Genomic DNA, 71,510 nt, shown 5'->3' with positions numbered 1-71,510 from the left:
ACTCCCGTCACTGCAACGGGCCTGGAAGGTGACATCTGCTTCTGGTTGTAGCCGGAGCTCTCTGCTTCCTGATCTGTCAGGATGTGAATGAATAAACCCCACCACAAGCTCCTGTTATCGTGGGTCCAGCCACCATGGCTTCCATGCCTACCAGCCCCGTGATGGACTGATAGTATCTGAACTGTGACTCAAATAAATGTTCCCTCCTGTGTATTTGCCACATATTCCTCTACAGCGCAGCCCTCTGCCTGGAGACATTTTCCTGACAGCAGGCCAGCCGTCCTGGGTCCTGGTCATTCCTCTGACCCTTAACTGCTCTGCTCATTCTTACCGGCCTCTAAGTCGGAGTTTCTCAGAGTCCTGCCGTGTTTCTTTCCTCCTCTCCATCTACCTCCTCCATGTTAAAGTCATAGGGCTCGAGATGCTGACAGGCAGCAGGGCCGCTCCAGTGTCCCTCCGCCTCCCCCGGATCATTCCTGCATTCCTGTTTAGAGATCCAGCTTTCCATTCAACTTTCTGCCTGGTGTTTTCGGGCCCCCGGCTCACCACGTCCAAAATGAACTCGGGATGACCCCTGTTTCACACCGACTCCCAAATAGCCTTCACCCGAAAGCATCCCAAGACCGAGCAAGGTTGGAGTTCCTCTGAATGCACTTTTATTCAGAGCCATAATCCGAAGGTGTGAATGCTCCTGTTGGACAACTGGCACTCTGACCCTACATCACCAGAGTGGGCTATCACCATCGTGGGGCTGGCAGGAACAGAGGCCATGTGGCCGGATCCACAGTGACGGAAGCTTGTGTCAGGGTTTGTTCACATCCTGACAGATCAAGAACCAGAGAGCTCTAGAGGCTTGCTCACAGGGACCCCCTCGCTGGCTCTCAAACACAGCAAGCATGTCTTCAGGTCTAGATGGAACCTTTCTGGAGTATAGGCCTCCTTTGAGACTTATAACATCTCACTTTGTCCCTGAGGCCCACACTGTGTGTGTGTGTGTGTGTGTGTGTGTGTGTAAGTCAGACATATGCATATTCTTAATCTCTGAACCATCTCTCCAGCCCCCTATAATTTATTTTAATTTTATGTTCATTGGTGTTTGCCTGCACATATGTCTGTGTGTGGGTGTCAGAAGTCCAGGAACTGGAGTTACACACCGACCCTGTATGTGATAGAAATTGAGTAGCCAGTTCTCTTGATATATGTGTGTTCTTACCACACTTGCCCAACCATCCCTCCTAGTTCCCTTCCTTATCCCATTTTTTTATTACCATTATCTCATTTTTTAATGATATGTTTTAAGTGTCCTGAGTGTTGAGTTCACAGTCTGCAGAGGTCAAAGGACAGTGTCAGATCCTCTGGCAGAGCCAGTTGTGAGCCACTGTGTGGGTGCTGGACACTGCAGCGCAGCAGTCGTCCCTCTTGAGCATCAGATGAATCGATCTAATCGATTCATCAGTCTTCACGCACATTTTTATTTATTTGTTTCATTTCTTTTCTTGCTGTGCGTCTCCCTTGCCGTGAAGACACAGATCCTTAACTATTTATGTGAGACCATTTAAGCTCTTTAAAGATGTCTAGTGCACAGCAGACCCTCGGTTCACAGTGCGGAGCTGCTTGACATAAGCTACTGTCTCACAAGCCAGTCTTAAGTACTTCAGAGGCTCCATACAAAACAAAAGAAAGTGTCAGTAGATCGTGTTCTTTCCTTAAAATGCCCTATCTAGGGAGCTGGAGAGATGGCTTAGCAATTCAAAGCACTGACTGCTCTTCCAGAGTCCTGAGTTCAATTCCCAGCAACCACATGGTGACTCACAACCATCTGTGATGGGATCTGATGCCCTCTTCTGGTGTGTCTGAAGACAGCTACAGTGTACTCATATATGTAAAATAAATAAATAACTCTTTTTAAAAATTTTTCCTGTCTATGTAATCTTGATATATTCCATTTATGTGGCTTTAATGTATCGGTTACTGGGAATATTTCAGAAATCTTGGGAAACCTTGAAATATGATTTCAAATCCTTTATGAACAACAACTCAGTGAGTTCTAGATATATTAATAAAATATAATTAATAAAATAAAATCTTTGCAGTTACCCTTTCAGGTTTTGGAACCAAAATGTATTCGCAAGATCTCAAACATTTGTGGCAGGTCCTAGGTCCAGGTCGGGTAACCTGGCAACTAAAAATAAGAAAGATGTTCGTGGGGGAGTGAAAGCACAGGTCAGGACTACTAGTGAACAGTCGTATACCTGGGAAATATAAACGGGACCAACCTCCTGATTTCTGGACTGCATCTGTAAAGCCCAGAGAGCTCCCTCCAGTCTCTAGAAGAGACTCCCAACACACACACACACACACACACACACACACACACACACACACACACACTATATTCTGCCTCCTCACTGTGGATAGGCTGGTATACAGACAGTGTTACCAGGTTTTAGGAGTAGAGAAGCGCCACCTCCCCCATCCTTACCGTGTGCTCTCCTCTTTTGTCTAGGAAGCGAGCGTCTGCTGAACCCCTGGAATACTGGCTACCCATGTCAGTCTGGCCTCCAGCATAGGGACCAGGATCAGGACCAGCATCAGGAAAGTCCTCAGTTTTTCTTCTGTTGGTGCCAGAAGTAAACTGAAGACTTGAGAGTCACTCACGGTGCCTCTGATCAACGATGTGAATCCTCGGGCCTGAAGGCTCTGGAATCCCCTCTTCACACCCTGGACATGAATCAAATTAAATCAAACAGCTTCGAAGGGAGAAGTCATAGTCTACAGGAGAAATTAGAAGAGGCATTCCTCATTCTGAGTTAGGGACAAGGACAAATGGAAGAGGGTTTCTTGAGTCTTGCAATATCTCCCACATCCTTAGAGACTGTGTCAATATTCCTCAGGGTCCTTAACTGTCATTCAACCTTGTTCTACTCAAGAAAAAACAAAGGATGACACACACACATTTCTTTTTTTCTTAACGGTCTTTACTTCGAGGTTTTACTCTTGGATATGGTCTGTTTTCTTCCAGTGTCTGGAGCTTGAGTACAGAGCCTCACACAAAGCTATGCAAGCTCTTACCGTGTGTTCTACAGCACTGGCAATTTTGTAGTTTCATGGCAGGGTCTTCCTTGAACTCTACAGCTCAGGCAGGCCTTGTACTCCTAACCCTCCCTCAGCCTTGGCAAGAGCTGGAATTAGAAGCCTGAGCCACCATGCCTGGTTTCACCCCAGATTCTCCTGCAGAGGGCGCAGTCAGTCTGTGCAGGAGTACCCCCCCACACACACACACCCTCAAAGAGGCAGATCACTCTGGGCGCTACACTGTTCATATCCAGAATCTTCGAGGTGCTACCACTTGCTGTCGTTTTACAGACAAACTATCACCCATGCGACATTCAACTCCTTGGACTTTGTCCACAGGGTATGAATGCTCGGACCAAGTGAGGAGCAAGATGGAGGAGAAAGAAGGCAGGGGCCGAGGCCAGGCCAGTGGGTATCGCTGCCTCAGAGGCAGCTGGGGAGGAGGTATTCCATTTCCTGAGCAGCGCTTGTCCCATTTCAGTTTGAACAGATGGAAATATAGTTCAATGTTTCAACATCATTTGCCTTTCTCGTGCTAAAATATTGATAAGTGCTGCCCGGGCTGATGCCCCCGCGGCTGCGAGCAGTAACTGGAGCATGATGTTTAGTGAAGTGAGACACGGCAAAGCCTTTAACGAGTGTTTAGAATTCCTGGAATAATGCACAACCCTGGCTCCTGAAAACCTTCCTCCTGGGCGGCCTGCTAATCGGCAGGAGGAGGGTGAGCGCGGCGCGGACCCCTGCTGGTGGCAATTAGCGCGGCAGCTGCTCGTCTTCAGGACGGAACAATGCGGGAGGTGCTGCGTCTGCCCACGCGGAGGCCGCCGCACTCACAGGGGTGGGACGCCCAGTGCTGCCTCCTGCTCCCGCCAGGGGCCTGTCACTCGGTACCCAGCCTCTTGAAAAAGGGGACGCTGCGCCCAGACTCTTTAGAAAGGCAATCAGCCGACAGAAAGAAAAGGGGGAGGGGGAAGGAAAATTAAGAGGGTGGGGCGCAGAGAAAAGGGGGAAACGGGACAGGAAGTACTCAGACCTCCCTGGGAAGGGCTTACCGCCTCTCCCACTCTACCTCCACCTCCCCACCGAGAAGAATTTAAGAGTGAAGTTAGTCTTCACTCCTCTGCAGGTGGCATCCCAATCCTAAACCGCTGTTCCTTACATTGCAGCTGGGACAAAGGTCCCAGACTTAGCTGCAAGAAAACCCTCAGTGTGGACCTGACTATCACCGCCAATATCTACACAGCCTGCAGCCCGGCTTGTCCAGGCAAGGCAGCATCCCCACGTGGCCGAAGCAGGTGGAGAGTCCCCGCCATGGTTCATTTCTCCCATCCTTTAAGCTTCTGGTTACAGAGCCTTGACTTTTGAAGATTCCTTTTAGATCTTTGTGGAATCATCCGGACGTCTATTTTCCCAAGAGACCCATTTACATCAGATTATAGAAGACAAGCCTTGCCTTTTCAGAGGCGACCTGGACGAGTACTCAGGAAGAAACAGGGTTGTATCCCAGAGAACTGTGGGGTACCAATCTAGAAGGAATCCTGGCCTGTGGTGGTTTGAAGCACATGCACGCAATAGGTTAAGAATCAGAAGGCTGGGGTGGTGGTTCAATGTTTACAAACACTGAATTGCTGCTCTTGCAGAAGACCTGGGCTCAGTTCCCAGCCAGCACCCAGAAAATACTCAGAACCTCTGTAACTTCAGTTCTAGGAAATACCATTCCTTCTGGCCTTGGGGGACAGTGCCCATGCATGGTACACATGCATGCATACATACACACATACATACAGGCGACACGCACACTAAAAACAAATAAAATGTTAGGACAGTCCTGGTCACACACACCTTTAATCCTAGCACTTAGGAAGCAGTCAGGCAGATCTGAGTTCAAGGTCAGCCCGGTCTACCTAGAGTTCTAGGCAAACAAGGGATGTATGCAGTGATCCTGCCATCTGCTCACTCCCTAATGTTTTTTAAATCAAGAGGCTGGAGGTATAGTTCAGTTGATAAAGTATTTGCCTAGCATGGCCCACACCTGTAATCCCAGCATTTGAGAGGTGGAAGCAGGAAGATCCCGTGTTCAAGGGTTTTTGTTTTTTTTTTTTTTTCTGGCTATTTAGCAAGCTCAAGGTAGGTTGAACTACAGGATACTTTGTATCAAAAAGAGAGAAGAATCAGAACCCTAGCTTGCTATTGTTGCAGAGTGGATGGTATTTGTAGTTGGTGAGACAGAAGTGGGAATCTACAAAGAGGTGAGAAAATAAAACTCAACTATTACACAAATAAAAATTGTTAGTGGCATAGAGGGTGGATGTGGCAGGTTAATACATGCACGCAACACAGAAGGGTAATTTGGCAATAAATAGCGTATAGTATAGAATTAATGGGACAAGCCTGGATAGTCCAGAATGTGCAGCCATTATAAGCCAGTGACAGGGGCTGACCAAAGGGCTCCCAAGACCCACCTGCTGCAGCGTGCTGCAGAGTCTTAATAGATGAGGAAGTGCATGAGCCGTTTCTTATGGGAGGTTGTCAGGAACCCCATATTATTCTCCACCCACAGTGAGGACAGCTGACCTCTCAGGGAATACCTTGTCTGATGGTACAACAATGTTTCCATGCACAAGTATCTGCTCCCAGAACCACTCTTCACCTCTGGAGTGCTGCTGATGTAGTTCCAGTCACACTAGGCAGAGGTACAGGCAGAGTCTGCCCCTCTGTCCCCCACTGCCCTCCGTATTTTTCTGTAGAGCTTGTCCACTAAGGGATGCTCCACCTGGTTTCCCTGGCCGGGAGGTGGAGGTGGGAGGAAAGAGTCTTGAGCATGACAAGGGTGAAAACCTCCCCGATGTCCACCATCTCCACCTCCTTTGGAGAAGAACCTGAGAAACCCCATCTCAGGCACTGAGGAGCAAACCTAGGCACTGAAGTAAAGAGTCAAGAGCAGGACAAGAGCGTAGACAGACAGGCTGGGGTACCCTCAAGAAGCCAGAGAGAAAGACCAACAGCCAAGGACAAAGACCACACTTTTGAGCAGGGTTTTTCCTCCAACCTAATTCTGGTGATTACTTGAAGCTCCTGGAGATTTTGACCACTAACTAACTACTCTATAGCGTGGCTCAAAGGAGCCCCGTGGGTCTCTCATGGTCAAGTGAGTTTGGGGGATAATATCTGGAAGTGTGAGGGAAACGTGACCAGGACTGAGCTCCGTTCATCAGGATCCTAAGATCCTGCTTCCAGCAGGAAACATGTAGATTGTCCTGAAGCTGTTCAGATTTTAATGCTAATTCCACTTCCCCAAGAAGTGCTGCCTAGTCTTATACTCGTGAAGTGACTTTATCTGAACCTTCCCATTTTAATTAGTAAAATAAAGGAGAGCCAGTGACTGGGAGGGGTAAGAGAGGTGGAGAGAAAGAGGGCGGAGGTCAGAGAGGAGGACCGAGAGAAGTTCCAAGATGGATCTCCAGAAGGATGAATTAGATCCAGGTGGGCTTAGTTGGTGTTAAGTAATTATGAACATTTTAAGGATTGTATGGGTCTTTTATCTCTTATAGAAGGGCAGTTTATATCTTTCTCTATTTGAGGAAATCGTATTGTGTAGAGGGTTTGTGGATTGAGAGTTTGATATGTAAACTTGTATGAAAAGCTATCGGGTAATAGAGTTGTGTTTTGTGTTGAGTTTTGGGGTAAAGAAACATTCCGGGACAGAAGCAGTAACAGCCGGAGTAAAACTGCCAAGGGAAGGGAGTTGTGCTGCAGAAGTTAGACCGAGGGGGCAGCTTGGACTGACAGTCAGAGGTGCAGGAGGCTCCGTACCAGAAGCGGTGCCTGCGGAGTGAGACCACAGGGGACAAAGAGATAAGTCGTTTTTATTTCTTTTAATATTTACTGCAGCAGAATAAAAAGAACCTGCCTCAGTTCTGCAGCAGGCTTCCCATCCCCACCCTGATATTTACTGCAGCAGAATAAAAGAACCTGCCTCAGTTCTGCAGCAGGCTTCCCATCCCCACCCTGCCTCTCATTGGTCACCAGGACCTATATCTAAAGATCACGGAGCTCAGCAGAGCTGATGGAGGAGAAACCAAGGTACCACCAGCCCCATAAGCACCAGGCAGACAAAATGGAAGGGAAACAGGCCTGAGGGGAGCTGGGCAGTGTAGCTGTGCTGGAGAAGGGTCAGAACTGAGTAGTGTCTCAGAGTGCCGCTGCACCTTGTCCTCAAGCCTTGGCTTTTAAAAATGCAAAAAACAAACAAACAAACAAACAAACAAACCATGCAATCGCCCAAGGGGTTGGTTGACTCGAAGGAACAGTGATAAAGTGAGACTCAGTTTGTGTCTGCAACAAGTCATTCTGTTTCCAGAGCTAATCAGGATGGAGACACGGGGCTGGAAGACATGGCCAGAGCTAACCTGAGGGAAAAAGGGAGGCTGGAGGTCGTGGCCTAGTGCTGGCTGCCTGACGTAGGGTGGACGAAAGGACAGAGAATCAGAAGAGCTGGCCCTGGAATTCCTGCTGATGGCAATGTCTGCTACACTGCCGGACAGGAGAAGAGTGGGAGCCATGTTCCCCTGCTTCCCACTCTGGCTCCACTCCAGTCCCAGTGGACATCACTCACTTTAGAGCAGACACCACCACATCTGGAGCCTTGTTGCAGGCAGCTATTGTGCATTTACCGGCAGCTCGCCTCTCCTTGTTAATGCTCTATCCGCTCTGGAAAGGTAGGTGCTAGCATGCCCCCCTTACAGATGAGGGAAACAGACAACTAGTGCTGGAAACTACACCGCTCATACCCAGAATTGGAACCAAACCTGGGCCTCCTGGTCTACCTCTCTTTGGAAAGGGCATTCACGCATGCAGTACAAATCTAAATGAACCAAACACATGCATACAAATCGGAAGTATACTAGGGTTGACTGTTCCAGTTCACACCCATTATCCAAACCTTGGGAGCCTGAGACAAAAACATGGCTGAGAGTTCGACACCAGCCTAGGCCAACTGGAGCTATATACTGAGACTCTGTCTCAGAAAGGAGACAAACAACCTGTATGAGAATGGTCACTGGCAGCGTGCTGGGACATTATAAAGGGACATGCTGACTTACAAAAAAATGGTTAGTTCATGTGATGGCACAGTAGCACTTTAGGCAAAGGCACTTGACACTAAGCCTGATGCATGACTTTAGTCTCTGGGATCCACATGGTAGGAGGAGAGAACAGACTTCCCAGAGGGCTGTCCTCTGGCTTCCAAAAGACCCTGGGTCATGTCACACACATGTACATGAGCACAAAAGCACAAGATTTTTTGTTTTTTTTTTGTTTTAATTAGCCAGGTGTGGTGATTCACACTAATTCCAGCACTCTGGAGGTAGAGGCGGGTAGATCTCCATTAGGTCAAGTTCAGCAAAGACATAATGAGACCCTGTCTCATAACAAACCTTTTCTCTTCATGAAGCTTGTCACCTGCCATCCTAGGGCACAATCATTAATCAGAAATTACCCTGCAAAGCCAGTTCAGCCCACGTCTGCGTGAGAGAGCGGGAATTCGAGTTTGATCATGTATGTCTTACCACATTCACAGAAGGCTTGCACTGAATGTCAGTTGGATCACACATGTCTTTCCATGTTCACAGACCACCAGTGGGCCTGAAGCCTTGTACACAGGTGACTGGCATCTCTGCTCAAACACTTTTTGTGGCTCTGAATTTGAACCCAAAGCCTCCCACTTTCTGATCAAGTGCTCTACCACTGAGCGACACACCATTCCATGCTGTGTGTTGAAGTGCTTGTGTTCCAAATGGCTGTATTTTTAAAAAGCATTTGCTTGTTTTTATTGTTTGTTTGTTTTGAGACAGAGACTCTGTAGCCCTGGCTGTCCTAGAACTCTCACTGTAGACCAGGCTGGCTTCAAACTCAGAGATTCACCTGCCTCTGCCTGGGATTGCCCAAATTAAAGGTGTGTGCTAGCCCAGTTTATCTGTTTATGTGTATCTAATTTATGTATGGGTGGTTTTGCCCACATGAATGTCCAGCCACCAAATGTGTGCAGTGCCTGTAGAGGTCAGAAGAGAGCTTTGGATCCCCTGGAAAGGATTTTTAGCTGACATGTGGGTGCTGGGAATCTAACCAGGGCCCTCCACAAGAGCAGCTCTTAACCTATGATCCACCTCTCCAGCCTCAGTGGCTGTATTTCAGATTTGCTAACGAGGGAGACCCGTGAGAGTTAAGTTAAAGATTGTCAGAATGTGATGGCTAGAGCTGGGATTGGAAAAGACTCATTTCCACTACAAACGGATTCCAGCAAAGGAAGTCTTCCATTCCCAGCCCTCCCCAAGACACCTCTGCTCCAGGGTTCTGCTAGCACACTCACCCAGAACTTCTGTAGCTGTGTTTTCAAGGATGCTCACCCCTACAAAGTGTCTCCCAAATGTCCAGGTGACAAAGGCCAGGTCTCCAGAGAGTCATGTCTAGGTTAGTGAAGCCCTCATAGAGCTGGGTGGGGCCTGTTCCGCAGGTCATGGAGTGTGTGCCCGGGAAAGGGATTGTGAGACTCCACACTCCCTTGTTCTTCGGTTTCAATTCCTTACCTGTGAGGGAGGTGGCTCTGCCCTGCCATATGACGCAACCATAGTGGGTGACCTCACAGCAGGCCAAAAGCACTGCAAGCCCATCCCTCATACACTGTGCCCCCAGCACTGAGATCCAAACACATTATCTTTCTCTTTACAAACTGACTTTATTGAGGTGAAGGAGACTTAAGGAGTCACCTTTACTCCCTGGCGTGGCCTGTGAAGTCCTTACACCTTGCAAGCCGGCTGTTTCCCTTACATCTGGTACCAGAGCACTGTGGGTTCAGGATGGTCCAATCATTCACGACCTAAGTTCTGTTCCCTCTGTCACCTCTCAAGGTACCTGCTGTAGTAGGCTAGTGACGCCTGGCTTCCTCACCTATGGCTCTGGCACATACTTATTCCTTTAATCACTCATTAATCCAATAATGTGTGCCCGGTTTTGTAATAGGCGCCAGGGGCATAAGGAAATGCATCCAATACTGCTCCACCTCCAACCCATGAAATAAGTCATGCTCCCATACCACACTCAGGCCAAAAAGAAAGTGGTGTGGATGAGGAGACCTTGTTGGTCTAGTGCCTTGGCCCCTGCACTGTATCCTCTGTATGATTGGCTCTGAGACCTTATTTCTGTTTGTTTTGTTTTGTTTGTTTGTTTGTGGTTCCACTGTGCCCACCTGTGGGCTGCCTGCTTCTTCTACTTTGGATAGTCAGAATGACTCAGAAAGCTCCTCTTTACCCTCCCCAGCTTAGCTTACCATCCCCACCCTGTCTCTAAGTACTTTCAAAGTGACTCAGGGGCCCAGATGTTCCAGGGCTGTGCACTTCCCGACTCCTGCCACACAAGTTTCTAGTGTTGTGATACTTTAAATAAGCAGCAAGCACAAAACAGAAAAGTTCTCACAGAGATGGGAAACCCATAACTGGGAGGAAGAGGTCCCCGATCGACCCGGGGGACCAGGAGATGGTCCCTCACCATTCTAGCCTCTGACAGAGCCTCATAAAAAGGAGTTCTGCAGAGTTAGCCTCAAAGTGGGACTCCCTAAGCCCCTTCCCCAAGCCTCAGAGCCTCCAGCTACCCATTTATAAAAGACTTCTGCCTCTCTCTCCCTCCCTTCTGCTTTCTTCCTCCTCTCTTCTCTCTTTCTTCTCTCTCTCTCTCCCTCTCTCTCCCTCCCTCACAGCTTACACCCTTTCTAAAAGAAAGGATGGAGGACATTCTGTGCTAAAACCCCTTCCTCTAATGCTGGGTGACTCAGAGATGACAGACAGAGATGGTGAGCAAGCATCTTTCGATTTCCCTGGTCCTTGCTTTTTCTCATTTGAAAACTGAGACAAAAAAATTACCTTCCCAGGACAGCGTGAAGATAAGATGGGTAGAGGGCACTGAAACCCAGCTGGGTGCCTGCAGAGTGTCATGAAAATCCAGTGTCTTTATGTCCAGGTTCAAAATCAGACACACTGGGGCTTCCTTATAGAGGATTCTCCTCCAAGACATCCAGTGAGGTGAAGGACCCTGAGGCTATGCCACATGGCAGACCTGGAGTCAAGTGATCTGAAGATCTGGGGTCAAGGAGTGAATTTTTGAAAGCAAGAAAGAAGGTCCAGACTGGGAAGAGGCTGCTTCCATATAAGAGTTTTGGGTAAGAATTTAGTATGAGATCTGGAAGCTGAACCACTGACTTTCCTGAGGGAAACCCACTTTGTTTTGCCAGCTTTGAAGCTTTTATTCACAAAACTCCTTCTTCCCATTGATGGTTAAGGATGCATTTATTCCTGGGCTCTGCAATAAAGAGAGGGGACAGAGGGCAACGGATGGGACACAGGGAGAAGAGGATGCTCCCAGGCTGTTACAGGCAGGTCTCTGTTACCACCTCTGCCCCTAGCTCCAAGTGTCCTTGGGCTGCTTGACACGCCCATCTCTTCTTTTCCATCTGAGATCAAATATGCTTTATGAATATTTGTTGGGCATAACAAGGGTGTGCCAGGAAAAGCTGCCAAAAACTCCAACTGCCAATGGCCCTATGAATATGTGGTCCAGCATGTTCCCCCCTACCTCTGGCCAACTCTGAGGAGACAATGGTAATACTAATACTAGCACTACTAATAATATAATTTCATCGATAAATAAGTTAATAGGGGGGGCTGGAGAGATGGCTCAGCCATTAAGAACACTTTTTGCTCTTGCAAAGGTTTGGGGGTTTGGTTTCCAGCACTCATAGGACAACTCAAAACAGTCTATAACTTCAGTTCCAAAGGACCCAGGACCCCCCTCCAGCCTCAGTGGGCACTTCATGCCCACAGTGCACAGATATCCCTCAAAGAAAATACCCTGACGCATAAAACAAAAATAAATAAATCTCTTTTTAAAATGATAAACAGGATGTGGTTTAACTGTATGACCTTAACATATACATCCATAAGTCTGGGTATTAAAGGGTTGGCTTTCACGGAGGTGTTGCTGGGCAATGCTGCGGCTCTTTAGGAGGTAGGCCTAGGCAGAGGTCCTTAGGGTTAGAGGCAAACATATCCTTGAAGAGGGTTATGGGACCCAGTTGCCCCTCCGTCTCTTTCATCTTCCTTTGTTCTGTGAGTACTTATTCTAACACAAATTCTCACCATGACTCTAATCTCACCAAAGCAATGAGACTCACCAAGAGCCTCGGGCCTCTGGGGAGATGTGAACCTCCAGCAACATGGGCTAGAGCAGACTTATTTGACTCCATCAATAACTTGTGTCGGATATTTCATGGTAGAGATGTGAGCCGGACGAAACACATCCGTGTAATGGGATAGCATTTAGCCGTAAAATGAGATGATGTGCATTAGGAGTGAATGGGCCTCGTAAGAAGCCAGACCCAGAGGCTGAATACAGCATGATCCAATCAGGGAGGGGTTTGCCGTGAAGACAAGCATAGATTGATGGGTGTTGGGATCTGGGAAGGAGAAGGGGGTGCACGGGAAACGACCTCTGAAGTTGTTTGGGATATTGAGACTAACTAGACAGTGTTGGCAGATATACAACTTCACTGACTGGACACCTAACGATATTAAAATGATTACTGTTGCTATGGGTACTTCATTACAGCTCCAGCACATAAAAAGCAAATGGAGAAACGATCCTTGAGTATTTTTTCCTCCATTCCCATCTTTCAAATCCTTGTCCTGCGAGGAAGAAGCGTTGTAGAGCTCACTTGAGTGTAAAGGGAAATTTCTGTTTCTTTTGTTGGGAAGATAGTGTCCAACGGGCAAAGCTCACCCAGGATGGCTCCCAAAGGCCTTGGCTATGACAGTGTTAACTTCAGACCTAAAGTCTGTGGCCAAATAATGAAACACACCAGACTCCTTCCTGGCCTTTCATGGTGGCCTTTCGGCCACCCTAGCATGGAACTTCCAAGTTGACCACCAGCTGAAAAATCTATCTTCTTTGTCTCGAGAGAGTGGACATCCAGTTAGAGAAAGGCAGGCAGGATGAAACCTGTGCTCACAGGATCGGAGGACCGTTTGAAGACTTAGTTACCAAACCACAGTCAGAGACCTGCCCATTTGTCTGGGCTGATCAGAGAGTAGGGAAGGCAGGGCTTGGTACCTGACCCCAGGAGTTGAGAACAGGACCTGTTATTCTTTGGGAACTTATTGCCTTCCTCTTGCAGGCAACCTGGGATCTGGAACGTCACCTAGATGATAGGTGGTGACAATACTTGGCACCTAAACTCACCAGGAAATACATAGTAGAAAGTGATTCTGGACTCTAGTCATGGCGGCACACACCTTTCATCTCGACACCCGGGAGGCAGAGGCAGGCAGATCTCTGTGAGTTTGGGACCAGGTGATTAAGTGAGGAGAACGGGCTTTTGAGAGACAGGAGTTGGGCAAATCCTCCCAAGCCCACGATAGCAGAACAGATCCCAAAATGTTGATTCAATGCTGGGAGCCAGGATTTATCTGCTTTCCCTAGCTTGTATAGAAATCAAGCTCCTCACTTGAGTGGGGGGCTGTCTTCCCCAGTGCCACCAGCTTTCCACAGGCTCTGTCACTCTGTCCCACAGCCAACCTGGCTTCTCTTACCCTATGTGGTTTAGTGTCATGACTAAATCCCAGCTCCTCCGATTTCCATTCCCACCACCAACCTCTCCATCCATAGACAACATGAGCTCGGTTCAGTAGAGCACAATTCCTTTGCTCAAGGATCTGCAAATCCAAAAGTGTGGGGGTTTTAGAAAGGTCCCATTTGGGGTGAAATAAAGCTCTATTTTAGAGTGCTTAGCATGTGTGAGACCCCGGATTTGATCTCAAGAGGGGCACGAAGGAAAAAAGAGGAAATGGTTCATACATTGTTTATCACGTTGGTGGGTCGGGAGCACTGCCCGAATTCATTGCATTGATCCTCCTGCAGGGGAGTATCTAATACCCATGCCAAGTGGTTAAATAGTGGACTCTGAATAGCTTCAGACAGTTTAGGCCAACTTTACTGCTAAATCTTTTCGGCAGAAGCCATACCCAACACACAATAAAAACCAAAACCTTTTGAGTTTTGGATGTGTGGAGAAAAGATTGGGGATCTGAGTGTGTGTGGCATAAGAGAAAACCCAGCAAGCCAAGAACAAGAACAACAAGCAGAAGAGGAGGAGGGAGAAGAAAAGGAAGAAGAGGAGGAAGAAGAAAGAGGTGAAAGAGAACAGCCCTGCCCTCCACGAGCCTCCTACCAAGAACCGCTTTGGAGGCCTCCTCGACATTGTACTCTGTAGAGTTAAGGACCACTGAACTGGCTGTGAACTTAAGGACCAAGGCTTCACCATAGGCATGGGTGGTTTCCTTACCCATTTAGATGGAGATCGGAGGGCTTCCAAAGGTCCCTTTATCTCTAACACACTCGGTTCATTAGGCAAAAGCTGGCTGTGTTACCGGAGGAGGGCACTGGCTTCACCGTCAGACCAGCGGTACCTCTAAGAGACAAGATTTCCACACAGTGCACAGCGCATTTCACTTCTGAACAAGCCCCACGTTGTCTGTGTTTCCTCTCTAGCCTTGAAAACTCCGGGTCACAATCTCCTTCGATCGTCCTCTTTTGGGGTCCCTCCTTCTCATTGTTTGGTTCATTACTTTAAATGAGAACTCCGGTGTTTCTTTGCTCTGCTTTCATAAAACTATGACGGCAGGGCTAGGTTGCCATCAACTGTTCCCTGTGTGTACCATCAAGCCTGGCCCTCTGCAAGCAGTGATGGCTTCCCACCAGTCACTGAGGAAGATATATCTGAGGAAGATATGTCATATATACCTGGGGTGCCGAAGATGTGGGCAGAAGTTAATAGTGTGGGAGAAAGAAGCCTCTGCGTGAGGCTTACAGGCTCAGGTAAGGGCTAGAAAGTCACACACGCCAGGGTAGGTAGGGTCTTTAAAGCAAAGGTTAGTGTTTCCCAGGATTGTTTTTTACCCGAATTTAAAAAAAAGAAAAGACCCATTGGAAAATAAAACAGTCTACAAGAATCTGGGTGAGGAGAAATACAGCAAGCTGCAGCCCACCCCCGCCCCCGCCAGCTCAGATGCTGCGCGCCACGGCCACGAGGTGGCAGCAAAAACCCGCTAATGTTCCTGCACTCTGTCGTCTGCCTGGACTCTTGAGTTTGGCACGCAGAAAACCGAACAGCAGCGCAGAAAGACGTCCGTGCAAACCGGGAGAAGGACTGAGAGCCCCCGAGAACGTTTTGGATGCTCCTTGAGTTATAGAGAAGACCAATTTCTTCGGGTCTCCAGATAATACAAATTCAAATATTATCCGGAAAATTCTCGACCTGCAGCTTTCTGGGCTCTCCCTGCCTTCCCACCTCCAGGAAAGCCACACAGTGTCCTGTCTTCTCTGTTCCTTTTTTTTTTTTTTTTTTTTTGGTGTCAAGCACTGGACTCTGGCAGCATCTGAGCCTGCCTCCACCCTTTCCCGGTTGCCTCTTTCCATTCCTGAGAATGACATTGGAAGCTGAGCCTCCTATATTACAGCTCCTAAGCTCGCTTCCCACCCCTGTCTTTCTCTGTGTGTGTCTCTCTCTCTCTCTGTCTCTCTCTCTCCCCCCCACACACAAACACACACACATACACACACACACACACATACACACACACACACACACACAGACACACACACACACACACACACACACACACACACACACACACGGGCACTAGACAATTACAAGGAGTTGGCTTTGTTGGGTGCCAACTGAGTGTGAGGTCAGGAGATCCTGGAGTGCAGTGGAAATGTCAGGATAAAAAGCCCAGAAACTTGGCTTCAACCCTGTCCACTCTGGGATTCAAAACCCACCCTCACTTCATAACATGTTCTCCAAGCCTGAGCGGGGTTGCTGACTTCTAGAAAGTCCTTCTAAAATTCTAGTGGTGACAAACCAGAAAGACTGGGCACTGGGCTGTCTCTATCCCTGGAGGCAGTCGGCCAACCTGAGAATCAGTTTGCGGAAAGCTGGGTACACAGAAGCCAGGCAGAGCTCAGCCCCAGTCTGCTGAGTTCTGAGTTTCCTGCCCCACCCCCGACCCACCTCTGACCTGCCAATCCTTGGCAGGAGCCATACTCCCAATTACTTAGTACACTCGCCTACTCAGCCACTGCAGTGACTGAGGACACCCCTCAGGGGCCGGCATCCTGGCGCCTCCTCCACGTCCCAGCACAGTGGAATGAAGGCAGGAGACAGACCCAGTGAAGATTCCTACTCTGGGTAGGGAGTGGCTTGTCCAACAATACTCAGAGTTTGACAGGCTAACAAAACTCCTCTTAGGCCAGCTTAGGAGTAAAAGGCTGACATCCTCCATATTTCTTGAAGTCACAGGAAGTGGAGATCCAGGGCCATTAAGTCATAAGTCCACAAACTAGAGACAGCCTCTGAGGATGGTCCTTTGAGCTTCTACTGGGGCTGTGCTGGCTGCCCAATGGGTATGGGGTCAAGACTAGAGAGTTTGCTGGGGCCTTGAACCTAACCTCATGTGTTCTCCGCAATGACTCAACTGTCAGCTTCTCCACACCCCATGGCAACACCCTACAGTCGCCAGGAACCAGTCCTGCGCCTTCTGTAGCCAGGGCTCCCTCCACACCCTGGGTCTGCTCTGCCCGCCTGGCATCCCCTCCACTGGATCCAATCTGTTTGTCTGGATCAATATTATCCTTTCCTTTCTCCATCGCCACACATCCTCTGTGCAAGGTCCCAACTGTCCCTGCCAATCAACTGTAAGCAACCTGAAGGCACGCCTGGACCCCACTTGACTCTCTTCTCTCTGTTCTCACGGAATGTAGGTGATATTTTTAGGCTGAGCCAGATGCCCAGCCTCCATGCCTTTGAATAAAATCCTAGGCACATCTGTATGTGGGTGTGTCCCCTGAGTAGAATGCATATTTATCTTACCCAACATTATCTTACCCATCATGCATCCACTTCACACACTCTTGGGCCCAGCCCACGGGGACACTCTGACACATCAAGCTGAGGTCTATCCTCTCTCGGAGTGGAACTGGCTCTATTGATCTAGGGCCTTGGTAGGAATGGCTGCTTTTAGCCTCTGGTTAGGGACTCTTCAAACATCAGTTCCTAAGTAGGTACTTAGGAGCCAGTCTCTTGCAGAACCAACCCCCCCCAACACCTCAACACACAAGAGTCAAGTGCCTGTGACAAGCCACACCCTGACCTACTCAGCTCCTTGCTTTCAATTTTGCTCGGTCTTAAGTGCCAGCGAAGGATCTTAGAAATCTGTTTTCTGGGCTACCAGTAGCCCTAAGAAGAAAGACTGGTGTTGGGACATTGAGTGTGTAAGGGCAGCTGTGTGACAGTGGCCGAGTCGTTGTCCTTTCTGAGTTTCACTACATCTTTGCTTCTTATCAAAACCTCTTAGGTTCAGATGCATCCACAAAGAGATAGCTGTTGCTGCAACCTGCAGTCAAGGTTTTCCATACCCTTGATCTGTCTCAGCTGGACCTGGCCAGGGTGCAGAGGAGGTGAGGGCAGGCAGGGGGCGCCGCGGTGCAGAGGAGATGAGGGTGCTGGGGTGCAGAGGAGGTGAGGGCAGGCAGGGGGCCACAGCACTCTATTTCTGTAGAGGCTAAGCGTGCACTGTGCCCATAATTAGGCGAGCTCACTCATTAAAAGGCTAAGAATGGCTGTTAAATAATAGTTGCAAATTAATTATGATGGTAAATATTCATCTCAAAATCCAACAAACTAAAGCCTGCTCAGTCCTGGAAGGTCTCCAAAGCCAACCTCAGGCACAGGCTTGGACCATCGCTGGAGGCAGCCCAGGCTTCAAGGGGCGAGAGGACAGATCATGCTATGCTATGACCGCATTCCCAGGAGTTAGGCCTGGAGAGGCCAGGGCTGGACCACAGCACCCTCCACAGTCTGAACCAGAGAATGGGGGGGTAGCTAGCAAGAGCTCCAAGCAGGACTAACAAAACATCTGATCCCAGGGGACTGACTGCCTCCCACCCACCAGACCTCACATCCAGACCTCACCTCCCGCTTTATTTGTAGATTCCTGGACACCTTCTCACCCCCTGACCCTGCCAACAGGCCCTTAACATCCAGGGATTTGAAAAGCCTCAGGGCACTCACCCCTGGTCCCAAGTCCCACCGTTATCTTTAGATACTAATGCTCTGTATAGGATGCACTTTCTCAGCCAGTTTGAGCCTGGCTCCTCTCCTGCTCTGATAAGTCAATCCCTATCCTCTTCCTCTCTGACCAGCCAGGGGTCTCCTGGGTGTTGCGGGGTGAACACATCCAGAAGAGATGTAAACACACGTGTACAGGACTGGTCTGTAATTCCAGTTTTTGACACTTCTGGTAAAATCCCAGGGTCTGAATTAGCTTCCTTTGGGTTAAAGCTCCACTTCATTTCCTTAAAGACCGTGTTTATATAAATGCAATGTGAAGGAGGTGCAGGCTTATTTACAAAACAAGGTTAGGTCAACCGTGCTTCTGTGTGATGCTGTTGGGCCCCTCAACCCTGAAGAGAAGAGTGTGAGCCATAACTGCCCATTGTAGGAAACTTCTGTCTGCTCGCTGCTTGCTGGAGAGTGGGTATAGAGAGCTCATTGGCAAGGCTGCTGCCCAGTACAGGAAGGGGTTGCTGGGCTTTCCTGGGGGAGGTCTTCTGGGGCAGAGGAAGATGTCTGAACTGCAATCACCTCCCAAGGGGAATGCACACTTCGGGAGTTCAGGCTGTCTCACATACATGCAGCAAGTGCTCAGTTCAGCTCCCAAGTCAAGCTGGCCCTGAGTTAGGTCCTCCCTGATGCTCTGGGAAATACTAAACTGTTCTGTTCCTCAGCCACACGGTTCCTCTAACCCAGCTTGGTCTGGCTGGTGTTTCTAGAGTTTTCTAAGTGATCCTGGCCCTTTTTTCTTTTCCTTTCTTTTTTTTTCATTTCATTTCATTTCTTTTCTTTTTTTTTAAACAGTGTCACTATAACCAGGCTAGCCTTGAACTTGTGGTAATCCTCCTGCCTCTGCATGGAATACAGGCATGTGTCTAGCTACTTTTTTTTTGTTTGTTTGTTTGTTTGTTTCCGTTCACCTCTCTTCTCTCTTCATTCAACCTCCTCACTGTAATGTTTTCTGTGATGTTCTGGGGCCCTTTGTTGCTCTGCAGAATAGCATACCTAGGCACCTGGAGGGAGGGGAGTTTCAAAACAGGGGCTTCTGCTCTGGGGTTTATAGTGCGCCACCTGCCTCCTCTATATCTAGAGGTTTGCAGGGAGCCCCTCTGGAAGTGGAAAAGAAGTCTGGGGTTTCCAGACAGGCCGTGTAGTGAAGGGCAGGGACTGCAGGGTACAGCTACCGGCTTTGGGTTGGCTAGTATGTCATCACGTGTCTTAAGGTTCCTTCAATAACCTCTGTCTGACTATGCCATGGCTGTGTCCTCAATAAATGGGTCATGTTTCTGCAGCTTCTCCTATGTATGAACTTTGGTGAGTCACCAACCTTTACATACAACAGACTATGTACCACCAGTGTGTGAGTGCTAATGATGTTCAGCACAAGTGTGTGTACCACCAGTGTGTGGGTGCTAATGATGTTCAGCACAAGTGTGCAATTCTATTGTGGTCTGAGTCTGGATAGCTCTGTGGGAGGAAGATTTTAGGATTGGACGGTTTCCGTGTGCATCCACGCAGGCTTGGAGCATGAACATCCTGGAGAGAGCACCGCAGGGAGGAAGGATGCTTGCATTGTTTTTGAGAACTGGTGTAGACTCTGTAAGGGGCAGAGGAGAAAGACCAGCTCTGTGTTGGGTAGGAAAGATCTAGAGGTGTTGGGAAATGATTCTGGTGGCAGGTTCATGCACGTGTGTGTGTGTGTGTGTGTGTGTGTGTGCGCGCGCGTGTGTCTGTGTCTCTCTGTGTGTGTCTGTGTCTCTCTGTGTGTGTCTGTGTCTCTGTGTCTGTGTCTGTATGTATCTGTGTGTCTGTGACTGTGTCTGTGTATGTATATCTGTGTGTCTTTGTGTGTGTGTGTGTATCTTCCTGTCTCTGTGTCTCTGTGTGTGTCTGTGTATGTTTGTCTGTGTGTCTCTGTGTGTGTCTATGTGTGTGTCTGTGTGTATCTGTGTATGTGTGTCTCTCTGTGTGTGTGTGTGTCTGTTATGTGTGTCTGTGTATGTGTCTGTGTGTCTCTGTGTTTGTCTGTGTATGTGTCTGTGTGTATGTCTGTGTCTGTGTGTCTCTGTATGTGTCTGTGTGTGTGGTATGTGGTATAGCTTCTGTCAGCCTGGCTCTGCCTACCCCCTCCTGCCGAGTCCTCCGTGACACTGCAGAGCTCAATCAGCCGCTGCATGAATACACTCGAATGGAAAGTTGTGCTCAGCTGACCGGAGAAATTGGAGCGGGGCTATACTGCTCCCCTCCTCCCAGACTCTCTCACACCCCCACCCCACCCCCACCCCTCAGGCCAGACAGCCATCCCAGCCGGCTGTGGTGGGGTGGGGACCAGGAAGGCTCAGCTCAGCTCTGCTGGGGCCCATGCTTGAGGACACGCAGCTCAATGGTTCTGGTAGGTAGGTTCAGCCTCGGTGTCCAGGGAGGGTTTTGAAAAGCTTCAGAGGTGGCAGCCAGTACTCCAGGTGACAGCCACACAATGGTCTGGGCAGTACAGAAAGGTCAGGGCAACAAGCAAAAGAGTCTGAGACAACCCTTGCTCTGGAGGAACTGGAGAATGCCCAACACCCCACAGGCCTCATGCTAGGCTAACGGATTAGTGATCCTTGCAAAGCACTGGGTTCAAAATGTGTCAGGTGGTCCCATTCCATTTTTGGAAGAAGTACATAGGCATCTATGACAAACTAGTAGTGGGCTGGTGGAGGTTGGATCCATGAATCTGCCTCCACAGTCCCTCCCACTTGACCCATCTAGGCCCTGTGCTGGTCTTCCCGGCACTGTACTAGAACCAGCTCTAGAGCCAAAGATGGACCACTGGTCCCTCTAAGCTTAATTCCAGCCTTACCTAACCAGGCTTCAGTGCCTCGGCTCCACAGTGCACCAGCATCCCTGTCTGGCACCGAGGCAGCTCCTGTGCCATTTCTTTGGAATCAATGGTGTATCTCACCAGGGATAATCAACTTCTAGGCACTGGGCAGCCAATTTGGCAGGATTCAGAGGGCAGGAAGAAGGACTGAATTCGAGTTCTGGGATGGAGCTGGGAAGGGAGGTGGGTTAAGAGGGGAAGAGGCCAGAAGGAGTGCATTGGCCCATATTTCTTCCAGCAGAAAGGTTTTGAGTAGTGGGGTCTCGAATACAGATTTTCACAGCTTCACAATCCAACCTTCTGTTTGGGTTTCTGGTGCAAGTTCTGGACAATCATCGTTTGCCTCCGAGGGATGCAGAGAGGAGGAGAACTAGGTATATAAAGGCCTGACCCTGGGAAGGCGCCCAGCCAAATACATTAGCCGGGGAGGCAAGAAGTGGCTGGCGCACAGTCCACAGAGAAGAGGTCTCAACCTTCTGATGCCAAGAGGAGCCCACACGCCCCTGCCCCGAGCGTGCTTTGGTTTGCTTCCTGGAGGTTGTAGAATTTCAACATAGCTCTCTCACCCAGCACTGCCCAGCAGTCCCATAAGACCTTGACTGCTTTGGCCATAGTTTGGGGGGCCAGAAAGAGAATGGAGAGGCACTAAGTAAAAGAGAGATCTGGCCAGAAAAGGGCCTTCCTTCCCATCTGTTCTCTTTTTAAAAGGACGAGGGCCATTCCCCTGTAATAGCTCCAGTGTACCAGGGTGAATGGAGAAACCCAGAAGCCCAGCCAACTCATTCTAACCAATGAGTATCTGTTGTGAGTGTGCACCTTATGTGTGCACATGCATAAGAGTGTGTGCGCATGCACACACACACACACACACACACACACACACATGCACGCCATTTCTTAGGAAAGGGAACTGTAGCACTGATGTTTGAGGACTGATTACAGTGATAGAGCATCGATGTCCCCAATGTCCCCAAGCAGACTGAACCTCGTAAGACACAAGACACGATCTCTGGACAGAAAGCTCCTGCACACAACAGCCTGCAGGTGTACTGGAGCCACTGTAATACTTCCCTGCAGACCCAAGCCCACATTAGGCACATACTAATGATGTACGCCTGCGTTTATATCAAACACGTGTGCATGTGTCCTTTTATATGCAGAACTTGATGCAGTGGTAACCACCCAACTTTCAGAACTGGGAGTGCACGCACGCACGCGCACACACACACACACACACACACACACACACACACACACACACAACAAGCATACAGGAGACCTCAGATAAAGTCAGAGAACACAAAGAAGACCCCAACATTGGTATTGGTGGTAGACCTATGTAGAAATATAGGAGTGATTGACAGGGACCACATGCTGTCAACAACCACGACAGGACTCCCTCTCAGGCAAAGGTTGTTGAAGGGCTCCAGTGGCTGTCTTCTGCAGTGGAGGAAGAGGCAATGGGTAGACTCAAACTTGCTTTTTTGTAGGCCATGATGACAGAAAGGAGTGTGACTCAAGTTTTCCCCTTTGTTCTCATACAAAAAGGCCCCTGCTCCTGATGCCACTGCTCCAGGAGTCACTGAAACAGCAGTGGCCCCTTCCTTCCAACACACCCCCTCCCCCTTGCTTCCAACACACCCCCTCCCCCTTCCTTCCAACACACCCCCTCCCACAGTTTTGGTTTGTTCGCTGCTCTGGATCCATCTACATTGTCTATACCAAGGCAGCCATTTCTTTGGTTTGAAAACCCCAAGTTCTGGGTCAAGTATGTGAGAAGCAGGTGACAGAAAGGAGATCCAAGCCTTGTGGCTTTGGATGCCTCTTCCCATACTCCTGGTGGTGTCAGAAATGTGGCTGCACTGGGCGGTTTCCACAGGCAGTGGGCACAAAGGGAGATTCTGACACTGTGTGCCAGGCCAGCTGGGGAGGTCGGCTGGATGCCCTGATTCTAAGAAGAGACCCCCTAAGGAACCCTCCACCTCATGTAAGCGCATGCGCTCTTGTACACCTAGGGCACCTCCAAGTCAGACAAACCCACTGCCCAGGCCGGTGTGTAAACCCCTCTGGTGCTGTGGGGAATAAAGACAAAAGAAAAACGGAAGTCAAAATTAGTTTGGAAGCAGGCGCTAAATTTCAGACTGGGTTTCTTTTTAATCCTCCTAGCTTTGAAATTGGATTTTTAAAAAGAAGGCAAGTTTTCTGAAATTACTTTAGTCCCTTCTCAAGGGCAGGCCGCCCTGGCCCAGAGCAACAGAGCCGCTTCTTCCCAGCCAGCTATCCTTGGGAATTGTGCAGCCACAGCCGGCCAGAAAAGATTGGGGCCAGCAGAGAAACGTGGTCAGCAAGGGGTAGTGAGGTTTTGTTTTGTTCTGTTTCTGGTTTTCCTTTAACCATGCAACCAAAATCCTTTAGAAACTAAGAGACTCCAGGATCCCTAAAAACACGGACTTTTTTCCCCCTTTCAAACAGATAGATCCAGATTCTTAAGGGAAAAGACTCAGTTGGACAAGGGTAGTAATGAAGGTGGGAGGGGAGAGCATCCGAATTTTAGGCTCTGAAGTCAGAAAACTGCCTCCTTTTCCCGCCCCACCTGGCCCTGTCTTCTCCACCTGGGCCATAGTTAACTATCTTACACCTCCTCCAAATAAAATAAAATAATAAAATAAAATAAAAAGAAAGAAATTTTTAAAAATACAGGAAAAAATATTTTAGCTGTGCTCAAGACAGTCGCTTGAGCTAGGGAGCCTTAGTGTTTCTTCCTTTTGAAAAGTAGGACATCTAGAAGGTTATCAAACATTCCAGGGGCTCACAGGGGCCGTGAGACCAGGGTAAAGCACTAGGAGGATTCAGGCCTGACATCTTGTCATGGAAGAAACTAGTTGTAACCCCCTTCCCCTCGCGTCCTCTCCGCCTTTCTCTTGGGATCCTGTTTGGGTTTCTTTCCCCCAAGCAAGCGTGTGTTCCCAGTTTTCAACTCAACTTCCAGAAAAAAAAAATGGGACCCAGATTTGTCATCCTTCCCCTTCCCCGGGCTCTGGCAGGCGCCAAGCTAGGGAGCAAGCGGGAGGCTGGGCCGTTGCAGCCGCTGTAAGCCAGGGCGGACACAAACACCAGTCTTTGGGAGTGATAAGAAAATGGAGAATACTGTATTTGCCTTAGAAAGTTTTTACATATAGATAAACACGCAGTTAAGATAACAGTAAAAGCGCCCTACGGGAGTGAAAGGGGCCTCCAAAGCGGCTAGGAAAAACTTGAATAGCTTTTGCATAAGAATACTAGGGTCTCACTCTCCGCTTTCGGTAGCGCCAGGGTCCCTCTCTTGCTCTAACCCTGGCCACCTCGCCAAACCTCGACTGCCAAGCCGAGGCTGAGAATCCCCAAAAGGAAAGCGGTGAGTGGGCAGGGAAGGAGGGAGGAGAGAGAGAAGGGAGAGGAGAAAAAGCAGGTATCATATACAAGCAATTTCTACGCATATATTACAAACTGGGGAAATGACCAATCATTAAGATATACATAATTCATATAAAATTTTGAAATAAAAATAAAAATCTGTTACAGTCATAACTATTCTTTTTCCACATTTATAACCAGTACCCACACAGGCAGTGACAGAGAGGAAAAGGTGCTTACGAAGTAATGATTGTCGGCTGAACAAAAACAGAAGACTGCATCTTGTTTGACCAATAAACAGAGATAGATAGATAGATAGATAGATAGATAGATAGATAGATAGATAGTAAGATAGATAGATAGGGAGATGGGGCTAAAGGAGAAAAGAGCAACAGAAGGAAGAAACATTTGCTATTTCTCTCGAGGAGTTTTTTTTTTTTCCTTTCTTTCCTTAAAAAAAAAAAAAACCAAACAAATTCAGAACGGAGATGTCAATTTTTTTTTCTTTTTGTCTGTTTGCTTTTGTTGTCTCGTCGCGGCGGCGGTGGTGTTTTTGTTTTTGTTGTTTTGTTTTTTTGTTTGTATAGTCGACTCTTTAAATCATTTTAAACTAGAGAGAATATTTTCCCAGATACAAATAAATCGTCATGCAGGTGGGGTGCCGGGTCCGTGGGAACCAAAAGGAGAAGCCGTGCTTGTCCTAGACAGTATACAATTGTCACCTCTTTTATGCTTTCTGCCCGCAACATCAGCGTTTGTGACTGTCTGTTGGCGTCGCGCTCCTTTGGGATGGCCGTGGTTGTAGGTGGTGGGGGTTTGTTGATGGTTTGAGGTTAATTTATTTTTTCTTGTTCTTTTTTTAAATATATTTTTTGGCTGGGGTGGGAGTGTGTATGGACGTGTGTGTGTGTGTGTGTGTGTGTGTGTGTGTGTGTGTGTGTGTGTGTCCTGATTTCGGTTTGTTCTAGGGATGGAGTAGAAGAAGAGGAAGAGGAGCAGGGTTAGGAGGAGGAGGGGAAGGTGGAAGGGGGAGGAGGGGAAGGAGGAGGAGGGCGGCCTTGGCTATCATACATCACATTCCGAGTCGCTGGAGGTTACCGAGAGGATCGAAGTGCCGGTGTCCGCGCGCTCCGTCAGGCTGGACACACTGGTGGTCGGACTGGCCGCTGTGGACGGTGACTCTGCTGAGCCGTGCGTGGGGCAGCCGGGCTCCGCCAGCGAGCGCATCCCGCTCGGCCCTATGGCCTGGTGCTGGAGCCTACGGGGAACAAGAGAGCCATGCCCGCCCTGACTCGGTGGTCCACCACCCTGCTCCGCTCGCTCGCACCGCGGGGAGCCTCCTCTACAACCGCCTCCCGCGTAACGCGCCCCTGCCCACAGCACTCCAAGTTCTTCCAGGCACCCAGATGTCCCCTAAGTACCGCAGAGACTTCCTAACCCGAGTCCAATTCCCTGTTCCCTAGCCCAGGGAAGCGTTCCAGATAGGGACGCCTTCAGATGAAGGGTAGAATCCCAAGCCAGCCTCCTGCGGAGCCCTGGGCAGGCGGCAGAGGACGGTGACCAGCAAACAGTGGGGAAGAGCTTCGCTTTCTTCCGCAGCCTCCGAGGCTCACGTAACTGGACCCGCTGCCCGGAGAAGCAGGGATTCCGCAGAGCCTCTGCTGGGGCCTTCCCAAACACACACTCAGATCTGTGGGGGTTCTCCTCTGAGCACCCATCGCTTTCCTTTCCGCAGAAAGCGCAGGATACGGGGAAGAGAAAATAGGGAAGCTAGAAGCTAAAAGATGGGGGTGGGGGGGAGAGGAAGAAGAAAGAAAGGGAGGAAAGAGAAGGCTAGGAGAGAACAGACTGTCTCTTTTCTGGGTGAAGAAGCAGTTGCTTGAGCCTCGAAGCCTTTCACTGGGTCATGGGCGCTTCCCCCATCTGGCGAAAAGTGGCCTCCACGGGCAGAGATGAGAGGGAAATGGATTCAGGCCTGGGCCACCTAAACCCACACACCCCCTAAAGCCTCCAGCCACCAGCGGCTGTCAGCAGCCGGGGTCCCTGTTCCTTGCAGAGTCCCAGGCCTCTTCTGTACCCGAGCTGTTGCCCACCCCCACCCCCCACACTTTTTTCTCCCTTCCCTTTGGACTCCTTTTCTCCCTGCCCTCCTTTTTCTCTTTACTTTGTCCCAGTCGAAATTTAAAGATGCACCAGAACCAAAACAACTTTGTGACTTTGTAACCAGCTTGCCCCGGACAACAGCAGCTGTGGTTCTGCTTGCGGAAAAAGTGGACCAAAGGAATGGATGCTTCTTAACTGAGGATACAGGGAGACTTAACGCTGGAAAAGAAAGCCGAGCGGGCACTTTTTCCGCCACCCTCACAGCCCCCCCCCCACGTGAACACACTAAACCCACCAGGCCTCTTCACTCCCGGCCTGTCTCTCCTGTTTAGGGTCAGGGAAGGAAGCTCAAGGGATGGTGGCCACCGGCCTTCTCTTTGTGGCAGGAACCCTGGCCCACTTTCCCCTTTGACGCTTATGGACGCCTCTAAGCCACCACCGACCCCTTCCCTTTCACGGTGCACGAAAATAATCAGACAGCAAGCCGTGTTTTCCTTTCCTCCCAACCTTCTAGCTGGAGCCAGGGCTGAAAAGACCCCGGAGGAGGCTAAGACCCCTAGGGACAGGCACCGTGGGTCGAGGACACCAGAGGCATGCTCACGCACCGCTGGCCCTGATAAAAAGCCCTTCCTGGGCAGAGCAGTCTATAAACCCAGAGCTGGTTGATCCCTGTTCTAGGGCAACCAGAAACTTTCTCTAACTGTCCAAAGAGCACCGGCGTCTCCAGCTCTGGGTCAGCCGCCCCCACCGTGCCCCTGCGTTTCAACCCGTTTCCCCTTTCCTAGTCCCGAGGGCTGTGGCCCAGCCGCGGTCCCCGCCACTGACCTGTTCTTGGCCGCCGCTGCGCGGTCGCGTTGTCGCCGGTTCTTAAACCAGTTGCCTACTTGTGTGGGGGTGAGGCCGGTGGCCTGCGCCAGTTCGCGTTTCTTGCTAGGGTTGGGGTAGGGATCCTGCAGGTACCACTCCCGCAGCAGGCTCCGAGTCCGCTCCTTGAAGCAATGGGTCTTCTGCTCGCCATCCCAGATCGTGCGCGGCAGAGGGAACTTCTTGCGCACGCGGTACTTGTCCACCGGGCCGAGCGGGCGGCCGCGCAGCTTCTCGGCCTCCTGGTAGTGCGCCTCGAGCCACATGGCCTGCAGCTTGCCGTGAGACTCCTTGGTGAACTTGTGATTCTCCAGGATGTGGTACAGGTCGCGGAAGTTGCCGGTGTGGAAGGCGACAACGGCGCGCGCACGCAGGATCGACTCGTGTTTGTTGATGGCCTCGCACGCCCCGGGGGCCACGGGCAGCGACCAGAGGAAGCGGCCCAGCCGCTCGATGTCGCCCGTCTCCTCCAGCGTCTCGCAGACGCTGGCCACCTGCTCCGGCGAGAAGTTGAGGGTGGGCAGCTGGAACATGGACAACTCTTCCGGGGGGGCCCTGGAGCCGCCGCCGCCGCCGCCGCCGCCGCCGCCTGCTCCGCCAGCACCGCCGCCTCCTGCACGGTTCCCGCCGCCGCCGCTGCCGCCGCCGCCGCCTCCTCCTCCCGCGCCGCCGCCCGCACCGCTCCCGCCGCCGCTACTCGCCAGAAGTAGGGAGCAGTGGTGAGAATCGGCGAAGTTTGGCAACAAGAAGTGGGAGGAATAGAGGTCTAGGGGGGAGCGGAATACCATGGACTGACCTGAGAGGAGAGGAGAAAATTCAGGGAGAGGAAGAGAGAGGGGAGGAAGAGGAGGAGAGGGGCGATGAGGACCAGGAGGAGGGAGAGAAGAGGGGGGAGGAGAAGATGGGGAGGAGGGGGGAGCAGAAGGAGAAGGAGGGGGAGGAGGAAGGACGTAAGGGACACCCACACCCCACACACATCCACATACACACACACCCGCGCAGCCACATAGAGAGGGAGGAAGGAGAGCGGCCCGGTGCGCGCGCGCAGAGAGAGAACCCGAGGCAGAGAGAGGGAGAGGGAGAGAGAGGAGAGCGAGAGGAGAGCGAGAGCCAACCACCGCCGAGTCAAGATTCAGCGATTCCACGGCAATCGCCCTAATGACAACAGCCTCATAATATCTCCCCTAAATCCACAGTGAGTGCAGCATTGAAACATTTTGTTTCGCTTTTCTATTGGTCTGTGGCGTGTCGTTGTGGCGTTGCCACGGCAACCACTGCCAATCACTGTCAGCCCTGCCAATCAATACTGAGAACGTAAGGAAGGTTTTACCACTTAGCGGGGGGGGGGGGGGGGGAGTGTAGAAGAGGGCGAAACAGAATTAAAAAAAAAAATGTTTGCAACTCTTAATATCCTCTTCTCTCTCTCTCTCTCTCTCTCTCTCTCTCTCTCTCTCTCTCTCTCTCTCTCTCTCCCCTCCCTCCCTCCCTCCCTCCCTCCCTCTCTCTTCCTCCTCCTCTTGCTTAAAGAAGTTTTGATCTAAAAATTCGAAAAAGAATAGATAGGCATAGAGTAGTTGAACGGGATAAGCAATTAAGTTACAAGGAGTGTTTTGGGGGCAGGAAGAGACTCCCAGCCTCAGGAGCACCAGGCAGCCTTAGAAGAGGCTGAGAACCAGGTGGTGCCGGCAAGTTCTGCTCACGGTGTCGCAGCGACCTGCTCTGTATGCGTCCACTGACAGTGGTCAGGAAGAAAGAGGAGAGATGATCAGGATCTGCATAATCACCACAGCAAGTCTAGATCTGGGAGCCAGGATCTGTTACCCAGGAGGTTGAACCCAGGGCTAAGACAGCGTGAGGCTATGAGGGTTTCCTGGCCAGTACCCTTGGACTACATTTCCAAGCTACTGCACAGTTCTGCTCCCAGCCAAGCGCTGGCTGGATTCTCCTATCACCGTGCATTTTAAAACAGTGGAAACAACACTACACTTTCCCCGTCTTCCCAAGCAACTGCCGTGTTCACCCCACTCCCAGACTTCAGCTGCCTCCCACAGCGCTAGACTAGCAACAGGAGGCCAGAAACCTAGGGACTCTGGACCGTGGAATGTCTGGAGGATGCCCACTTTCCCTATATCCATGGTGCTTACAACCCTCGGTGTGCCCAACAGCCCTCAAAAGATACAGGAACTTTAGAGGCCACCCTGAGTCAGCACCCAAGGCCTGAAAGATCAGTGTTTGTTCATAATGTGAATTACTATAATAAATAATACAAGCCAAAATTCTCCATACAAAAAGCAATACCATAACCCTGAAACAGAACCCCCTTGTCCAAAGAATGCAGAGGATGTTTCCTGCCTGCGGCTGCCACAACCCCCAGGCCAGGCATGGACATTTACTTATTCTTAGGTATGTTGCTTGCGAGAGGTTGTAATCTGCATCTTGAGGCCGGGCCTCCCTTTGTGAGTCTTCTGTAACTATGGAAGTGTGATTTACGCAGATTTGTCCGGGTCAGAGACATCTTTCCCTGCGCACTGTGTATATTTAGACAGGATTCGGTTTGGTGTTAAAAAGTGTATATGTTGAATGAATTCACACACAGTAGCCAACAATGCCCACATTGTCGGCCCATGTACAACGCGTATTGAAACGCAGCGCCCAGACTTCAACTAATCTGCCCTCAATAAAGCTGAAATAATTATCCTAAGCTGCCTTTCCAGAAGAAAAATCATTGAGGAATTCAAAACTTTTTTTTTTAAAGATCTTTTCTACATTCCGATGCAGATCTGGGGGCGCGGCGCCGGGTATACACCACTCCGGAGATCTCAATGAGAGAGGAGAGGGAAAAAAAGAAGTTGTGGGAGAATTTAAACATGAACTCAACTGGAGGCTGGAACCAAAATGATCGCAGGCCCCAAATCTCAAGCTCCGGTCTTTCTTAGGCCTTGATCGGCAGTGCCAGGTTTTAGAGGGCGGAGGGGTGCAAACCCGAAATGAGTGTGACACCGAATGTTTGGCTTGGGTTAGGGGGACTGTGCTGGCTCTTTAGCAAGAGACAGGTGGGGAACCTGAACTCTCTGACCAGGGCGGAAGAATGTTTCCCCTAAAAGGTGGGTCTGTCGAGCCTCGCTTTGGCGGTCTCTCTCTCTCTCTCTCCAAACATCTTCATCTGGACCAGGAGTACTTTTCTGCTCAACTGTGAAGCTCTGGGCGGTCGCTCATTGCGGGCCCAGAAAGAGCCCAAAGGTTGGGACACAAAAAACAGACACTTCATCTTTTCTTCCGGACCCCTTTCTCTCGTAGGGGGAAGGATTATAGGCTGAAAGGTGGGAGGGAGAAGGGGCAGGAGGAGGAAGCGGGGGAGGAAGGAATGAAAAAGGGGAGGGGAGTGGGTATTGTGCCGCGTGTGGAGGGGGAGAATTCCTACGGGTGGGTTTCCGAATATTGTGTTCAACTTTTTGAAAGCAGCTCGTGACCCCGAAACTGCATCCCCCGGAGCCGGGGACCCAGGCGCCAGGCGGGCGGGTGAACCCGGCCAGTCCCTCCCAATCTCCGCAAACCCCCGCCTCCGAGTGGGGGGGACCCAGGCCTGGAGGGAGGCTGGGCAGGTGCCGAGGGCTGTGCCGAAGGCGCTGAAATCGAAAACCCTCAGCACTCAGGAAGAATTGAGGCAGAAGGATTACAGATGCTGCTCGGGAACAGCCCTGTACTCTAGCCAGTGCCTGGTCGCCCGTGGGCCCGCGGGGCTCCGCAGTTCGCTGGCGGTGCCTTGAGAGCGCCAGGCCGGAAGGAGGGCGCAGGCGAGGCGCAGAGCTCTGAGCGCGCCCGGACCCGGCTGGGGCCCGCAGCCTGGGACTGTCCGCGCCGCCCTCTGAGCCCACCTCCGGGCCACAACGCCGCCAGCGCTTCTGCAGCTCAGGCCGGAAGCACTACGCCGCCTCCCGAGGCCGGTAAGTTGAGAGTCCTGAGAGCTGAGCAGGGAGGCGGGGCGGGTGGTCCCTTATGCTTGCTGTAGAACTGGATCCCACCGAGGCTCCGCGGGGTCTGGATCTAAAAGTTTTGGGTGTGTGCACTTTTGGAGAGGATGTCTGTGGGCCTCTGGAGTCCCCCCCCCCAAATTCTCATTCGGTTCAGAACTGAGGAGAGGCGCTGGTGCAAAGGACCAGGCTGCTTTCCTCGCTGATCTGGAGTGGGTGAAGCGAAGGCTCGGAACTGAGCCCAGAGCGCTTCCAGAGGGGGTGGGACGCTGAGGATCGCCTGCACTCCGATTCTCTCAAAGCCACAAAACCCGAGGGGATTGGCTTGTAGGGCCTCTAGATTTCCTTTTCACTCTGACCTCTCAGGACGGGGACTTGGTGGCATTGGTACCCACTGAGGTCACTCGCACAGACACATTTGCCGTCACCCAACCCTGGCCTACCGGATCAGAGGATTTAGAGTTCAGTTGCTGCTGGGAGAAATGGAGCATTTGAAATGGGGAGTGTTCTATCCTGCTCGGCCCAGCATTTATTTACAAATATCAGCTCCGACCCAGCCAAGGGAAAGTCTCAATACAATCAGAGGACTTTGTAGGAAGCACACTTCCTCCTTGTTTTGGATTACAGGGAAAGTCAAGGAGAGCGAGCCCCAAAAGGCCTGGCACAGCTTCCCCCCAGTTCGCCTTGCTCAACCCGGAACAGCCGATCCAAGTGGTCAGGAAGGTTGGTCGTGGGGGCAACGCCTCTTCCGGGCTCTATCTAGGACGTCGGGACACAGAGCTTGTTGGGTAGCGGGTGGTCTGGGTCGCCCCGCAAGCTGCAAACTCTGAGGAGCTTGGCGCAGACCGCCAGGGAGGGCGCAGGGGAGCTCAGTTCTCCGGCGGGGAGGCCTCGAATCCCTTCAAGGACCCCGATTATTTTCCTTTGAACAACAACAACAACAACAACAACAACAACAACTGCTCCCTCCCCCTTAGCTTCCCTCCCTTCCTTAGCCTCCGGGGAACCGGGCTTCAAGCAGTTGTCGCTCGGGACAGTAAACACAGCTCAGTTGCCTCAACTTTCCCGTTGCATAAAAGTTCCCGGCGCGAGGGGAAATTTGAATATTTGATCAGCCCCTTTGAGTGACCCTCATTAGCCTGGCGCCCTGCTAAGGCCCCACCATTGCGAGAAAGCTGCTGGGCCCGGCATTTGTACGCCTTGTTAGCGCTGCTTAATGAAGCCGCCCCGACGGCTCAAAGGCGGCCTCTGGGGCCGGCAGCGCGCACCTCTCGGCACCCCGCTCTGCCTAATGAGCCCCGCCGCCCGCTAAAGGCCCTTCCACCCCCCACATCCTCAAACAAGAGGGGTTTGGCTCTCTCTAGGACCTGAACACCTCCCACCATCAGGCCCAGGAGGGTGGGCGCAAGCTTAGTCTAGCGACTGCACAGTGATCCAGCTCCTAGAGAAAGGAGCCGGATCCTTGAGGGATGCGGGCTAAAAATGGCTGCATGTATGGGAAAGTAGGGAGGTAGGTTTTAGCTCGCCCGTGTATACCTGAACTTTCCCCCACAGGGCCAGCTGTAATTCAATGAACCAGCGCAGCTCCTTAAAGGTGCATCAGGACCTCCATCAGAGCATCAGAAGGGCTGGTACCCAAGGGAGGGTCAGCTTCCTTCCTATCTGCACATTCCTTTGCTCTCATCTCCCCGGGAGGCCCCACACTTCTTTCTGGCCAACCTTCCCGACATCTGGAACTCTAGGCCTGTGTTTGGGAAAGGGTGGGGAGGTTCAGCTCTCCAAACTACTCCTGCTCACACACACCCCCAGAGCCCAACTTCCAGATTCCCACTTGCCTTCACACACCCCCACCCCCACCCGGGGCGCAGTCTCTTTTCCATCGGGTTTCTAGCCCCGGAGAGGTCTGAAGAAGTGACCCCAGGAAAGGCATTGCCCTTGTACAAGAGTTGGGCCCAACACAAACCTGGAAGAGAAACGAGGGAAGTCCTAGAAAAAGGGGAGTGGAGATAGATAGACATCCACTAGATCAAGCATCTACTCTCCTCTTGGGCCAAGGAGCAAGGTTAACTAGTTAATATAAGGAACTATTAGAAACTGCACTTCACCCCTCAGAAAGAGCTGACGTCTCTCACTGCCCTCTCGCCTCCATTGTCCTTTCTCCGGAACAATTGAAATGCAGGGTCCCCTTTCATTCCATTCTTGTGTACCCCTAGCACTTGCTGGGTTTGAGGGGCAGGGAACTCTCGGTTATCCGCGCAGGACTTTCTGGAAGCCTGTCTTCCTATGCTCACCACCCAACCCTCCTACGCTGCTCAAGGTGAGATTGCTAACCTCAAGATCCCATTCAATGTCAGCTTCCCACTACCGCTGAAGACCAAAGTCGGTCCTAGGATAGAAGAGCCTCAGAGTCTATTTGACCGGCCCCTCCTCCCTTCCCTCCTTCCATTCTGCTCCACTCCTGTGCCCAGCCATCCTTTCCATCCCACGAACCCCTAGACAAGTCTAGTCATAAACTCTAGGGTCATCTCTGAGCTGGACAAGAGTAGTGCCCAGGTCATCATCCGCTCCTAGGGCAAAAGCATCGGCGGAAAAGTCAGGGGCGGGTGCTCTAGGAGAGAAGGGAGACCTGAAACGGAGGGTAGGATTCAGTTCGGGGACCCACCGACTGCTCAGGGGAGGAGGCGAAAGGAGGGGGCTGGGAGTCCACGGGCATTGGGTCGGGGCAGCAGGGACTTGAGGCGTCGGCGTGGGGGGCTAGATCCGGAGGAGAGGGGAGGGGTGGCGGGGGTCGGAGGAGTACGCAGGGCGGAGGGGTGTGGGGCTCTTTAAGAGCCACACGGCTAGCAGGAGAGGCGTGCGGCCCTGTGCTGGTAGCGCACTGACCCCGAAGGGGATTTAGCGGGAAGGGAGCGACCGGGTTCTGGGGGCTTTGTCCAGGGACGCCCAGAAAGGCCGAGGCACAAGAATAAGAAGCGGCTGCATCGTGAAAGGCTGCGAGGAGCGGCGGCGCTGCTGCTCTTGACTTCTGAGCAGGGCTTAGAAGGCCTGCCCCTGCTTAAGCTGAACTGAGAGCCCGGAGCTCCCGAGCTCACCAGCTCAGAGTCCCTGGCCTCTAAGCTAAGGAGGCGTGGGGTCGGAGCGGACGATGGACTAGTGGATCTTCTTGCAACAGCCTCCTCTTGGATCTTACAGTCTCGCTAACCTAGCGCAGGGTTGTTAGCCTAACCCGCCGAGTCTGGCATAGCCAAAAATATATATATATATTTTCCCAGCTTGGCTTTTGCTTTCGTGTGCCCACCAAGAGCAGATCCGGAGCTTGCCGACCCCAGACTGATTCTCAACAGGTGGCTGGGTAAGTCTGTTTAAAGAATTCTGTGTAAATCATCAGCTCCTCCCCGACCCCTTCCCTTTCCCCTCCCTCTTTTCCCCTAGGCGGGTCCGAGTTCCTTGGACTCCTCCCGCCAGCGGTGGCTCAGGTTGGGGAGGGGGGGCTGGGTACTAGCGCCCTACCATAGGGGTTTTCTGGCTCGCGGTTCCAGGTTAGTAGACCCCTTGTGAAGCTCCACCCGGTACCCCGGAGTTCCAAGCAGCTCCTTGCACTGAGCCTCTGCGCCCCAAGAGGGGGAAGGAGGCAGAGCGCGCAGCAGAACCTCAAGATTTGAACCAGCAGGAAAGGGGTCGAGGGATCCCTGAACCAGCGGTCTTAGTGTAGGGGTCACAGAGGGGAAAAAAAACCCTCCATACTCTTTGTGAGAGACAGGAGAGCCTGCTTGGAGGGATGCGCGCCAGCAGCACAAAGCAGGCCAGAGGAGTAGTTCTGCAACCGAGGGTAGTGGTGGAGTGGGGGAGGAGGTAGAAGAGGCCAAATGAGGGGGGAGGAGAACCAAAGAAAGGCAAAGGCAAGAGATCCAGGGAGTCTGAGAGAAAAGTCCAAAAATGTCCCTAATGCGCGCATAGAGCAGACGCGCGCTCGGGGGCGCACAATCTCTCTCTCTCTCTCTCTCTCTCTCTCTCTCTCTCTCTCTCTCTCTCTCTCTCTCTCTCTCTCTCTCTCGTTCTACACAGGTAGCACGCCCCCCCCCCACTCACACACTTGTTTTGGTTGTGCGAGGCCCATCGCATACAGAGAAGCCACCTTATCCCATATCCCACACCTCATCCTCCGGCCCAAAGACTGACCACCCGCACCCGAGTCTGGGAGGTGGGGCAACCAGGATCACACACACACACACACACACACACACACACACACACCAGGGTAAGAGAGCAGGGAGGATCTTACCTGCGGAAAGGTAAGAGAAGCCGGGAGCGTGTAGCAGCGGCGGATAAATATTCATTAGGAAGTGTAAGTCCTTTCAAAGGGCTCCGCGCGAGCGCGCGCGCGCTCTAGCTCCTATCTCTCTTTCCCTCCCTCTGTCCTACAGGAAGGTTCTCCCCTCCTAGCAATCTCAACACCGCCCCCCCCCCCCCCCGCGAAATGCCGGGTGGATCCTAGGCTAGCTAACCTGTTGGGAAGCCTGAACTGCCGCAGCGCTTCTGCATCTAGCAGTTTGCTTTCGCTCCTGGGGCGCCCCCCATCCTCTCCTCTCCCTCCCTTCGCCCAGCCCCTCACCCCTCCTAAATTACTACATTATTAGCTTTAGGAGGGGGGAGTAACGGAGCAGCCAGACGCACCTCTCCATAGAAGGGGGAAGAGCTGGTGCCCTGCGATGCAACCCCAACTCCATCTCCACCTCATTCTCAGCCATCTGCCCATCCTCACCCAATCTTGCTTCTTTTTCTTCTCTCTTTCCACCTCCACCTCCGTCCTGTGTCAACCTAACTCCCTCAGCAGCCCTCCCACCCCTCCGCCGCCAATCCGGATCGCAGATTGGGTTGGGAGTGAGATGGAAAGGCAGTTAGGTCCGAAGGTCCTGTGTATCGAGGTTAGAGCTCCTGCCTGCTGTGAGTACGGGGCAGCTACCAAGATCTCCTTCTCCTTCCCGGCCCTGCAAGATTACCAGACAGCTTGGACCTTTGAATCACATCTCTGGAGTGAGCATTAAGAACTTCAGCCGCACAGATCTCAGGGCCTGGCCCTTTCACTCGGCCAAGGAAGCTGCTTGAGGGAGGGGAAGAGGTGGCTTCACTCAGCGCCAAGGCGCAGGAAAAACTCACAGGCCAATAGTCGGACTAGTATTCTTCCTTTAAGAATACACTACCTGAACTTAGTCGCCAGTCATCTTCAATCACGAAAAAAACAAAAACAAAACAAAAAAAAAAAAAACAAAAACAAAAAAAAACCTCACATCTAGAAGATTCTCTGAAGCCACTTCCACAGGATGAGAACGTGTGTGCTCAGACCCTTCTCTGTGACCGCCCAGTGGCTGATCTCGGGAGCAGGTGCAAATACAGACTGCCCAGGCCAGAGAAGACAGCGGAGGAATACTCATCGCTTAGAGTTGTCTAGAAACTTGTGATAACTGTTTTCAGTACGCTGCCTCTGCTATCCAGGGCCTTAGGTCCCTCTAGGGACCCTGAAAAGTACCTTCTCCCCACGGTGCTTAGAGGGAGACAGTGACTCCAGCTCTGGCTATCTCCTACTGGGAGCTTAAAGTTGGGGTGAGGGCTTAAGGAGGAGCCGAGGGGGCGGGCCCTGCTAGTTTGCAGTTGCAAGTGTAGCTGTGCCCGGGACTCCAAAAAGTAGAGTTTCGCCCCCAAATGCTCGGGGTGCTTGCTTAGAGGCTCCCCGAGGTTAACTGCGGAGCCCACCGGATGTCTGTGGTCGGTATGTCAGCTGATGCCTAACCGCCAGAAGATTTCACTTGCTTCGGATTTTGGCTGTTAGGAGCTACTGTCTACCAGGGGAGGTTCTAGGAGCTGTTCTCACCTGTCCTGAATCCATCCTGTGAGGTGGCAGAGGGTTGCTCCTTCTTTTAAAAGGTTAGCATAAATACTTGCTAGGGTAGAGGAAGGTGTGAAAAAAAAAAAAGAAAGAAAAACCTAGGAAACTTACCAAACCTTACAGCCTGCCCAAAGTCTAGAGCCTCCCCTTGCACACCTCCTCTCCCCAGCGCAGATCCCTTAGGTCTCACCCTCATCTGGCGTTCACAGAAGTATTCACACTGTGAGTGTTCAAGAACACGCTTAGGAAAATTATAGGAATGCTAACATCAGTACTGGAGGAATAAAGACGTGTCGTAGGAATGGATGGAGTGCATGGACACACACCCTGTCGTCCAGGTGCAGACAAAAGCTACTGTATTCACACGGAGTGACCCCCAGAAATGCACATGGCTGTACAGGAAGCCAAGGAGAGCACAGTACTTTCTTCAAGATACCCGATGGCCCTGGAGAAAGAAACTTGGTTGAATCTTCTGATGGAAAGTTTCAGGCCACATTCTGAAGAAAGGGCCAAAGAATCATCCACCCCAGAGGCTCCCTTTGGGCACTCCTACCTGCTCTGTTGGAGACACCCAGAAGAGGGCAATACAGGAAAGATTCTTTTTGCTCCGGTTCTTTCCGTTGGTTGTCTTTTTCACTCTTTGCCTGGGAAATTGGGCTGTGGAATAGGGCTTGAGTAAACAGCCCAGACAAATGGCCTCCACTAGATGACAAGAGATTCTCAATTTCCAATGAGGGTCTGCAGTTCTAAGGAAGCTTCTAGATAAGGGAAAACCCTGTTTTGTCCCCCTTTCTCCTTTGCAATCTGAACAAAACTATATAGCTCAACCCCGTGTACATCAAACACATCCACAAGGAATATGCTAGACCAAACTAAATTATGTATGAAACTAGTTTTCTTTTGTGGGATACTGAGAAGTCTTCAACTTCCTCTAGTCCAGGCAGGGACTGAGGGCCTAGCCTGGCAGAGATTCCACCAACAGGGTTTCCCATAGTGGTTCTGGGGCTAGGCTTAAGGTGTACTGAATTGATTTCTCTGCCACCTCCTTCCGCACATTGAGTCCTGGGGAACAATCCCAGACAATGGCTGCTCCACTTCCCTCTGGAAGAGGCAGGGGCTGCCCAGAGCACTGCTGCTCCTCCCGACCTCACCACATTTTCTAGTGTGCTCTCTTGGGCTCATTCCCTCAGAGTCTCTCCCTCTAAAAGTAGTAGGCGCGTGAGTCTTGGACCATTTCTTGAAAAGAACGACTAGGAAAGGGGAGGAGGGGAGGGAGAAAGGGAGTGAGAAGGAGCGCTACCTCCAGGGCCAACAAGTCCAGAACCACTCTCCAAGAAGCAAATGGAAGCATGTGTTGTAAAGAAGTGACCCCCCAAACATTGCTGCAGGGCACATTGCGACAAATGTAACTGTCCACTGAAGAGGTGGGGGCTGTGAACAGGCGGGGAGGGGGATGTGTGAATAGGGAAGCATTTTCCTCCCTTTTGTGAACAGCTCTTACACTTTTCCAAGACACATTTAGTTCCTGGACATTTTAGTGAATTTGTTCTTGATTGTGTTTTGAACAATAAACTGTGAAAATCAACTTAGAGTCTATGTAATCTTAATCTTCCTCGGGAGGGCAGTTCCTTTCAAAGCTATTTCTCTTCAGGTTGCTTCTCTCTCACCCCCAAATGGGTCACCTGCTGATGAACCTCAGGAAGAGGCTGTGACGGAAGGAATGAAGTGAACACAGGCACATCATCCTCAGAGCAAAGTGTGACTTTGGTTCCTTCTAGCTAAGGTTTAGCACTGGAAACTGGTTGCCTTTGAACACCCACTTCTCTAAGAAGTTTAGAGCCTTTCTAAACCACGGGCACTTTAGATCTGGAAATACTTCTTCTGACTTTCCAGTCAATTTTTAAACTCTGACTTGAAAATTTTGTCTGGGGGGGGTTAGCTGGAACACTTGTGACAGTGAAAATTTTGTCTGGGGGGGTTAGCTGGAACACTTGTGAGATTCACCTCTAACATTCGCCTCTCAAAGAAAGACCAACTGCTCCACACACTTGACAGGATGTAATGTATTTTCTTTCTTACCCTTGTGCCTTCTGCCCAGGACACAGAACTAGGGGCAAAACCTCCTGATAGCACCTATAATTGATCGGCTTTTGTTCTTGTGCCTTGATAAATCCCTAATATATGTTTGTGCACATGCGCATGTTCATGGAGGTGTTCCTATGGGGGTTGTCCACTCTTTCTCCACAACTCTTGATGAGGCAAACCATTTCCACTGCCCAGGGCAAAGGGCTAATCAGGTCTAGAGTTGTCATAGGATAGTACCCGTGTTGTGTGTGTGTGTGTGTGTGTGTGATATGACAGTCATTACTTTCAAGAATAAATTAAAATAACCAGATGCCCCTTTAATCCTTTTCTCAACAGGACGCTCTAGGGGGGGGGGGCTCACCTCCCAAGGTGTCTTCACTCCCAGAGGCCCGGGCTCTCTGCCGCAGCCCAACACTGGGCTTGCGCTCAGAGAGGAGGTGTTCCGACAGAAAAAAAAAAAAAAAATCCCATACATTTTTAACTACAGTGATTACTAAATTAATAGCAGGCACCAAGACAGATGTCAAAACGTCTTGAAAATGTTTATCTGTGAATAATTGAGAAGGTAGTGGGACGCATTATCTGATTGTGTAATGAAAAATGTATGAGGAACAGCTGTTTGCAGCAGCCCCTTCCCGTTGCCGCCTTAGCCAGGGCCCATCTCTCGCAAGCGCTCTTCTACTTTTTTCCACCCGGGAGCTCATTCCCCTCTTCCCTGAGTGCTCGCACTGCTGTGGCTGCAGTGAACCTAGAGTCGCCTGGTTCTCTGCTGAGGGTTAGCCACACGGTTTCTTCTAAGCCTGGGTGGGTTGGTGTTCAGTAGAGTGGCGAGGCTTCGTTGTCTGCTGTTCTGGCCATCGCGCCTTCGGACCAGGCTGCCTGCTGGGTCTCCATGGACGCGGGAGAGGAGCCGATGGAAAGGCCGTGGCGACAGCTCGGAACCCTCGGAGCGCCTGGTGTGTCTTGGCCGAGCTGCGCGACCCGCTCAGAGTAGAGGCCCGGGAGCCCCGCAACTCAGCGGGGTGGGTCTGGGGTCACTGCGGGGTGACCGGGCTGGGGATCGGCCTTTGTTTCCCTTTCTGGCCACATTGCACACTTCCTTCCAGCCCCCAGCCAGCCTCTAAGTCCCTGCACCGTGGTCCTGTTTGTTTTTCCAGCCCCGAGCCCTCCACCCAGACGCACAAATAGCCCTCGAGGCTACGTCAGCCGCCCCAGGCCGTGGCCCAGCTCAGGCCACAGTCTGGCCTCCGCCTCACCGCCAGTTCTGGTTCTGCCGGAAGCAGGGGGGGTGGGGGGACAGGAGGGCTCTGGGATCTTCCTGGAGCCAGAGGACACAAAGATCATCGGGCAGGGAGGTAGCCGGGAATGGTTCAGAACCTCAGTAGGCTGTGAAGGCCCAAGGTCTGGGCTCAGAGGGGCGCACGTGGCTTGAGCGGCCGCTCTTGTGCTTCGGACGCGGCCAGAGAATGGGGACAACGAAAGGGACGGACAGAAGGACTCCGTCTGAGACCCCTTCAAGCTTGGGACTTGAATGCCATGTCAGTCATACGTACAAATCCAGTGACACCCCTCTTCCCGTAGGTATGCTGTCCCCCCTCTCCGCTGGCAGGGTTCTTTGCAAGGCAATGGGACCGTGTCCCTGGCGCCGCTCTGTCTGTCGCCCCCAGCCGGACCAGGCCTGCCTGCGGTGTCCACTTGTATAGTCGCCTGGCCCTTAGCCTTTCCAATCCTCGGGAGCCCAGTGTCTCCTCCCCGGAGCCACAGAAGGCTCACCTCCCAGCCTCTGGTTCTTCCAGAACCACCGCCCCTGACTGTTTGAAGATCGAGGGTCCCCGCTTTGTGCTCCGCGGTATCCCAACGCCCCGCGTCTTCGCAGGTTTCCTCTGCAGTAGAGATGAGCTTGGGCGTTATTTCTCAAGCTTCGCCCATTTTACCTAATCCCTTGTGTTTTTATTTGAATCCTACACATTACAGTTAATCTGTAACGATACCGCTTCGGATGAACCTGTTGCATACGAGGCACTGCAATTTGTAACCTTGGAAACTGTTTTAAATAAAGATTACAACAGTGGTGGCAATTGTGTTTATTCTCTGAGCAGGGGGGTGGGGTGCACAGAGGATTCGGCAACTCCTCGGCCACAAGGACCGAGTTCCCTAAGAAGAGAAAGTGCGGGGCAGACTGGAGAGGTCCGAGGGGCAAAAGAGGCCTGAGGACGCTGTAGCGGCGCCAGTCTCAAGCTTTGGCGTCTTTGGAATTCTGGGGAGGGTGGAAGGGTTTACAAACTGCACAAAACTCGGGGAACTTGGGCCACTGTGTACCCCGATTCCGCATTTAGCCGGGCCCTGCGCACCCGGAATGCTGAAGCGGCCATGGACAGAGAACGGGTGTGTTGCAACTCGTGGTTTCTTCTGTTAAACAAACCCGTAGCCGCAGCGGCAACAAAAACTGCAAGTACGGGAAAAGCAAAATTAGGCATAATTCCTTTTATTTATTTATTGCATTTACATCACTAGACTATTTTTGGTTGTGTTGTATAGAATAGTATCCGCTCTGATTACCACCTGCCATAGCGACTGTATTCAGCACAGCAAAATTAACAATTAAGAAAAAAAAGCACATCTTATATATTGTATCTGTCAAGATATGTTACTATTTCCATTAACCAAAAAAAACCCTTTTCTTGTTGAAAAAGCTATGAAGTATATCTTTCATGAGCTCTTTATTAATAATCACAGTTGTCAAAAAAAGAATTAGATATGCACAAATTGTAGCTGCAAAAGAAATATTAGATGCACAGAATAAAATGTACACTGGGAATGAGGCATAACTATTTTTCTTTTTAAAATATTTTTTTTCACTGAGATTAAAAAAAAAAAACCTGAGCTATTAAGCTTACTTAAAAGATGGCTTTGTTGGTTTAATTATACTGTAGTTATTTTATAAATATGTTTCAAAGGAAGCTTGCCATATTGCATATCAATGAGGGTTGTAAAGAAAAGCTCACAAAAGCTAATGCATACCAAATACCAAATTTTAGTCATTAGCATTCCTATTTATTACAAACTAAAAGAACCTATTAACAGATGAGAATTTGTATTTAGCTAGCATTACAATGTTTGGTCATTAAAATAAAAAGGGCAAAGTATATACATTATTTCCCCCCCCCCCTTGGGACTATACGTTATGTTTGCCTAGAAGCTCACAGGGGGACTGGGAGATGCTTCTGACTGGGAACAGGGTTCTACAGTGGGACTAGGCCAGAGGGCTCACAACCCCTATTTTTGGTTATGGAGCATTAATGTGATTCATTTGGAACCTAAAGCAGTTCAGGGCTGAAACCTTGCATCACGCTGAGAGCTTCGGAGTACCCACAGCCCTTGAGGGGTCTTTTGTCTTTAATTTGTGTCATGAGCATATGCAAATTATTAATTGTTTCTCCTCTGGGTGAGAGAATGCCCAGTGATGGTAATTCTGCTTTTGTTTGGATGTTAAAATTCCCTTCAGTGCTCCCTAGACTTCAGTACCCCTTTCCCCCTCCAGCCCCCAAATTTCCTTGGTAGGAAACCCCACCACTTCTGCTGTATAATAATTCTAGAAAGGCTCACATATAGATTTTTGCCACTTCAAAAACAGTTCCTGAGCATACCTGATAGCTCAGCTCTTTGAAGAAAGTGAAGGACATATGTGTTTCCAAACAGCTGTCTGAAAAAGGGAAGTCTTTCCAACCATTCTTTAATTTTAAAAACCTAAAAGATCATTTTTTTTTTAAATTGAGGCAAAAATTTTAAATCTGATTGGGCAGAAAAATATGTGCATTTTACAAAACTGAAATGAAACATTCAAAATAATAAGAAAGGGCTATTTTGAATTCTATTAGGTGAAGATTTCTTGAGTAAACACAATAATAGTTGTCCAAGCTTTTCAAATCCTACGGTTTTCAAGCGAGGTAAATCATGGTTTCTTCTGGATGATAATTCGTCTTGGGCACAAAGTCTCCAGTCCCTTGTTCTAGTAAAAAGACTGACAATTTGCATTAAGACACTTCTCTGAAAGACACATGTGAGGAAACACCAGGTACCAGAAGGAAGGGAGGAAGGAAGGAAGGAAGGGAGGAAGGGAGGAAGGAAGGGAGAAAGAAAGGAAGGGAGGAAGGGAGGGAGGAAGGAAGGAAACTCCCAATAGAAAGAAGGCTAGAAAGGAACTTTATCAAAGGCTATTGTTATTATTTGTAAACCTCCTGTAACACTTTGTTTTCAATAGAGGAACCAGTGGTGTGTGGTTGTAGATGTGGGCATCTGTCCCCTGTGACCACCTGTGCAGAAAGAAAAGAAACTGGGGCTAATTCCTACCCAAACTTTGCCTACAGAAACAGTGAAAGTTATTCACTGTATTGAGGAAACCTGGCTGCTTTGATGCCTGGGAGACCCCAAAGGGAATGGGAGGTCTTTCGTCTTTGCCCCATTCTATCTGCAAGAGAGGTCAGCCCCCAAGTCTAAGGCATACTTAACACAGAGGTTGGAGGACTTGGCTTCTAATACCTACAAGTAACGTGAAGCCTGGCTGGCACCTGACAGCAAAGGCTGGCCTCCCAGCCCACCCAACGCTTCTGATTTTCCCCCTACTACGGGGTGTGCCCAAATCATCCAGATGGCTAGCCATATGCCTTTGCTCAACTGAAATTTTCTATTGTACACTGAATGTAAACATCACCTAAAGCCCAGAAGACTGTTTTCCATATATTTAAACTCGGTATGTCTGGAAGATAACCCACTCTCTTTACAGCAGCCTTAAATCCTGTTTCAAAGAGCTGATTAGGAGAGAGCACTGAGTGGTGAGGAGAGAGACTAACTAGACTCTTTTCTCAGGGCCCTGACATGTGCTGGGGAAAGGACATGTACAATGGAAGGCAGCAGATGTCCAGCTAAGAACAAACAGGAGTTCAGTGTAGGAGAAATCTCAGATGGCTTCCTGGAAGAGGCAGAGTTTGAACTAGACACTAGAGGTCTAGCATGAGCCTAAATGGCAAGGACTTCAGTGAATAAGAGAAGTAGAGGAGTTGGTATCCTTTTAAGCCATAATATTACATCTGACGTAATCTGGGCAAATAAGTGTTTTATTCAGACAATGGAGTGAATAAGCCAACGACAGTTTTCGGGAGAAGAAACCTTATATACTCCTCTGAACATTTTGCCTTGGGATGGCCTGCCTACCATTAGCCCAATACCCACCTCGATGTTCTAGCCCCCTCCTGGAGGCCAGCATGAGGCTGCTGCTGCTGTCTGGGGCTGACAAATGGTTTGCTGGTGTCATATGGTGAGCGCATATTCTTCTCTAGAGGTCTTGATGGATAGATATTCCCACCATTCCTGCCCTGTTTCCATCCTTGCAAGAATAAGGAGGCGCTGCGGTTTTTAGGAGCTTTGCATTCTGAACCCCCTCCTCATTTAGTACCGATTTAATGTGTTTTGTTTGATACATCTCAAGAATGCAAAGTGGCTAATGGGAATGGGTTAGGTTTGTATAAGAGAAATCCAGTCTGCTGGGAATGGCCTCTGGACCAGAGTAAAGAAAAGCCAGTCTGGCTACTGAGCTGGATAAAGGTGCAGACCCTCAAAGTAGCTTCTCACTTGACAGACATAAGTCTCTGTTTTGGTTCTTTGAACACACACACACTAAAGTTATTTATTTATTTATTTATTTATTTATTTATTTATTTATTTATTTACTTACTTACTTACTTATTTATTTCCTAGCTCTTGTCTCTAGAAATGTCAGGGTTTGGGTAATATTGACCAATTATGAATGTTTTTTTTTTCTTGTAGAAATAAATGCTTATTAGTTTGAACTCTGAGGTATAAACTTACTCTGGCTGAGGTGGCATAGGCTTGTGGTCCCCTCACCTGGAGGGTTAGCCTTGACTATATAGCAAGCTTAAGGCCAGCCTAGACTGCATGAGGTCCTGACTGAAAAAGGAAAACCCAGAGTGGAAAACCGAAAGAAGGAAAAGGAATAATCCTTGCAAGATGAGAAATGCACACCTCCCTTGATTTCTCTTCAGAATGTGTTTTTATGCTAAACAAGCCTTTGATTCTGAGACAAAAACCACACTGGACACAGCAGGTACTTGCTGTTCAGAAAAGCCTCTAACTTGAGTAAATTAGGTCCTATACTGTACCACGATCCTGCCCTGAGCAGGACATTTCCTTTTGGCAGTATCTTTTTGACTTGTCGCTTACCTTCACCTTTGCTTTCACCTCCAGGGACCTCTATTTCCCCTTCCTTCCCACCCTTCCCTTTTCCCCAAACAAGCCAAAATTCTTCTCAAACGAATCACGAAAGTCAACAAGTTGGGAGCAACTCAATTTCAGTAATAAACAGATGTCACTTGCGTGTCTAGGACGGAAGCAAAAGCCCTTCCATAGGAAACACCTCATTCAAAGGAAGGAGACACAGGGTTATGAAAGGCTCTACAGTGCGTGTGAAGCAGGGACCCGCCCAGCCACTCCCACAGGTACCAGCCCTGGGTTCATCCAAGGGAAGCATGCATTCTTTTCCTGGTTGTAAAATGAGTTCAGTGCCACATGGTCAGAGTGTAGTGCTGTGAGGACGAAGTCCACCCATTACCATATTCAGGGGCAGAGTCCAGGGAGGGCCTGATTCCACAGCATTGCTCTGATTCTCGAATAACTGGCCTCAATTTATGTGGGCACTGAACATGCACATATGTGTGCAGCATTTTTACATGATCAGCCAATTCAGGCTACTCTGGGAGTCTTGGTACAAAGGAGGAGGTGAGTATTGGATGAGTTTGTGTGTAGGTGTAGAGGGGAGAAAGAGGTCTGCAGAGATTAGGAAATGAAGAGGGGCTGCAATTCCATTTTAATGAATCTCCAATTTCCCTGGGCAGTTGTCCTGAGAACATCTTTCTTTCCCATTCATCTCTTTGCAGTGCTCTGTGTAGAATCACCAAGCTGAGGAGGAAGAGAGGAGTATACAGAACCAAGCAGAATTCTGAAAGAATTTCTAGAAGCTCTGAACCCAAATCATATAGGCTCTAAGTGTTGGCCAATCAGCAGGAATGAAACAGTAACGTACCCCACCCCTCAAGTCCTGCTTCTGATTGAGAGACTAAAGGGTTAGGCCACAAGTGGTTGCCATGGAAGCTGCATTATGGAGTCCTGTCTGGTCCCTCCTTCAACCACCTGCTTCATACTGCAAGGAAAGCTAGATTAGAAGGAAGCCCGGCTTCTTGGAATCGGCACAATCAGTATGCTGGGCAGGAAAAACCCAGAAAACCTGCCCCAGAGACAGCCAGTCTGTCCACATACGAAAGGCAGGCACCCACAGGGCTGAGGGGCTCTTAAGTCAAACCTGGAGTCACAGCCCCATGTCCTCAGACGGTCCCCAACCCTCTGCAGCAATGAAGACATGTGTCAGTGTGGCTGAAAAGCTGCTTCTGTGAGGTTTAACAACTTTCTGGTGTAACTTCTGAGAGGGCTGATTGCTTATTCATGTGGAAGCAAGGCGCCTCGCTCATTTTGCCTGTTTTTGCTACTCTTTGTTGTTTTGGGAGAGTGTTAGGGTAGCTGCAAATGGCTTCTCAGGTGACATTTGCTGACATTCAGTGAAGTGCATTTATCAGCATTCACTAGCTCACCTCCGCACACGCAATCCGTTTTGTTTTGTTCTTCATAGCAACCTCCTTCCCAGCGCCCGTGCCCTGGAAACGATGAAGGACAAGGCGGTGCGTTTCTCAAGCTGCACTCAAATGTCACTGTGAAAAATCTTTAATGGACTAAGTGTAGCTTTTCACGTTACAACTTGTCAGGTACTGAGAAATTCTAGAGTTTCTCCTTAATCCACAAGTCACTGGAACCACACATCTGCAGGTAGAGACTAATTATAAGCTGTTCCAGTCAGAACTGGGTATGCAGACGCCAAGGAGAAAACATTCGGTGCCAGTTAATTCTTCATCGCTATCATCATCACTATTAATAATCTCATTCCATTTATTTTGCTACCTCTTCTCCTCCTCAGAGAATAGGCCGGGTCTGAGTGATGTGTTACTCTAATTAATTGAGTGACAGCCCTCAACCAGCTCCCCAGGCAGCTCACAGCCTCCACACACTCAGCTTTCTCTGTAACACTCTGTATCTTTTCCTTCAAGATATTGGAATCATAGCCCTGGTCCTTCAGGAGAGGTCTCTGAGACATGTCCTGTCTCCTGCCCGCCTAGCCATCCCTCATCTGAGCATACTGCCATTGGAGCCAGGGGTTCACCTCACCAATGAATAAGGTGCATTTTCCGCCCTCACAGCTGGTTGGAGACGTGCCACACGCGCAATGGTGGCCTACAGACTCCTACTAAGTCTTGCATAGGGCTTGCTCGGTCTGGCTTTACTCCTTTGAGTGGACTCAGATCAGTGGCTTTTCTCCATGGGCAAATTAGCCCATATTCTATTGTCCATGGCTTTGACATCCTGCCCCTGTGTCTCAGTTCACAGGCTGAAACCTCATCACCTGCAGGTTACTCTTACTGATGGGTTTTCTGGAATGCTATTGGCTCATTCAGGTGGAATCTTTATCATCATCATCAGCATTATTATTATTGTATTTTATTTGTATGAGTACACTGTAGCTGTCTTCAGACACATTAGAAGAGGGTGTTGGATTCTGTTACAGATGGTTGTGAGTCACCATTGCTCACAATTGCTGGGAATTGAACTCAGGACCTCTGAAAGAGCAGTCAGTGCTCTTAACTGCTGAGCCGTCTCTCCAGCCCCGCAGATGGAACCTTATGAGCAAGCTTCAGAGAGACATCTTGCCCATTTCACAATGTAAACTAGAAAGTAGGTTTTCACAAACACTGACTCTGCCGGTCCCATGGCCTTCAAATTCCCAGTTTCTAGAACTGTTCAGAATAAAATTCTGTTCTTTATAAGTTTTCACTTTTATTTATTTATTTATTTATTTGATCATTTATTTTTTTGAGAAAGGGTCTCTTGAGACTAGACTGGCTCTAAAATTTCAGTGTGGCCAAGGATAACCTCGAGTTTCTGATTCTTCTGCCTTCTACCTCTTTGTCAAGTTACAAGTGCATGCCACCACGCCCAGGTTAGGCAGTGGTAGGGATTGAACCCATGGTGTTGGACATGTTAGGTAAGCACTCTACTATCCAAACCACACCCTAGCCCTTAGTTTCTGATATTTTGTTATAGCAGCCCAAATGGACTAAGACATCCCTGTAGCTGAGAGAATTGATCTGTCTGTATTGTGTCCTAATGAATTTACCATAATCAATTAATATTGATTCTGTAGTCAATATTTAAAGGTCAGAGAGTAGGGGAGAGAGCGTTCGAGATACAAGAATAAGGATGGTATTACTAATAACCAGGTGCTGAGGACCGGAAGATTTTGCTAGGCTGTATCGCTGCAACTATCCCCACCCACTGTCACCTGTAACGTCACCCTTGACCTTCTCTCTTACACTTGTCACCCCACACCTGTCTCTTACATGAGTTACTATCGCCTCTATTCTTAACCCTTTGGAACCCCTCTAATAAATGCAGAGCTTTGGTCAATAGGACCTTAGCTTCTGATTGTTTTCATTGTCTAAAATCCACAGACCCGATCACTTTTGTGCTGTTGCTGAAAAAAGACAACAAACAAACAGAAACCTCATTTCTGCTTGTTGTAACTGTTTTCAGTTCTTTCTGAAAAGCAGCTTTTCAGAACTGGACTAAACCTATTTACCCCTATCCACATACTAGTTAGATCAAAGGAAGAAAGTCAAACATATCTTTAGTGGCCAGGCATATTAGGGCAGAATAAATGTCCATTTATTTTAAACATCTGTCTCACAAGTGCAGAATGCAGAGAGCTGAGGTTTATCCCCTGAGGATGGATTGTATGCCAGACTGTGTCAAGACCAGAAATGTCTGCATCCGCAGGTCTTAGGAGACCAGGACATCACAGAAGAAAAACATTCAGTTGTCTGTATAGTTTTGACAGGGTAGACAATCAAACCAGATAGTGGAAGGGTGAGGTCCTATATCGGTTTGGAATCCGATAAAAAATAAAGTTCAGACTGGGGTGATTTTTTCTTATTTGAAGTGCTGGGGATTGTACCCCAGGTTTCACACTTGCTAGGCAAGCCTCGTACTTGGGGGTGACTTTCTTTTTGGGGCGAGTGGTGCAAGCTGGATCAACTATATATAGCCTGGCTGGCCTGAAATTCACTATGTAGATCAGGCTGGCCCAGAGTTCATAGAGATCCACCTGCCTCTGCTTTCTGAGTGCTTCACTTAAAGGCCTTTGCCATCATGGTGGGTGGGGGAGCCATATATCAGGGGAGCTGTCCTGGAACAAGAATAATCTAAACTCTTCCAAACTCCAAAAACCTCATCTTAAGACTGGAAGGATGAAGACTGTTTCCTCCCTGCCTGGCATGCATGTCCCAGCCTGTGTAACCTTATGACCCCCACCTCTGCCACCCTTGAGGTGGTCACAAGCACCTGGAATTCCTCTTTATGCAAATAAAGTATTCCCAGGACCTTACCCCTAGCCAAAGATATAAACTCAGCCTGAAAGCCTCTATCCCCTCTCTAAAGGTTTAAATCGTCCTTGTTCCCCCCAGTGTGCTCAGTGAGGCCTCTGAGAAGTCTGCTTCTCATCTTTCTCAGAACAGGTGCTCACCAGTCGCCCGAGGTCTCCATCAACCCCAGCTCACTCACCCTTACCCTGCTTTCCCTCTCAGGCTACTGGTCTGATCCTCTTTGATTGGGCTATTAAGAGCTGGGGAGAGGGGTGGGAGTTACCATTACCTATGGCACCCAGGGGTAACTTTTAAAGGCATTTATTATATATTTACCTGTCTGCTTTATGACGTGACCTATAAGGTGTTTGAGACATATTGGAGAAAAGATAAACTCTAAGGGTGACGGCACTCTAGTCCCGATAATCTCTTTTTTAAAACTATTTATTTATTTATTGCATGTAAATGAGCACACGGTAGCTGTCTTCACACACACCACGAGAGAGCATCAGATCCCATTATAGATGGTTGGGAGCCACCATGTGGTTGCTGGGAATTGAACTCAGGACCTCAGGAAGAGCAGTCAGTGCTCTAACCACTGAGCCACCTCTCCAGTCCCTGTTAATCTCTGTTTCTCTAACACAGAGAGAAACCCCCAGTTCAACAAACAAACAAGCAACAACAACAACATTCAAACAAGCAAGCAAACAAAAAGATAAATGGTGGGCAAATAAAACTTACTGGTTTGCTGTGCCGCCCCCCCCATGATTTCTGCAAAGCTAGTTTAAACAAGCAACTACTACCACCTCTACCAAATGGATGGAGAATCTGTTGTCCCTCTGTTGATGAACATGGATGTTAAGCTGTGTTAAGGGTAGGACCCCAGATGAGATCTGAGATGACGTCTCCTGGGTATGGGCACGTGTCGTGGTGCTTGTGTGAGAGTGTGAAATGTGTGTGTATACTCAGTTGTGATTGAGGGAGGGCTGGGAGCAGAGATGTGAGAAGCATTTTCTGAGAACAGGAAACGTAGGATGCTCAGCATTCAGTCTTCCTGCCTGACAAGTCTGCCTTCATCTGCAATTACACTGAACGCATAAGAATCAATGTAAGGCCGCTTTTCGGGCTTTTGCAGATCGCCTAGAAGGTCTTCCTTTGATTTAACTGTTTCAAAGCACAGGCAAGAAAGAAGTCTGCTGAGGTGATTCTGTGGGGATATGCTCTCCTCCATGAAGCTACAGTCCACACGATGCTAAGGCATGGATTGCCTACAGACCCCTCTCCAGGACTGAACCCATCCCTAGGATCTGGGCCACACTTCTCCAGTCATGGGCACACACCCTAACCTCTTTGTTTTCTTTTTCCCTTCCTTCTTCCTTCCTTCCTTCCTTCCTTCCATTCTTCCTTCCTTCCTTCCTTCCTTCCTTTCTTTCTTTCTCTTGTTGTTTCTGGTTTGTTGTCATTGACACAGGATTTCTCTGTGTATAGCTCTGACTGACCTGGAACTCACTCTGTAGACCAGTTTACCTCAGGCTCACAGAGATCCCCTTCCTCTGCCTCCCTATTGCTTCCTTAGTTCCTCATGTGCTGGCCTCTTGGCAAACACTTTCCAAACCCTTCCCCATGGTCTTCACCACTAGACACCTAACATCTCTGTCAGGCCATGAAGCATCTATCCTCCAAGAATCCCTTTTCTCCACAGCCTCCACGCCATCAGGTTGCATGTTCCTTGTGGTCAGGACCCTGGCTCCGCTGCATTTGTACAGCAAGCTAAGCACTCTCTGTGCAGGCAGGGTGGCGACAACAGTAGCCAGGCCACAAGAGGGAAGCAGGCAACAGAGTCCTGAGCGTAAGTAAAGGAATTCTTTGTTCTAGGCTTCTGTCCCCAGTCCTGGGAGTAGCATCAGGCTGTGGGCCGCACATCTTAAGAGGAAGACTGAGGAAGGACACAGAGAGCTGCTTGGGAACAATGGGGACAAGACGACACCCAGAGCTTAGGCGTATGGGGGGGGTGACAAGTGACCCAGAGCTCAGGCATATGGGGGTGACATATGATGCCTGAATCCATCTCCCCAAATGTCAAACCCTTTTTGGTCACCTTCCTGTCTTCTTTGCTCTAGAAAATATTTTTTTCCCTCTGCTCCCCAATTTCTCCCCATGGATGTCCAGTTCCAAATCTGTTGTCGCTCAAATAGCATCTCACATACTTTTTAACTTAACTCACTCCTGAAGTTCTAGTCTCAAAACTCACACTCACTCTGCCGTTTGGTGTTACGTTCTGGTGCCCTATCTTCAGCTCTCTACTACCATGTCATATCTGAAGTTCCACTATAATGCTGATACTGTAACTAACCATGTTTAGATCATGGCCAGCTGAGGGTACCTGGAGCTATGAACTCTCTTTCTGGGGTACAGCCATTTCCACAGTCTGTGGCTGCTTTCTAGTTACCATGGCAGGCCGAGTGAGGTCTAAAATATTTACTGTGAGGCCCTGTCCTGAGAGAGTTTAATCCTGTTTATAGATTATAGAGGATGCATGTGCCGGGGCTATGATGGAACATAAGTGAAGAGCTTCCTGGTGGGACCAAGACAGGCACTACAAGAGCAACTGCCACGAGAAGGGAACAGGCAAAATGTTTCAGAGGCCGAATGGGGTGACTTTTATTGCTTATTCTTTCAAGTCAGAGGATAAAACCCAGAGCCGTGAACACGCAAGCAAGTGCGCTTTTCCACGGAGTTTCCAGAGGTGGGCTTTGAGGAGAAGGAAAAGCCTTATCCTTATCCTCCCTCGCAGGCAGCAAGGCAGAGTGCAAAGGGCCAAGTCAGCAGAAGCACAAGTGCCACACAGCTCCACCTGTGCTGATTGGCTCATCCTGAGAGTGGGCGGGCTCATTCCTACCCACATCCAATGTGCATTCATTAACAACCTAGCCAACCACAACAGACAGCTCCCTCTACGGAATCTGACGGACCTAAGGACCTAAGGGAATGGACTAGTTCCCCCAGCCCATAAACAGGCCCAAAGAACTTAAGATACTGTCCACATCACAGGGGGGATCACCGAGAGATCACAATCCACCTCACTCCAACTCCTGCAGTAAGGTTTTAATCTCAAGGACACATGAGCCAGCCGGGTCGGCCTTTGGCCTATCCCCGAACACACAGAATCTGTTCTGCACTAAGCCCTCTGAGCAGGTTTGTCTGCCTTGGATGTTCTTTTTCTTTTACGTCTCCATAGCTGGCTCCTGCCCTTCAAGGGCATCTCCCTCTGAACTTCCAGCCAGGAGTCTGTCTAACTCCGCCTTTGGAGTCACTCCCCGTTATTCTGATGTCACACTGTCTCCCTTTTCGCCCTCTGAAGCACGGCCTGCAGACATCATCCACTTCCACAAACCCTCAGGAGCAGGGCCACCATGGCCACTGTCTTCTCTTAGGACACTGCCTTGTTCCTTCTTAGTGTCGTTTGTTAGTAACACAAGCCTTTTTATTAGAACTCGTTAACTCCAGAACACAGAAGGTTAGACTGTCTGCTCAGCTGCGGGAAACCTTTGCAGATCTCCACGAGGAAGCCCTAGGAAGCATCTAAAACCGCAGACGTACAGGCCTAACTTGTTTAAGTCAACAACCGCGGGTGTGGGTGGGTCTGGACCGTGCTGAACATGCAGGCAGGGAATCTGTTGCATCCAGCCGGGGTTGGCAAAGGGCTGGTGTTCAGAAAATTCTGGCTTGTTTTACAGAAATCGTTAGACATCCTCTGTGGTACCATCTCTGAAAGGGACTCCGGGAACACCGTGGTTTGCAAGAAAGAAAAACCAGGCCAACAGCATCATTTGAAACCAGACTACGCGGGTGAAGTGTCATGTGCTAGCACTCAGGAGCCAGACACAGGATTGCGTAGTGAGCTTAAGGCTGGCCTGAGCTCTGATGTGGGACAGTCTCAAAAATCTGAGGATTGGGGATGTGGCTCAGGGTGACTAGTGTACCATGTACAACGTCCTTGGGATGGTTCTGCTACACCTCAGACAAGAATTTTTTTAAAAATTGTATTTTTATAAATACAAGAACTCCACCAGGGAGTATGTAGCAAAAGAAGCAGTTGCTCTAAGAGGTCTGAGTTGGGCTGTAGAGGAGAGTCAGCAGGTAGGAGCACTGGCCTCCCTTCCAAAGGACCCAGGTTCAATTCTCAGCATCCACCTGACAGCCTTCATCTGTCTATAGCTTCAATCCCACGGGGCTTCCCTGACCTCCAGAGGCACCAGGCACACATACAGTGCACACACATACATGTAGCCAGAGAGATAAGATAAACCAATACATTTTAAAAGAAGACGACTTGGAACCCACACGTACCTTTTCTCTCCCCTATCTCCTGCATATGGAAGAAATACACTCTAAGTATTTCCCCATATCAGGAAGCCAGAAGACACCCGTTCACTTTCCAACAGGCTCCTCTGGGCAGATCTTTTTGTTTGTAAAATGGGAGACCTGCTCCAAAGTCCTTGGCCTAGTGGGTCACAGCTTGGTCCAGCAGGACTGATATCTTCATGTGGTGGGTACTTGTGGGTTAATCTACTGCAAATCATGAATCAGGAGCCAGCACTACAGGATGAAATCTTCAGCTCAAATCCTCTACAAGGCACAAGTGATCCCTGTCAAGTGACTAATGGGGCAGGTCTCAGAGTATGGGGGGTAGCTAGGGAGGCAGAGCCCATGGCAGCCCAGGAGGATGTGCTGACACTGGAATGGTGGCATATGGGCTGTGCAGCAGGCAAACAGCACAGACTTGGATAGCTGTGCCATGAGCCAGGAACTTGGGGTCAGAGAAGCATAAACTCCCAAGTGGCTGAGCCATAGGACTTGCTGGTACTTGGAGCTGCCCAGTTCATAGAAGAATTTAGCAGAACTTGGCACCTGGGAACTTCTCTGGTGAGGGTCTCTTGTTTGAGAACTGTGTGAGCCATTTGCCCTTCTCTTCTTCCCATTGTCTAAAGGGTGAGCAGGACTGCAGGGGGAAAACCAAGGTGACAGGATTCAGGTCCAGGCGGCAGGGCTCCATGGGTCTGCAATGGAACTAGCCTCCCACACAACACCACACACTTACCCACTGCCTTAATTAAGGTTTACTGCTGTGAACAGACACCGTGGCCAAGGCAACTCTTCTAAAGAACATTTATTTGGGGCTGGGTTACAGGTTCAAGTCCATTACTGAAGTGGAAGCATGGCATTGTCCAGGCAGACATGGCATGAGAGGAGCTGAGAGTTCTACATCTTGATCTGAAGGAGAACATTGTCTCACAGGCAACTAGGAGGAGGGTCTCCAAGCCCACCCCCACAGTGGCACCCTGCCTTCAAGGCCACACCTCCTAAAAGTGCCACTCCCTGGACCTAGCATATTCAAACCACCACACCTACCTTTCTAGCTATTTCTCCTCAAATTCCTCTTTTACTCATAAATCAGAGTTTAGCCCCCTCCCCCTACCTACTCCCTGAGCTAAGGTTGCTGGAAAAATAAAAACTTGACCTCAGACAGTGTCAGGACTCGAGAGCAACAGAAACAATACCTGGTCAAGCAACTGGGCTAGGAACAGGGAAGAGGCCACCATCTTCCGAAGGGCACGGCATTAGCACTGAGTGTATTTGAGTCCCAATGGTGTTCTTACTCATAAGCCAGAAACCCCCTATATCCATCTATCCATCCATCCATCCATCCACCCACCCACCCACCCACCCACCCACCCACCCACCCATCTATCTATCTATCTATCTATCTATCTATCTATCTATCTATCTATCTAGGTTTTTAGAGACAGAGTTTCTTTGCCTAGCCCTGGCTGTTTTATAATTAGTTCTGTAGAGCACACTAGCCTCAAACTCAGAGATTTGCCTGCCTCTGCCTCCCTACTACTGGGATTAAAGGTTTGCAGCACCACTGCTGAAAAGAAACCCACAACGAAAGAACATTCTCAGAGAGTAAAGTAGAATTCCAAGACATCCATTTATTCCAACATGCACTCAGTCACCACTGGTTGGTGAGCTGACCAGGAGGCAGCACTGGGCTGAACTCACACATGTGGATGTTTTGACTTGAAGTAGAAACTTCTTTCAGGTCTCATTTCTCACATCTGTAAACTGGGCTGATAGAGACACGTCATTGGGTCTCTAGGTTTAACATGAATGAAAATCCCCAGCAAGGCTGGTTAAAACAAAATAACCTGCTGGTGACAACTCACAGCTCCCGATTCAGGAAACCCAAAGGTGCCGTCTTTCTAGCAAGTTCTCAGACATGGCTGAAGTTGCTGGTCTGGGGACAGGCATTGAGAGCTGCTGCACCAGGTGGTCTCTTGGGTCTTTGCTAGAAGCGACCACTGGAAGAGCTGAAGCAGGAAGAGATGGTGAGGAGCTGGCCTGAAATGGAAAAGTCCTGTGAGGTTCCCAAGCTTAGGGGTAAATGGATCAGATAAACCCCAACAGAGACACTAAATCCTTTGCCTCATTATTTTTTTAAAAAATGATTAAAAAATAATTCTTTGACATGAAAGTTCAATCAGATAGTGAAGAAATTATTTCAACTTTCATAGGGGGAAAAGGCGCCACTAAAAAGCTACAAGGGTATTGATGTCTATTAAATATTTGCTTTTCTCTCTAGCCCACACAAGACTGAGTAATTTGTATTTGGCAGAAACCAGATGCAATTACATTAGTCAATCCAAAAGCCCAACTTGCTCATACAAAATGCAAACAAATTAGTTAAAATGGCCTAATTAGTGGACTGTAAAATACCAACTAAGGCTGGCAACCTGGCGTGTGTTAGTCGAGAGCACCGTCTCCCTGCACAGGAGGCCCTCAGCAGCAGTCATCCATCACTCAGCTCCCACCAGTCTTCCCTGGGAATCTTTGCAGCCTGCGATCCAACTGTGGCTTCGCCTTGTCTTTTCCTTCCGGGAGACCAGGTTGTTCGTGGGCCTAGAGGCTATGATGGTTACACAACCTGATTGACTCTCAACCCCACAACTCACCTGCTGCTGCTTTTGCCTGACCGTTTAGCCTTCTGGTTTCTTTTCTAGTTGTTCCTTTTCTCTTTTTGTAATGCTGAGAATTTAACCAGGGCCTTGTGCAAGCTAAATGAGAATTCTACCATTGAACTACTACACTCCTAGGCCTGTCTTGTTTGCTTTTAAAAATGGAAATAAGGGCTGGAGAGATGGCTCAGTGGTTGGGTTCACTGGCTGCTCTTCCAGAGGTCCCAGGCTCAATTACCAGCACCCACATGGCACCTCATAACTGTCTGTAACCCCAGTTCCAAGGTATTTGGTACCCTCACACATATACCATGCAGGCAAAAACACTGATGCACACTTAAAAAAATATTGAAAAAAATTAAAAAATAAGATAAAATATAAATGAAAATAAAGTGAAATTTTCTGGGTTCTTTAGAGATTCCATTGTGTCACGTGATGTTTTTCTGGAAGCTGCTTTGCTAAAGAGCATGTGATATTTTGCTGGAGGTGATGCTGCAGAGGGTGTGTGGTGTTTAGAAAGAATATAAAAATAACCCCACAGAGAATGAGAAGATGCTCTTGCATTGGTTCACCTTGCAACGCTTCACTGGCTTTTGCTTATCTTCGCTTGTCGTGATTTCACAGAAACACACCTGGTGGTATTCTGGAGGTTTCTTGCAGTATCCATAAACTTGTGCTGATTCTCAGTGTTTCTTCTGAATCAAGCCACTGCTACTGCTGATATCCTGACAATGAAGATTGGAATCACCCCAAAGAACTAAAGTCCACATCCCCCCCATTTCCCATTAACCTTTCTTTCCCTCCACCTCTGGCAGGTGAACTAGAAGGGAGGTTGAAGAGTTTAAGAACACCTGCTAAAGTAGGTTTTACAAAATCTAAGCTTACCAGAAATAATAGATCCTGAGGATTAGAATTATGTATCTCAGTGTCTGATACATGGGCGCATTAATTTGGGTATAGTTTTCACCTTAAAATACCAGAAAGCTTTTGTAGATTCATATCCTGCCTCTGATACCACAAGGAAGTTTTGTGGTGACTGGAACAGTCTGGATAATTACCATCATAGGTCCTTGACCAAGGTCAGTGTACTACATTCTAGGTATTTGTGGTGCAACTCACAAAACACATTTGTGCTACATCCTGAGGCTATGGGCGCAGTCTTTCAAATCTGAGGAACACAGGCCTGCAGCCCTCACTGTGCATCGAGGTCTGTTGGGGGAGCCTGGGAATGTGCTACAGCCAGGACCTAATGGTGGACATTCTGACCCACTCAGTAGGGCATTTCATTTTCTTCTACCTGATTCTAAAGGAAGGCAGAGATAAGAATCATACCTCAAGGAGAGAGGGAAAGTGACCATAGGGATTTAAAGTAAATTCAAACATGAATTAAAAATAAATAAAATAAAAGAATTATGCCTCCAATCAACCCTTAAGTGTACAGAGTAACTGAGGAAAATAAATAGATTCACACACACACACACACACACACACACACACACACACACACACAATCAACAGGGAGTGTAGGGACCCAGGAATCACAGTGACCTTAGATCACACTCAAGTATGTCTCTTTAAGTTCACCCACTCAAGGTGGTTGGCTTGGGACCACTGGCAGTGACAGCAGTGTTTGCAGGATGCTAGTGGACAGTGGGGGCTTTCTGCCAAGCCTTCAAAGGAAGGGAACCAATCAGCATTCTGTATTTCACAAACCCTTCCCACCAAAGCACATGCCTAGCTCATTTACAGTCACATCATCAGCCAGGTCAAGAATGAAAGGCCCAAGGAAGTAATATGATGTTGTTTTAAGTACCACATAGTCGATTAGCATCAAGACTGAAGTACCCAGGCAGGGTGTGGGAGCAGTGGAGAGTCCCTGTTCACTTGGTGAATCATGTCTGAAGTCTGCTTTCTACCCAAAGGCAGAAGGAATGGTAACCCTGTCCTTGCTTTAGTTTTTTAACATTTATTTATTTATTTATTTATTTATTTATTTATTTACTTACTTATTTATTTATTATTTTATGTTTGTATGCACACTATTGTTCTCTTCAGACGCACCAGAAGAGGGCATCAAACCCCATTACAGATGGTTGTGAGCCACCATGTGGTTGCTGGGAATTGAACTCAGGAACTCTAGAAGACCAGTCAGTGCTCTTAACCGCTGAGCCATCTCTCCAGCCCCACCCCTTGTTACCTTCTTAAGTCAAATGCTAAGCTTCATTAATAATTGACCTTTTCTGAATAGAAGTCTTGGAGTTGTACGTTACTCCCTGAGAATGTTCACTTGTTGTGGGGCCAAGTATAAACAGTAGGGTTTCTGCCTGGCAAAGATAGTGGATCACACTTTTAGTCCCAGCACCCAGGAGGCAGAGGCAGGATGATCCATGAGTTCAAGGCCAGCCAGGTCTACAGAGCTAGTTACAAGATAGCCAGGGCTACACAGAGAAACCTAGTCTCAAAAAACAAAGAAACAACAAATCTAGTCATGTGGCAAACCTGCTTATAATTCCAGCTCTGGGGGAATATTTCAGGCCAGTAAGAGTCTACAGTTGCAAAAAAAAAAAAAAAAAAAAAAAAAAAAAAAAACAAAAAACAAAAAACAAAACAAAACAAAACAAAAAAAACCCCCAAAAAAACCAAAAAACCAAAAAAACCAAAAACCGAAAAAACAAAAAACAAAAAAACCCAAAAACAACAAAAAGAAAACAAAACAACCAAACAGAAAACTAAGTAGCTGGTACTTGAGGAGCAGCCTCTTCAGCTCCCAGAGGCTTTCCACACACAGGCACTCCCCCGTGAACTGAGCCAGGCGTGTGGTATCACCTGCCTGGGATTCCAGCATTAGAGATGTGAGCCAGGAGCTCAAGAGTTGATGCCGTTGATTCTTGATTGTGTAGGGAGCTTAGTCTGTCTCAAAACACACTTCCACCCTAATCCCTTTAAAATATAGATGAAGAGAAAAGAAACTCAGAGCCTTATAAAAAGCAGCAAAACTGGCGGTTCTCCTGCCTCTGCCATAACCAACTGACACTTGCTTTTCGAAGTCTGTTGCTCGTTTGTTTGTTTTGGTACACTGAAGTTACTTTTAATTTCCGTTGTTGCTGCGGGGTAGTGGTGGAAGTCGTTGCCACTACAAGAATAATTCTTTTAGAAATATTTTTTTTCTCTCTCTCTCTAGCTGATCTTAAGATTTTTCTCTTTATCATGTCCTACACATATAAGAATAAACACAACCAGTGTAACGTCAAACCTCAGAAAGAGGTTCAGAGAGATGAAGAACTCAGATAGATCCTGAGTCTCTGTGATGGTTTGTCTATGTTTGGCCCAGGGAGTGGCCCTGTTGAAGTAGGTGTGTCGCTGTGGGTGTGGCCTTTGATACTCTCATCCTAACTGCCTGGAAGTGAGTCTTCCACTAGCAGCTCTCAGATGCAGATGATGGACTCTCATGTTTAGATGCTGCCATGCTCCCGCCTTGATGATGATGGACTGAACCTCTGAACCTGTAAGTCAGCCCCAATTAAATATCCTTATAAGACTTGCATTGGTCATGGTGTCTGTTCACAGCAGTAAAACCTTAACTAAGACAGTCTCTGTGGTTTCTCCCTCCCTCTTTTCCTCACTCCTTCCCTCTCTTTCCTCCTTTCTTTCCCTCTTCTTCCTGCCCCCTTCTTTTTTTCTCCCCTTCCTTCCTCTCCAGTGCTGGACATTGAAACCAGGCCATTCACATGCTACACAAACATTCTATCATTGAGCTACATTCCAGTCTCTGGCTTATTTATCTAAGTAAAAATGGTGGTAAATCATTAAAGGAAGAATATACAGCAGAAAATGCTATTTCATACCAGGAAGTAATGGCCAGTATGCATTTAATCACAACATTTGGGTAGGCAGAGGCAGGTAGATATCTGGGTTCAAAGCACCTGGTCAACAGAATTAGCTCCAAGATAGCCAGGGCTGCACCGAGAAATCCCGACTCAGAACACCACCCCCTACTCCCACCCCAAAAGAAAGGAAATGCTAGTTCGCTTAGGCTGTCTCTGACCTTTGGCTCTTATAACATTTCTGTCCCTTTTGCTGCAATGGTCCCTGAACTTTGGGGAGGAAGGGCAGAAATGCAGGTCCCATTTGTGGATGAACTGCCCAGTGACGCTCACTTTTGCCTTTTGGCAGGTGGTGAGTTTCTGTGTTAACCACCTTCTAGTTCACACAAATCTATGGCTACAGAGATACAGACATGAATTTAGAGCACAGCACGATACTATAGCCATTTAGTAGATTAGTGGTAGTTGAGGAATTTCTAGGCCCTGTGAGTTCCCCAACAATGGCTTCTCGGCCATATTTAGCTTTGGGCATATGCGTCCTCCTATGGAGAAAGCTTTAGATCCGATTAGAGCACAGACTTTACCCTGTGTGGTTATTGTAGTTGTCTTGCTCTACCTTGCTGGTCATTATCAGTTGCAAGGTTTACGGCTGAGTAAGAGCGTTGGTGTCTTGACCCCTGAAGTCCCCACTCCGCCAAGAGCTCACACCAAACTTTTTAGAACTATAAAAGCTAATCAGCAAGGAGGATGTTTCCTGATCAGAACCAGCTCCAACTCCATCTCCAACTCCGGTAGCTGAAGTGTGCAGTATTTTCCAAAATGGGATCTGACCATCATGTGCTGGAGGACAGCCAAGATCGATAGCCTGTGTTATGCCGGGGATCTCCAGGACATCCCACACCTGTCACTGGGATTTTTATTTATCAAGCTATGGCTTCTTGGAGGAGCATTGTCCCCTACTTAGGGCAACCCTAATTGAATTCTTTCATGTAGATATACATTTCTTATAAAAACTGTATGCTTTGGGGAAGCCAAGTTTATCTGATTGCCAAAGCAATTGTGGACTCTCCACTTATTTCCTTCCCCTAGTCACTTGATTTGGAACATGCCTCAGTTTCTTTCTAACTCATTAGTACATTTGAAAATGTTCTCTCAGAGCCAGGCTTGACGCTGGGAACATGGACACACCTACCTACCTTTTAGGCACGTTAGGGGAGGAAGCAGAAGGACCAGAAGCTCAAAGTGAGGCTGTTCTACAGAGTGAGTTACGGGTCGCATTAGGAGAACAGTTAGGGGTGTATGAGATCCAGTGTCAAACAGACAAATGACACCCACTCTATCATCCCAAATCCCCAACCCAACCCAATATACACACACATGTATACACATACACACACACAGACAGAGAGAGAAAGGGGGAGAGACAGAAAGAGGGAGAGACAGAGAGACAAAGAGACAGAGAGGGAGAGACAGAGAGATAGAGAGAGGGAGAGACAGAGAGACAAAGAGACAGAGAGACAAAGAGACAGAGAGGGAGAGACAGAGAGATAGAGAGAGGGAGAGACAGAGAGACAAAGAGACAGAGAGGGAGAGACAGACAGAGGGAAAGACAGAGAGACAAAGAGACAGAGAGGGAGAGACAGAGAGAGAGGGAGAAACAGAGAGACAGAGACAGAAATAGAGGGAGAAACAGAGAGAGATGGAGAAAGAGGGAGAGAGAGAGAGTCTGATAATACCTGTAAATCTACTTGAGACAGGAAGATTATTTTTAGTCTCTTTAGTCTGTTTTAAATTCAGCCTATTGGCAACCTCTCTATGAAGTCACCTCTCTAAAAACAAAACCGGAAATGTCATCAGCTACCGCACTACCTTCCAACAGTTCTACTCTCCTGGGCAAACACCCATGTCGGTGAGTCCCAAGCCTCCTCAATCATCAAATGACCCATTTCCTAGGTTTACTGGAGAGTCACCTGAAGATCTTACACAGTAAGAACCTTTTCAAATGAAAAAATAAAGGACTGTGACGATATTAGAGCACTTTGTGACTCTGTGGCTGACGGTCGGGAGGGGTGCAGAAAGATACCTCGGGCCATTTGTTAGCCCTGGTCAGTATTTATCTAATCACTCACAAGCTAGTGCCAGGTCCCTAAGTGTGGCAACCACTAGCCTGAGTTTCACCTGATTTGTTTATTTCCTGAGGGGTCAAGACAAAAATCACAGATATACACCTGATACACATTCTCTAGCATATCCTCGTTTTCTTAGTTAAAATCCTATTTATTTACTTACTTTGCTGGCAGAGAATTTTATTCATTCATTTTAATTCTTTAAGACAACTGTTTTTCCAATATTTGGATCAACCCCAGGGACTCACTAGTACTAGACAAGTGTCCTGCTTCCCACGGCCAAACTAACCTTAATAGTGGCTTCAGGGTCTGAGAGGGCCCCATGTGTGGTGGTTTGAGTAGATATGGACCCCATAGTCTCACGTGTTTAAATGTTTGAACATAAGGAGCCGCACTGATAGGATGGCACAAATAGGTGTGGCCTACTTGGAGGAGGTGTGGCCTAGCCTAAGAAGGTGTGGCCTAGCTGGAGGAGGTGTGGCCTAGCTGGAGGAGGTGTGGCCTATCTGGAGAAGGTGTGGCCTAGTTGGATGAGGGGTGTGTGTCACTGTGTTGACACACTGTCTTTTTCTGCTGCCTGCAGATGAAGATGTAGAACTCTTAGCTACTTCTCCAGCACCATGTCTACGTGCATGGTACCATGCTTCCCACCATGAGCTAGCTTCTCACCATGATAATGGACTGGACCTCTGAAACCCAGCTTCAATTAAACATCGTCTATTGTAGAGTTGCTGTGAGCATAGTGTCTCTTCATAGGAAAAAATAAAGCCCTGACTAAGACAGTTGGTAAAGCAATTGCCTTGGGAGCCCAAGGACATGAGTTTAAATTTTCGGAGCCCACATAAAAGCAGAACACTGGGGCGCAAGCTTGTCACCCCAACAATGGTGAGCTGATAGGTGGAGACAGGTGAATCCCTGAAAGGCCACTGGCCACCTAGCCTAGCCTGACGAGGTCCAGGCCAAAGAGAGACCTGGTTTCCAACAGTCTGGGGAACAAGATCTACAAGGTGGTCCTTTGACCTACATGTGCATGCTTAGAACTGTCTCCGTCTCTCATACAAGTGTGCATTCGTGTATGCACACACAGACATACATACAGACACAGGCATGCACACGCAGACACACACACATCTAAAACCTTTGGGCTATTTTAAACTCAAGAGCCGGGGCTGGCTCCATGAGAGACGTGGATAGCTGTGTAGTCCAAGAATTGTGGGAAGTGGCTGTAGTTTCTCTCGCTACTATTCCAGCATTTGAACAGAAATCAACCACGCCCCTCAGCTAGTGATTGTGATTGTTTCCCGAGAAAGTGTTAGCTCTCATTCCTTACATCCAGGCCAGAAGAAGTTTGCGAGGAATATTCTATTGGGTGCCAGGGTTCAAGTGTCTTCATGGGACACACCTCTGCTTGCTGCAGGTCCTGCCTTCGGAGTTGGTGGCGTTTTCTGGGCCTTTGTCTGCTTCGGGGAGCACTGGGGCTCTGGCTTTCCTGCCCAGTCAATCTCCCTCTCCGGGACTTAGCTCACTGCCAAAAGGAGAGCATCCTCTCCGATCCCAGGAGATCTGCCCCTCTGTGCTGAGGGGAAAGTGCTGGGTTGACTGCATGTGGAGGCCTGTGGCATTGGGGGTCAGTGTCAGGACGTGCGGACTGTAGAGGACACGGTGACAGGCTGAGCTGGGCAGTAATTAGACAGCAGAGCTTCCTCCAGTGAGCGACAATCAATAGGTCCTCTCACCGAGGGAAAAGATTAGAGTCAAGCAGATGGCGGGAGATAATAACATCCCCCACTTAACTCGTATTGTCACTTGTCAAAGTACCTCCACCACATTTCTCCCTTGCTCCTCGGCATTTTTCTCCTCACGTCCTTTTGTGGGTGCAGCTCTGAGTTCACAGAGGAGAAATTGAGGCCTAGAGCCTCAGTGTGAGCACTAAAATTCACACTCCTTTCCCCTTGGACCCCCTTGCTGTCATTTACTTCCTCCGTGTATCAGGAGGGCAGCTTTATTCATTATTCAGCTTAATTTTAGCTGGATACCTACTATGTGCCTGTCACCATTCTAGGCGTAGCAGGCAGAGCCATGAATGCGGCACAGTCATACTTTTCTAGAAGTTCCACTTACATAGAGGACAGTACACAGGGAAATGAGATAAAAACATCAGACAGGCATTTGCCCTGTGGAGGCCATAACTCAGAAAGATTGGATAGAAGAGCCGAGGAAGGTGAGAGAGACTAGCAGGTGAATGCTGAGCTGAGACCGGAATATCAAAAAGCTGCTAGAATGCCAAAAGAGGCAGCGCAAGAAGAAAGGAGAATGTAAAATAGCATCTAATCCATGGAAACGCCAGTGATGATACAGACATCCCAGTATCCTTCTGAGCTTTCTTTCTAGGCCTCAACTTTTCCTTTATTCCTTAACTCAGTGGTAACCTATCTGTGAAATGGGCACAATTGTGTCAATTGTTGATGTGGAAACTTTCAAAGGCATGTCCCATAAGGATCTGTGTTGTGGTAAAGACATACTATCCAATTATATTAGCAATTCATCAATTGCATAATTAATTAATTAATTTTTGAGACAGGGTCTCACTAAGTATCCCTCGCTGGCCTATAACTCCCTAGGTAGAGCAGGATCACTCCAGACTCCCGGTGATCTGTCTGCCTCTGCCTCCCCAGTGTTAGGATTAAAGGTGTGCATTACAATTTAACGGCTGCAGAAGTTTTAGGAACAGTAAATAATGTTTCTCATTAAAAAGGAAACTCATGTGTCATGTGTGCAGGGGTGTGCTTACATCATGGTGCACATGTGGGAGTCAGAGAAACACCTCAGGCACTGGCCCTCACCTTCTCTGACTCGACTCTTGATGTTCACCTGCGTGTGCCAGGCTAGCCCACGGACGTGCAAGGCTTCTCCTGTCGGCGCCTCCCATCTCCCTGTGGGAGTGCTGAGAAGACAGATGTGTGCTTCGATGCTACTGTCCAGATTTATATGGGGATCTACACTCAGGTCTTCAGGCTTGCATATCGAGTGAGTTGTCTGCTTACAGAGCCATCTCCCCAGACTCCTTCCCTGTCAGGGATGGTATTACCAAAATAGTCACGGACCAGCTGCTTGATCTAGTTACCTGAGTTAAATTCAAATGGTCTCGCTGCCACACGATGTCGTCTTCATCGAACGCCTTTCAAGGAAATCACCAGGACTAAGCTTAAACAAAACTGTGTGTAATGTGCATGGGTATGTAGTCTGTATGTGTAATGTGCATGGGTATGTAGTCTGTTTGTGTAATGTGCATGGGTATGTAGTCTGTATGTGTAATGTGCATGGGTATGTAGTCTGTATGTATAACCACCTGAGTGCCTGGCACTTAGGGAAGCCAGAAGAGGTGTTGGATCCCCTGGAATGGAGTTACAGACAGTTGTGTGCTGACGCAGTGGATGCTGGGAATCTAGCTCTGGTCTTCTAAAGAATAGCTGGTGCTCTTAACCTCCAACCCATCTCTTTAGCCACTGGGTCTCAGTTTTATACAGCACCCTCTGCTGTGCAGAGCACTTCAATAGATCTTTCTAGACAGCCGTTAGACTCTACGCCCCTCGAAGGCTCAAACCATTTCTTACTCGTATTGATCTGTGTAACCTACGTAAAGACTAGAATAGATCTTTACAGAACTAATTGCAGTCTCTGTGCAGAGTCATATGACTCGAGTGGAAACTCCTGTCCCCTGCCACTGTTGTGTTAAATAATAAAAAAATAAATTGGAAATGGAACCTCGTCACACTTACGCCGGCCTACGCCGGGCACCAGCGGGCCACGTGGCAGCTGCGAGCTGTTCTCCTCTTCACAGACTCTTTGGCCCTGAGCTCCCACAGCCTTTCCACCCGCCTCGCTAAATTCCCGTGGGGAGTTGCTGCCATGCCAGCCCCTCGCATCCCAATTCCGTGGTGTGTCCCGCTACCTTTCTCTGGAACCCAGTTGAGTCTTCATGTGAGGAAAACACCACACAATCTTAGTTTAAAATCAGCAGGTAACTCAATCGATGGGCACAACAACTAACATCCTAATTAGTAAGCCATACTAAAAGTAATCCTCCTGTGGCAGATCTTGGTGGATCTGCCATCTTACTGGGGCCTCTAGTTTGTTACACCTTGTTCCCCAAGCTCTCTTCTGTCCCCAAGGCCCAAATCTTTTTCTCTTCCTCTCTTCCTCCCTCTGACCGGGAAGTCCTGTCTAATCACCACCCAGTGATTGGTCCCCTGAAATCTTCATTCATTAGGGGAAAATCCTGCCACACAGCACAATGGCAGAAACTTCCATCAGAGACAGGTATGAAGTTAGACACGCCTCTGCTTTAAAGAAGGAGTCAGGTTCCCACACCCTAGAATCTCTGTGGGCCTTCCCGCAGACAGACCAGACGTCTGTCCTGCCAGCAAGGGCTTGGTTAAGGTGACCAGGTCAGAGAGCTCAGTAAGGTGGCCAGGCTACTCCAGGGCATTAAATTCACTGCAGCCACAGTCCCTTATCAGAGTTCCCGTGGTATGGCCTTAGGATGTGTGTCCTTTGTATTCAGGCTGTTAAGATGTCATAGTTCTAACCACCTGGCAAGAATATTAAAATTCTCTTATCCTCAGCTCTCCCCACCTCCACCCCCACCTCTTCCCCCTTAAAGGAGAAGGGGGGCAACAAAAATGTCTGCTATTTTAACAAGGCTGGGAAAAAACCGCCTTCAGATCGGACGGACAGCAGAGGGTAGGCTCGCAGCTCAGGTAGGAGAGAGTTTGCCTTGTGTGCATGGGACACTGTACTTCATCCCGGCACCACACACACTAGGTACGGTGGCATATGCTGGCACTCCCAGTGCTGGAAATATAAAAGCAGGAGAATCAGATAGAAAACATCATCCTTGGCTGTGTGGGGCACTTGATGCCAGCCTGGGCTATGTGAAATTCTGATTCAAAACAAGAAAACACACACACACAGTCATACACATACATACACACACACACACAGAGTCACACACACACTTACACACACACATAGTCACACACACTTACATACACACACATCTACACACACTCACATGCATTCACATACTCACATACACACTCACATATACATACACACACATACACACAGTCACACACAGTCACACACACAGTCACACACTCACATACACACATACACACACTCACATACACACACACTCACATATGGACACACACACTCATACACACACACAAAAGCATGTGCGTACACAGAGTCACATGCACAAACACACTCATACACACACACATTCACACCCACACACATGCACACACACACTCACACAAGCATGTGCATACACACAGCCACATGCATACAGGCTTTGACACTATTCATTTAACTTAAACATGGGTTCAGTTGGAGGTTTCTAAGACCTGAACGGCTGCTTAAGGACTTCTTGAAACCTGCATTCTCCCGCCATGGCCACCCAGCCCTCTGCCTGCAGCCTGCACTACTTGGGAAGCTTCTAAGCTGCCCAAGTCCTCCCTATAGCTTCCAAGTCAGTTACCCTGAATTACGACTTGGTCATGGAGATGTCTAACATGGCTGCGATAGCATTGCAGGGGCAGCCTGCATTGAGAACCTTCTAGAGGAGTAAACCCCTGCTAAGGAGGCAATGCTATCTCCTCTGTAGGGCAGAAACAGCTCCCTCGGGTGAAGCACCTCCTGTCTCACTGCCCTGAGTTAACACTGGGGCTGGACATGTTCTGGAAAACCCCTCTCTGGGCCATGCAAGGAAGATCCATCCTGTTTTTTCCCTCGGAAAGTTGACTCAGGTCTTCAGCACAGTGCAAGCAGAGGACCTGGGAGCATCCCACATTCTGGACCAGGGAGGAGAGAGCGGAGCGAGACAGGGCTGGCTGCCCGGGCATCCCCTCGGTGGACACATTTCATTTCCTAGACCTCAGATGTCATTAATGTCTACCAATTTAAAATGAGTGTGCAGGAGAGCTGAGGACATGCTTCCCCAGAGTAAACAAGTTCTTACCGAACGAGCTAGAGGACCCAGGTTTGACTCTCGAGGACCCACACAAAAGTTGGCATTGTAGCACACGAACGTAACCTCAGGAGACAATCTCAAAGAAAAGACCTTGTCTCAAATGAGGTGAAAGGCAAGATTCGATATCTGAGTTTGTTCTTTGACTTCCACAAAACACAGTGAATGCACATATCCTTTACATACCACACACACACACACACACACACACACACACACAAAATCACACACTACTGCATAGAAATAGCTTTTCTTTGAAAAACTGAGAGGATGGCTGATTTCCTGCCAAGGCTGAAAGTACATACAAGATGTCACCAGTCCCCTGAGGCTGACGTGACCTTGGGATAGTGAGTTCACTAATACTCTTCAGATACTCTGTAGAGCACTTTGGGCAGGGAAGAGCTGGTATGGTCAGATAGCACGTTCTTCTAGACCTTGGAGCATGGCAGCTCCCAGCTGAGATCTGAATGATGCTGGCATCCAGGCTGCTCCCAGCCATGCGTCGGATACCATCCTGCACGCATGCCAGGGAAGAATGACTGGGTTTGAGTGGGAGAGAAGGATCTCAGGGTACCTAGGGTGGGGCATCAAGACTGGCCTAGACCAGACATCTGGAGGGAGGGAGCGAGCCTGGTCAGTTTTACAGAGGGCAGTGTTTTGCTTTGTATCATATTATAAAAGAGAGATCACACCGGCTGGAGAAGTGGCCCATCGGCCAGAGACCCGACACAATTCAACACACAGAAATCATTTCCAGAAATGACCTCAGAGACTCCCCAACTGGCCCTAGACGTCTACCTAGAGATGCTTTCGTTGCATAGTTTTCTGGCTTTTCTCTGTCTTTCTAGCCTGAATTGCATGCTAGGCCTGCAATACCGGAAGGACCCATTTTGAAAAGTTTCCGAGTGGCCTTTAGCGCGCCGATGGTTCCCAGAGAAGGAAAACACCTATTAAAAATGTTCGTTCCAGGCGGATGACTGCTTCCAGCCGCCTCCGGTGCCAGAGTAATGAATCTAGAATCCCCAGCTCTTGCCCAAATCTCAATGGCTAGTAATTAAATTTCCACCAACAGTTTGTTTTATCACCTCAGTTAGCTTGTTGACATATAATAGGAGCTGCTGAGAGGTACCTCTAGTTAATGGTTTTCTTTTCCATATTGATATTAGTACCTGGAGTGGGGACATGTCCTCTTCAGAATATGATTACTATTTTGAAATCTTAAGCACAGGAGGGAAATCCGTTGCTATAAATTAAACAAGAAGTTGGGAGAACTTTTATCTTCTGCGCCATCCAGACGCTCTGCCTCTCATTTCCGAGGCGCCGTTGCTGAGTTATCTGTGTCACACAGACGACTTGCATGTCGTGCTGACTAGCTATTGAGGAGAGCTCAGAGTGCGCTGGTAGCCGTGCCCTGAGCCTCGAGGCGAGGCAGGGCTCAGAACATGAAAAATTCATTACTCCTCCATCTCAAGTTGCTGGGATGTTTTAATTCGAAGAGGAAAGAACCCGTGTCAGCTAAAGATGGAGCCATAATTAAACTGATAGGTGTTCATTATAGCCCCAAACCTACTCAAGCCGTCATTGGTTCCTTTTATCCATCCTTCAACTACACAAACTCAATTATCTCTACAAACCAGTGGGGAAGGGTCAAATGGCAGGCACTTGCTTCTGAGGAGAGCCACCACTGTCCTGTATCTGGGTGTCGGCTCTGACCCTGTCTTTGAGGCCCATGGTAAGAACTTCCAGTTAAAAACCCTGGGAGGAGAGCCATACAAAATGACCTCACCTCTGGAGGGATCTCTCCTTAGTGTGTGTGGCTTACACATGATGACAATTCTTCCAGCATACCCCAGAGTGACGGCCCCCGGGTCAAGGGGGGCAGACATCCTGGTTTGAAAATACCTCTTGTGTGTCGAGGGTGCTAGCAACCTGGAGCGGTGACAGGCACCAGTGTGGACAGGATCTGAAACGGAATTGATGTGATGTCATTTTGACTCTCTTATACCCCGGTTATCTCTCGCTAAGACTTCACGTCTGATTAGTCCGCTTGGAGGAGACAGTGGATTTTATCAGCCTCCCTTCCCGACACTCCGTCAACTTGAGAAATGCAGAGAAGGAATTTAAACCGAGGTGTCACATCTTCCTATCAGATTCCTTTGTGAGACACCCCTGAGTCGGACACCTGGTCTGAAAGCATTAACAAGGGGCACGGGGGGTGGGGAGGGGAGCAGGAGTTTTCTATGCCTTTAACCCAATGACATGTTGCAGGTGCATCTTTCTGGGTTTGCTCGTCCTTGCCGGTGCAGGGGACAGTCCTGTGAATGGTCACCTGTACTGCTGCTTGTTGACAGCAAAATGCAGGTGTTGGACAGTGTGGCTCCTGCTGGCAATGGCGAGGCCACGCCCGTGGATATCCCTGTCTGAGGATGAGGAGTCGCCTGGGGAACTGTTGACAAGTCCTCCCTGGCTGTCAGCTCATCACCCACGCTGGACGTTCTGTTGCTCCAGCTCCAGAGTCTC

The 71,510-nt window shown here is 49.0% G+C and overlaps 1 protein-coding gene across 3 annotated transcripts; it reads right to left on the bottom strand.

Annotated features, from left to right (window-relative positions):
• Window positions 1–25,155: 25,155 nt before the first annotated feature.
• SIX3 (SIX homeobox 3) lies at window positions 25,156–35,820 on the bottom strand (the record flags this gene model as incomplete). 3 transcript variants are annotated; one of them, XM_080914255.1, is made up of 3 exons in its annotated part: window positions 25,156–25,245; window positions 25,644–25,803; window positions 27,474–28,306. In XM_080914255.1, the coding sequence occupies 3 exons, from the start codon at window positions 28,298–28,300 to the stop codon at window positions 25,156–25,158; spliced, it is 1,077 nt and encodes a 358-aa protein (XP_080770381.1). The 3 variants fall into 3 exon arrangements, with proteins under 3 accessions (XP_080770381.1, XP_080770379.1, XP_080770380.1); XM_080914253.1 differs by lacking the exon at window positions 25,156–25,245 and adding an exon at window positions 35,766–35,820 and having other exon boundaries at window positions 25,611–25,803; window positions 27,474–28,308; XM_080914254.1 differs by lacking the exon at window positions 25,156–25,245 and having other exon boundaries at window positions 25,611–25,803; window positions 27,474–28,101; window positions 28,210–28,300.
• Window positions 35,821–71,510: the final 35,690 nt, after the last annotated feature.

This window comes from Micromys minutus, assembly GCF_963924665.1.
Source record: "Micromys minutus genome assembly, chromosome: 3".
Lineage (NCBI taxonomy): Eukaryota > Metazoa > Chordata > Mammalia > Rodentia > Muridae > Micromys > Micromys minutus.
The sequence above is the reverse complement of the archived record's forward strand: the minus strand, read 5'-3'. Positions and strand labels throughout refer to the sequence as shown.